Source organism: Oncorhynchus tshawytscha, unplaced genomic scaffold (assembly GCF_018296145.1).
Source record: "Oncorhynchus tshawytscha isolate Ot180627B unplaced genomic scaffold, Otsh_v2.0 Un_scaffold_10343_pilon_pilon, whole genome shotgun sequence".
Lineage (NCBI taxonomy): Eukaryota > Metazoa > Chordata > Actinopteri > Salmoniformes > Salmonidae > Oncorhynchus > Oncorhynchus tshawytscha.
Window position 1 is genome coordinate 1 of NW_024609784.1, and position 70,000 is coordinate 70,000.

Genomic DNA, 70,000 nt, shown 5'->3' on the forward strand with positions numbered 1-70,000 from the left:
TACCATAGACTTCCAGTCATTGAGCTAACACTAGTTGGCATTGGCTGATGAAACTACCTCCGACTTCTTTCACACTGGATGCAGAGACATAAAAATAGTTTCCATGAGTTCATTTGACTCTGGGGAAGCAGATAAAGGGCTTCATTGCCAAAATCCCCAAGTATCCCTTTAAGATGTACTTTCATTTCTATATTGATTTCATATAAAAAATAATTACTCAAATATTATAGTATTTATTATTTGGAAGGGACATAGAACACAGACACAGAAAACAACAGAACAACAAGTAATTCAACTCATACTGTGTGCATGGTTTCACTAGTGTGTCTGCCTGACAGAGTGCCCTTCTGACAGCAAGATGAGTCTCCAATTCACAGATGTCTTTGTACTGCTGTGATAGACAACAGAGCATGCCCTAAATCCTCTGTGTCGGGAGACAAGTGGATTAAGTTCATCACTGACTGTCAGCAAAGCCATTCGGAGGAGGCAAATTGGCATTGAAAAGTCAACGCTTGCCGCACTTAACATTGGCGTGTTGCTACGTGCGACATAGGGCCCACAGGTCCAAAGTAGTGCACTATATAGGGAATAAGGGGACATTTGGAACACATCCTTTAGCTTGTTAAAGATGGTATTGTTCAATGTAACAGTGGTTTGTGGTGTTGGTGTTTCCCCAGATATGACTCCATTTCCTTACAGAGTGGCTTTGGCGCATCGGAAGAAGTCCAAGGCATCTGCGTTAAGAAACAAAGTGTCTGGAATAAGTTGCGTATTAACTTTTCGTGAGCCCTTTATATAATCATCTGAAAGGGGAGGGAAATGGAGAGGAAGGGCCTTTGTGTGATCCTGTGCCAAGTGATAATAAAAAATACATCACACTAATATCAAGCCAATTGTCTCTTTTCTTCACTGCTCAAAAAGAAGTTGGCCTGCTGTAGCATTCCCACAGATACACAGTATGCACACAGCAGTGGTGGCTGGTGGGAGGAGCTATAGGAGGATAGGCTCATTATGATGTCTGGAATTAATAAATGTAACAGTCAATCATGTTAGTTTCCATGTGTTTGATACCATTCCATTATTCCATTCCAGCCAATACAATGAGCCTGTCTTCCTATAGCTCCTCCCACCAGCCTCCTCTGGCATACAGCCATTCCCGAACTATCTCTCCTTTAGTGTCTCTCAGACTGTAGAGCTGGTGCTATCACCTTCGAGCTAATAATGACAGTGGTGATTAAACAAACTCGGATGCCTATTCGCCCTCCTTCCTGGGCCCCCTGCTGTACCAGCTCGCCCAGCAAAGGGACGTGTTATCATCCCCCTGGTCATGGGCCACAGTTTGGGCGAGAGCGGGAGGAAGCGAAGTGTGGGAGCTCCCACAAAGTGTTAAACAGAGACAGCGACTGGCAAGAGTCATGACAATTACATCATCTGGCTGTCTATAGATGAAGGATCTTAATTTAATCGCTCTGTTGCAAGATAGATTTCCTGCAATGCAAGACATTTTTAACTTATAGTGTATTTGAAGTTTAAAAAGACTCTTGAAGTTTGATTTTCCCTTATGAAAAATGAATCAACCCCTACAAAAATGTCCATTAATTACAATCCACATAATTCACATTTCCAGTTGCTGCAGGATTATTTTCCTGCTGTAACAAACTGGCTCAAATTAAGACCCTGCATCGGTATATGTTATCTCCTCTAACAGCGGAGAGAGGTAGCATTCTAGTCAGGGTTTTGAAGTCTATGTGATATGCTAGATTATAGCCTGGTTGTCTGTAGTGTGGAGGCTTAAGAAAGGATTCTCTCTCCTTTAGTGTTACAAAAAATAGTCTGTCAAACAAAAATAAAATATTCATTCAAGTGCTCTGGTGTGGTCCCTTACCAGCCCTCAATGAGATGATGTGCTCTAAAGTCACAGTCATGTTCCCTCACCAATGACAATAGCTACATCGTCTTTCTATTAGAGTCGATTAAACGGTTGTTATTGGGTAAATATTGATTATGCCAACTCTGCAGTCTGGACCAGTGTTCCTAGGGTTCAAGTGGTTCTCTCTCTCTCTCGCTCTCTCTTTCTCCGTTGTATAATAAAGCAAGGTGATGAAGGCCTTTATCTGTTCGATATTGTCTTGAACAGCTGGCTCCCAAACAGTGAATGAGGCATTTTTTCTCAATCATGCCAGCTAACAGACCATATCTGTCCCAATGCACTCTCCCCGGGTCCCAAGAAAGTGGATGTTTACAGTTTTCAGGGATACAGTATTTTCAACCTAACTTTCTTTTTCCCTGAAAAAAAAATGGACGTGGGGCCTCCGCTCAGGGGTCTTTTTACGCCTGCTACATTTGGTTATTAACCTCGGTTGTTATTAAAGACAGGCGTAAAAAGACATCTGAACGGAGTTCCCACATTCGGCTTTCAGCGGGAAAGGAAGCTTGGTTGAATTAGCTGTATCCCTGAAAATCGGATGCATCCGGTTGTTTCCACTCCGCTAAGGGTGGTCCTGATGCTGGAAGAGGTATATTGCCATTGGCTGCTTTCTGTCGAGACATTCTTTTAAATTTACACCTTGTTGCCAGGAAGTCGGCATCTGTCTGAACTGTTAATGCAGGTCATTAAACTTTAGAAACAATGTTTGGCCATGACTCTGATCAGAAGTAGTGCACTATGTAGGGTTAATACTGCCATTTAGGACACAGCCTGTGACTGAGTCAGATGCCTTCAATTGGTCTGAAACACCACGGTCCCATTTGTATATGGTTGTGTGGTTAAATAATCATAATTAGTTGTGAGTCACAATCACTGCAGCTCCCAGTTTATCTGCTCCCTTTATCCCTCCTGATCAGGAGAAAGAGGAAGCCAATGGGAGGAGAGAAAAGGTTGGAGAACAGCTTTATAGTTGATGAGATGGATGGGTAGGTTTTTGCATCTGTTCTTTAAAATACAAAATGTAACCTAGTTTCTTTTGTAGCTGTGCAGACAGTTCATGTGAAATAGTCTGATACTACTCTGAACATACGGTGATAATATGGCAGTGGATGGCTAAGTGCATCACTACTGCCTTCCTAAGACCAAGTCATTTAGCCATGGATCCAGAAATGCCTAGGCTTTTTTTTGTGCCAGTGGTATTAACAGTGCTTCTTGAGTATGTTGTGTTACGGTGCAAAGGGTTGTCAGGTTGGAATTTCCACTCTGTCACAACTACAGGGGGATGTTAGAAGGTCAGAGTGTTGGAAGATTGGAATGGATCTGACGGGAAGGTTGGGATGTTGGAAGGTTGGGATGTTGGAAGGTTGGGATGTTGGAAGGTTGGGATGGATCTGATGGGAAGGTTGGGATGTTGGAAGGTTGGGATGTTGGAAGGTTGAAATGGAAGGTTTGAGTGGAACTGAAGGTTGGAATGAAACTGACTGGAAGGTTGGAATGGAACTGACCGGAAGGTTTGAATGTTGGGATGTTGGAAGGTTGGAATGGAAGGTTTGAATGGAACTAACAGCTGGAAGGTGCTGTATATTGGTACCATTAGACTTCCAGGTGAGGGGATTTTAGGAAACATACTGTACAAGGGAAATCGTCTCCCCTCTCGAAAAAGAAGAGAGCTCTCAACCTTTAAATGTGGTGGATCTTGTCAGATCCCCCAGACTCCAAGGCACCATCACTAATCATGTGTTAACTTCTATGTTTCCAGGTATGTGCTTTTCCACAGCATTTGTGTGTGCAACCAACAATGACCAGAATCGTACATGGGGGTACGAGCTCATTGAGGTCAGAGGTTATGTCATGGGTCCTCCCATTTAGGTGAATACTCTTTTTCTTTAAAACGTTGCAGATTGGAATTTTCCATCTTGTGATTGGTTGAGTTTAGGCAATACATTTTATAAGTTTAGACAAGTAATTACAATTTGGTAAAGTTATATGGGTTGGATTAAGTTTGGGTAAGAAATGTTACAGGTTAAAATTAGAAACCAGGTTAAGGGTTGGAGTAAGATTAGAAAACAAATTAAACCACACGGGGATTCGAACTAGCAATATTGTGTATGGGAATCCCACTGTAAGCTCCACCCACTGACGCTTGAACTTTCATCCACTCAGCTAAAATGTGGAAGTCAAAATACTTGGAATAAAACCTCAATTTTATCATAGTTCCGTAAGTACGACTGAAAATCACGTCACCACTGAAGCAATCGTATTTGAGTGTCTTGGCGTTAACCTTTTGCGATACATAATTGGCTTCAAAACTTACCTCGCTTATCTCTTCCCTTTTTCAAGTCCCTTTGTTAATAATGCACAGTCGCAGTGAAACGGAAATGTTCGACTTGAATGCATTTGCACTAACTACCCTGTGTGTATTTCCCTCTCCCTCTCATCCAGGTCAGTGTCACTGTGTTGGGAACAAAGCGGGCCTATGAATACACTTCTAACTTGATAGGTAGTGTGAGTTACCTGTACCAGGTATCAGTAGTGTGAGCAGTTGCCAGAAATACTATGCTTCGAAAGAACTGCGACATTTGGAATAGCATTTACAAGACCTCCCTCATTTATATGGGTATTGATGCATTCCCAAACTCGTTTTTTCATTCACCCAACATATACCACATTTGTTCTCCAATTACACAAAACCAATTAGTTTTTTATACACATTACTTCCTTTTTGTCTAACTGTTTTTTTTTTCATGTTGCTTAAAATCCCAATTAATATTACAGGAGTAGCCTACCCTGAAATTACAAAATTCACATTTTTTTAAGCAAAATGGACACCCACCCATGGCCATCCCACTGTGCACATACATCAGTTCAACGTCTTGTTTTCATTTGGTTGAGTTGTGAACTAACGTTAATTCAATAACAACACAAATGGCCGTGTCTTTGGATTAAGGTAAAAAATTGGGTGAAAAAAAGTTCTATCAGTTTTCCACATTGATTCAACGTTGTCACATTGGAATTTTGTTGTTGAAATGATGTGGAAACAACATTGATTCCACCTGTTTTTGCCCAGAGGGAGTGAATGTCATGCATTGACTACAACACAATGGATTGGATACTCGTTATGTCTAAGTCGGAACTAGGAAACTCTGAAATTTCCGACTTGCTAACTAACTGGTTGATCGCGGCACGTGTATAACTATAACCAGTTAGCAAGTCAGAGTTTCCTAGTTCCGATTAGCACTTGAATGCGGCAATATTTAATATCCCTTTCTATATAGGTTGTGTTTTGAAACTATTGTCATCTGTTCGAACGCTGTACCTGATTTACAATAGAAAAGCTAAAACTTTGTCAATGTGAAAAATGATATGTTCTTAAGTGCCTTACCTGTATAAATGAAAAAATAAATAAACAACATCAAGATGAGCAATAGGGGGACTTGAACAGCGTGTTTATTACCCTATTTACTTATGAGAGGTTGTCTATGAAGACTCTGCTGAGACAATGTGGTAAATAGCATACCAGAAGTGTCACACGATTTCTGTTTTTTTAACGTGTCAAAACATTTTGAAATGTTTTTCGTTGCATGCACTAATGAACACTACCCATGAGTTTTAAAGATAAAATGTTCTCAACTTAATGGACTGAAACAGGGAGGGACAACCTGGACTTGTTCAATAGGAAACTCTGGTTTCCGTTTTCCGTGTCAAAACATTTTGAAACGTTTTCTGTTGTATGCCGTAATGAACATTACCCAGGAATTGTAAAGATCAAATTTACTTAACTCAATAACATGATATACAATACACTTGAATAAAGCTCTACTTTGTCACTTTGAAATAATAAATAGACTTATTAAACACTGAAGGGGTCCTGGTATTTATTTACTTTTATTTAACCTTTATTTAACTAGGCAAGTCTCCAACACTTCTCTGATTCTCTACAATTGATTAATGGGCACCAGTAATGATTTGTATCATACAAATAAATGATTTGGTCGGTGCTTATTTTTGTCCTGTTTCGGGAAATGTGTTTTATTTTTCAAATTCAAACGCCCCCTGAGACACCCTCGGATAATGGTGTCACAGCCAGCCATTAGGGTTAAATGTCTTGCTCAAGGGCACCGATTGATTTTTTCCCCCTTGTTAGCTCCACTAGCGACCTTTCAGTCACTGTCCCAACGCTCTAACCGCTAGGCTACCTGTGTGGTTATTGGCGTCAATGGCATTCACTGAAAGTGAATATCCACATCAGGAGCCCCTTGTCTTGGGGCCATGGCAGTTTTTATCATGATCATGAGTCATGATGCTACCAACTGTGCACAACATAAAACATAAATGTCAGAGTAAAGTGTATGCTCCAAGGGATCATTCTATTAATACTAAAGAGCTATGATCCTCTTCTTAAACATAAGGAAGCAGGATCACTTGACAACAACTACAGTCAGGTACAACGATAGAGATGATATAATTCATGAATTATAGGATCTCTATGGTTGCAATAGTCAGACATATTCATATACAATATCTGTTGTTGGAGCTAAAACACTCAAAACAATTATTGAGTAATAACTAATGAATGCACAACCATCTGTTATGCTGTATTGCGCAACAGGCATTGTAAAGTGTCAGTATGAATGGGAAGTGTTTTTGACAGGAACCCACATGTAGGAAAGACTTCTGCCAATTGGAAGATTTGGATCACACTTATGACTTTTATCTAAAACTGCTCTGAGTGTAGAATCTTTGTTGGGCCTAGTGAGTAATAGTCCGTCTATAGGCCTCTTGTTGATGTATGATTCACACTGTAATCCTCACATGTTGCCTAAAACTGAGTCTGGAGTCAAACGAGCAAACAATGCAATATTAGTTTTCTACATGAGTTAACAACTCTTATGGTGTTGCTAGGGTTAGGATGATGAAATCATCACCACGGACTATCCTTCCTCACAGGCTGTGGGCAGTCAGTATTCACTCTATCGTGAAGTGTCCACCTCGCGTACAGAGCAGCTTCTCCGATGTGTAAGAGAATGACAAATCCCACTGCTGCCACCAGTATAGCAGGCAGCGTGGAAGCTGCATTGGGGACTCGAACCGTGGAGCATGTGCTGCAGAAATAAGCTTCTAATTGACAGTATCATAAAAGCCTGGGCCTCTGGGCAGGAGAACGCTCACATCGGTTAAACAGGTAGCCTCTGGGCCTGGCTTAACCGGTGATCAAAATGAAGCCTTTTGAGGATCAATTCTATGACCAAAGGCTCTTTCTGATTCATATCAACTCATGGTACCAGCATTCAAGACAAGTCTAGGTGAATACATGTCATGGTTTGCTTTAATCCCCCAAGACAATCACTGTTCTAATTGGACCATACTGTCTGGGACCCAGGGAAATTGCACGTTGCTATGGTCTGGTTGGCATGGTGACATAAGATATGATGCAAATATGCATCTTGCAGAAGAAATTGTTTTAGAGTGGAATGACTAGACATATCTGATGACGATGGTGACAGAACACTTCATCAAATATTCTTGACCGGCCCCTCCCATAGGCTTAACGTTACCCTGGTTTACGTGATGACGCAAGATGTATATGAGCGCAAGCGGCGGGATGGTTCTCTCTTTTACCGCCATAAGAGCGGAGTCTTTTGCTTTGGGACCGCTTCACTGCGTAGATCCACCTAGTCAAGCCGCCAGCTAAAGGTAAGAGAATGACTTGAAATCACCTTAGCTTGGTCTTTAGCAATACAACGAAGTGGCGCATATATATATATATATATATATATAGTACTCCTAGATGGGTACGAATGTGGGGTTGTTCTTATCGTCTTGAACTAAATATTTGTGTGGATGTAGTCGGGAAGAATAGGACGGTAGCTTGCCAGCTAACTAAGTCGGACGGCTAGTAGCAGCCATTGAGAGACGAGAGGCTCCACCATGATGCGTTAGCTAGCTAACGGTTACATGCACGATGACGAAAATGGCTAATTTTCCGCCTTTTCGAGACGTTGTATTGTAAATTCAAACGCCATAACGTTAGTGACAAATCATCAGAATTTGCATCATTCAGTTATTGGTTTTATCGGATGTCGTGTCTTTTCAATTTAGACTTGACCTTATTTATTGACTAGTCTTTTTATGGAGGGTAGATGATGGGAGGGAGATGTGGTGGGTACAAGTTTTTGTGTCTGATCACTGTTCGTGCTATACCGCTAACTAGCAGGCTACACACTAAAATGGGACGCGTATGTATCCGTCTTTTCACCTGACTTTTGACATGTTTGTAGTTGGCTGGCTAATTTCGATAGCCACATAGCTAGCTAACGGTTCTCTTATTTTGGTCTGTAATATTATTTCAGGGTTCCAATATTTGCCCAGCAGGTCACGTTGCCAATCAAATATGGACTGTCACTTGAGTACTTGCCCAATAAAAGTGCGTATGCCAAACTAACGTTAGCTAGGTAGCTGTAACTAGCTAACGTTAGTTGACTTGCTGGCGAAGTAGTTAGCTAGCTAGAAACATGCACAACCAGTTGGCTAACGTTACCGCAAATGTATCCATTATAGTGCATGTGGTAGCTCACTAGCTAGATTCCTCGGAATTGTGTAATTTGTACGTTTCGGTGGTAGGTTAGTTAAATGCATATGCTACTTCACAGCTAGCTAGCTGGCCGGCTTTCTTTGTGGGTGAGAGCCATTGCTCATAGCTTGCCTTGAGCATGCAACACGTGGTCGCTGGGTTTGAAAGGCTCGTTGAAGGGATGTATGTAACTACCATTGGGGGATTTCAATCGCTGAAGATCTACTATTTTCACTTTCAGTGAAATGCATTGAACTACACTCATACAATAACAATGTTTCAACTGATATCACATCTAAAGCTGCCGTTGTTTCTGCCAATGCTTATCAATACAACATAACTAGAAAGGATTCGTTAGACATTCTAGCCACAGTTTCAGCTAGCTTTTGCCTATAGCTAGATTGTGTATTTTTGACTACTACATCCTACCTGGCTGTGATTTGTATGGCTAACTTTGGTCAAGAAATGAGGATGAACCAACTATTGTCGCAACTTGTAGACTGGATATTGGTCCTGATGACTCCTGCTAAGGCGACATTACATTTTTTGTTTGCGAGAAAAGGCCCTAATGGTATGTCAGAATTATTATTATTATTTATTTTTTAATTGAACCGTTTATTATCGTGCTATGGATGATGGCTGTTCCGGTATTGCTGTTTGAACGTCTCAGATGCTTTGTCTTTTGTCATTTTGTGTTCTGATGCAGTCATCTGCTACTCATTAAAACATGGCATTTATATGACTTTATCAATTTGAGTACTAATGACCCCTTTGTGAAACTGGCATGTAGAGTTTAGGTAATCAATTGATTGAAAGGTATTCCTGGAACTGTTGCTGAAACAAAACTCAGCTGACAGTGTTAGAAGCTACTCTTAAAATAGTTGCCCATGCTATCAATTACTTAACACTGGAAGTTTACTGCAAAATGCTAAGTTACTAGTTGAACAAAAATATATAAACACCTGTACAGTTTAGGTCCCATGTTTAATGAGCTGAAATAAAATATCCCAGAAATTGTCTTTACACACAAAAAGCTTATTTCACTCAAATACACATTTGTTTACATCCCTGTTAGTAAGCATTTCTCTTTTGCCTAGATTTATCTATCTAGCTAGGCTAGACAGTTTATAACACATTCTTATTTACAATGACTGCCTTGGAACAGTGGGTTAACTGTCTTGTTCAGGGGCAGAACCACCAGTTTTCTTTACCTTGTCAGCTCAGGGATTCTCTCTTGCAACCTTTCGGGTACTGGCCCAACGCTTCGGCCACCTGCTGCCCCAGGTAGCCTAGATAATCCATCCACCTGACAGGTGTCTTGTCAAGAAGCTGATTAAATGCTGGGGACAATAAAGGCCACTAAAATGTGCAGTTTTGTCACACAACACAATGCTATAGATGTCTCAAGTTGAGGGGGTGTGCAATTGGCATGCTGACTGCAGGAATGTCCACCAGAGCTGTTGCCAGAATTTAATGTTAATTTCTCTACCTTAAGCCACCTCATGGTCATTTTTAAAGAATTTGGAAGTATGTCCACCCAGCCTCACAACAGCAGACCATGTGTAACCAGGCCAGCCCAAGACCTCCACATCTGGCTTCTTCACCTTCAGGATTGGATGAGACCTGGACAGCTGATGAAACGGAGTAATTCTGTCTGTAACAAATCCTTTTTGTGGGGGACAAACTCAATCTGATTGTCTGGGCCTGGCTCACCAGTGGATGGGCATAAGCGCACCCATGGCTGCACCCCTGCCCAATCATGTGAAATCCATAGATTAGGGCCTAATGTATTTCAATTGACTGATTTCCTTATGAACTGTAACACAGCAAAATTGTTAATTGTTGCGTTTTTGTTCAGTATACATGTAGTTCACTATTTCCCAACACCATCTCGAGTTATGATTCTAGTCCCCTCTGACAGTGGTGCGTTCTTTACACGTCGCTGTATCAACATGTCTAAAGCATTAGTGGGATGCCTAGTTGACTGTTTCAGATGCAGTTTGGATCGTCCTAAATCTATTTCATCAGAGGAAATCCACTTTATCAATGTCAGACTGAAATGCAGTCATTGTCTGTATTTGAGTGGTGCTGTTGCTATTCTCAAGCTTTTTATGGCTAATAAGTGCTCTCGCATTGGCTATTGGTGGGGAATGTTTGATCTGTTCGCTGGCCAGACGTTGTCATGTGAATCTCATGGTGTTTTACAGGTCGATCCAAATGGTATTGGTTCACATTTTCCAAAATATAATTACGGTAGTGCAGTGTGCCGTTTTGGAATTTCAATGGCCAAAGTTTTGGCCTGGAATTATCCTCTTTTTGGTCCCTCTGCCCGGTAATCTCCCTTTCAGTTGCTTAACATTTGATTTTTGGACAGCTTTTCAGTTGGCCTATTTAAACTGCGCAGGTGAGTGGTGGGCAGCCTGTGCGCTTCTTAACCAATGGGCACAGGCCATTAGGAAGGTGAGGGAGAGAAGAGGAGCTGCTGAAAGATGGAGACAGTTGTGCATTTCAGACATTGCAGACCAGGTCTACATAAGCACTGTTAAACTGTTGCTAAGTTTCCCTGACACTTCCCTGGCATTTTTCTCCAACCAGGCCAGGAAACCTTCAATACTGATTTATCGCACAACAGCCTTGGTCTGCAATGAATTTGGCACTATAACATGTGATTTCCCCATACTTCACTCTAAGTACAGTGAAGGTTATGTAGTAAACATTGAAGGGGACATTTTTCTCTCAAGTATCTTTCAATTGAGAGACTTTGCCTTCACATTGGCTTTGATTGAGCTGCATGGAAATCTCTGCTGGAGACAGAGCTTGCCCAATAGAATATTGTTTGAATTTGTTTTCACTCATTCCATGGATTCAGAAATTATGTCTACCTGGCAGCTATTAAGATGTGGTATAATTTTGTAATTAGTCGAGTTCACCACATTTTGGGGATACCAGCCACTTTCTATTTAACTCACCACTTTTTTTAAAGCCCATTTGAAGACCACCGTCAACCTAATACCACAGTGTTAAGGAGAACCCTCCAGCAAATCATCACCTAATGCCTTATGTCTTTGGAGGTTCGGTCACTGCTGTGGTTGCATCAGACACTGGTGTGAGGTGTCTGGCTCCTGTGTTTCTCCATGTGTACTAACCCTGTGGTAAACATTCTCCACCCCGGGTGGGAGGGGGGGTCTGGAGCCTAAGTCAATGCCTAATGTGATGTGACTAATGGCTTTTAATTGTCAACCTTCATGTGATGGCCTCTATAACAGCCTGTATGGTCAAAGTGCAAGTCTGAGTGGGTCCAGCTGTGTACCTCTTCAATTGTGTTAAGGGTCACTGGCCCTGCGTGAAAGTCCTGTTGGACCGTACTAGCTGCGGTCTCTGCCCCCTCTAGGATTGGGTGCTTTACATAGCTCCAGTCCCCCTCTGCTCTCTCCTCCATGCCAGGAGGTTTATAGGGGGGTGCACGTCTAAACCGGGCCTTGCTTTGGTGCTGTTATCGGATGGCGTCGCCGGCATCCAAAGCCCCAACCCATGGCACACTGCGGAGCACAGATTATCTCTGCCCAAACCAAATGAGATGGGCAAGAGGTTAAGATATGTAGGACGATTTAACTAAGGCTTATGTTACTTAATGCCTCAGCACAGCTAACAGGGCTGTCAGTGAGCTGGGCGCTTGGGAGTTCTTTCATGCACATTTCACTAACCAACATGACAGGGAGCCAAAGCAGCCCTTTTTTGTTTTCATCTGGGAGTGGGAGGAGAAACTGGGGTAGGATTACGGTTGGTGGCCATTTTGCTCTAAGCAAGCAGAGTGCTTGGAATCAGATGTTCAGCCCTCCTGTGGGTGCTTTAGTTCACAAGCTCCTAATGTCAGTTTGCTACACACTGGGATGGAGATGTCCTCAACTGTATTGAATTTAAGGGTATGATATTATTTGCCTGTTGTAAACCTTCCATCAAACAAGATGATGTAATGCTGGTCTTGTAAATAAGTCCATTAGGGCCTATTTAAAAAAAATAATCTATTCCCAGAAGCCCTTTGTTTATTGAACATAAACATATTTCCTGCTGTGAATTAACAATTGTGTCAAAAGTAGCATGTATCATACATTGTCTAACTCTCTCTTCCCTTCCCTCCAGCAGCATCACTCGAGACTTGGCTAAGATGGCAGACATGGACAAGTAAGTGCATCCTCTCTGTTTGATTGGCTGTGCAGCCTGAGTTCTGTGCAGCAAGGATAGACACTTATTGCACAAGTGTCCTATACTAAAACAATCCCACCTCTGCATCGTTACCTGGGCCGTATCAATTCAGATTGATTTCTTTACATATCTTGGTGTTAGCCTTTAGGTCCAATGTTCGTCTAGCCGAAAGGCTGATTAGCTGTGTTTGTTTGTCACACACACACACACACACACACGATGGTAGTTCGCAAAACAAGTACCCACTGGATTGGTGGCAATAATAATATTATTCTGCCAGGTCAGCATATGCTACTTTGTGGTTAGCATTTAATTTAGAATATTCTTGGGGAAGCCTTTCCCTGTATACGAGAGTACTTTTAATTGTCATCATTGCTAACAGCTACAAAGTGGTAGATGCGCGAACCGCACAGACTGAGAAGGGAAATTCTCATTGCCTTTAAGAAAGTTCAGATGCATTCTGTTTATGTCTTATGATAAACTTCTGCAAATTAATTTTCAATTAATTTAGTTGATTCCCATCATTTAAATAAATGTTTGAATTTTGGTGATTTCCCCTCATGTCTGCAGTCTGATTTGTTCACCCAAGACATCCATGTACCAAAAACTATTTGGATAATGGCACAGGAATGTTGGGTGAAATCATGACATTAGTCCAATGCACATACAGTTTAGGAATGCCATTATCAATTTGGCTTCTAGTAGCCGTCAAATATTAGACACTGGTGGGTGTATATATCAAGCGTCTGAGTAGTGTTTACATTTTAGAGCACAGTTAATATTAATAACATGGGGGGTCCTGATCCTAGATCAGCACTCTTACTCAGAGATCCCTGGTCCATACGTCTGCAGAGCTGAGTCAGTCCTCTTCCCCTGGTATCTGATGCAGAGGAGGATGGCCAGCTGTCGATCTCACTGCGGAGACGTTTCCTCGCTGGGCTGTGGCTCGCTGTGGCTGTTTACTCAGCCTGGGCTGCTTGGGATGCCATGGCTGGGCTTGGGTTACGCCGGCTCCCTCCAGCCACTGAAAACACCTCCCTGAGTTTGAGTAATGGGCCTTGACCCTGGTCCAGCAGGCCTGTGGCTGTCTCAAACCACAGGGAACAGGCAGACAGTCAACTGTTTATCCCTTCATCTGCCTTATTATATACAGTACTGACTGCAGTAGTGTCTGGCTGAAGTTTCCCCTATATACAGGTCTAGCATCAACTTCCCCTCACCCAATCTTAACCTTAACTTCTTTCGGATTGTCCCACCTCGACAACATCCGGTGAAATTGCAGAGCGCCAAATTCATATTAAATCACTATAAATATTTAACTTTCATAAAATCACAAGTGCAATACGTCAAAATAAAGCTTAACTTGTTGTTAATCCAGCCACCATGTCAGATTTTTACAAAAAGGCTTTACGGCGAAAGTAAACCATTCGATTATCCGAGGACAGCGCCCCGCATACCAACACATGAAAAACATTTCAACCAGGCAGGTGCGACAAAAGTCAGAAATAACGATATAATTCATGCCTTACCTTTGAAGATCTTCTGTTGGCACTCCAAAATGCCCCAGAAACATCACAAATGGTCCTTTTGTTTGATAATGTCCTCCTTTGTATCCCCAAAATGTTCATTTATTTGGTGCGTTTAATTCAGAAATACACCGGTTCCAACTTGCCCAACATGACTACACATTATCTAATAAATTACCTGTAATCTTGGTCCAAACATTTCAAACAACTTTCCTAATCCAACCTTAGATATCCAAAAACGTAAATAATAGATCAAATTTAAGACAGAATATAGTGTGTTCAATAGCGGATAAAAACAATGTGGAGTGAGCTCCAGTTCACGGTCGTCACATGAGTCCACTTGGCTTGACACTCACAATGAACAGCCCTACTTCATTTCTCAAAAGAAAAACATCAACCAATTTCTAAAGACTGTTGACATCTAGTGGAAGCCATTGAAACTGCAACCAGGTTCCTCATAAATATAGTTTCCTATTGAAAACAGTGACCTCAAATTTTTCCCTGGTGGTTTGTCCTTTGGGTTTCGCCTGCCAAATAATTTCTGTTATCGACAGACATAAATTAAGAGTTTTCTAAAACTGTTAATTATCTTAATCTACCAATTGTATGCATGTCCTAGCTTCTGGGCCTGAGAACATGCAGTTTACTTTGGGCACGCTTTTCATCCGGACGTGAAAATACTGCCCCCTATCACAATGAAGTTAACCACTAGTGGGGGGAGAAATGCAAATCTGACCCAAGATCAGTGTCTAGGGGTAGCATCATCCTATTTTACCCCATGACTAACTGCAGGGCAGATGCTAGCATTGTAGCCTGACGCCACATGTTTGACATTATGTTGATCAGGGGCTTATTCAGATAGAAATGTAATTATTTTCGCACTGGTTCGGAACCTGGTTCATGGATCAGTATGAGCGGTGTTTAAATCCAGTGTTAGATGAAACTTCAGTGAGGCAGGGGAGCAGTATACCCTTTGTGCTGTGTCCCTGTTCACTCTCTGGGAACATTGCCTCCTAGTCTGTCAGAGGTACTGTGTGGAGGCCTCTATGTATTAGTATTGTCTGACACACCCCTCCTTTTGTATCGAAGTAATTATTAGAGTTGAGTTTCCCTATTCTACACAATCGATATAATCACATACCATCTAAACAGTACATTGCTTTTGTAAAATTCCATTCCTGAATAAGCTCCAGGTGTCTGTTTTGACTGATTTTTCTCGGTCTCTGTGTGTGTGCAGTAAGGACCAGGCTGAGCTGGACCCGGCAGATTTGGAGGACGTGGAGGACGTGGAAGAGGAGGAGACTGGAGAGGATGTCAACAGCAAAGGTAAGGCTCAGCACCACCCGCCTAGGAAGCGACTGGGATTGTTAACCGTTAATGTCTGCCCACCGTGGATTTGACTTCAACTGAACAACCAACAGTGAAATCTGAATCAGTTTGACATGAGTGTCATGAGCCTCTGCTTGCTGGTCAGTCGTTAATGTTAGGTTGACAGTTGAATTAAAATCCTCTGTGTCCACACTCTCTAGGTTTGAAATCTGAATGTTTTTACCTGACCATGAATTATTAAGAATCCTGCTTTGTTTAGAGGTTTAACTGGCAGTCCTTTGTAGACTGAATTAGATGTCTCTCTCTGCCCCAGGTATTTATAGCCCAGCAATGCTTATCGTCTCCCACCACAGTGATATGTCACAATGATCTCACACACACTTGACAGAGGCTTTCATGCGGCCAGAGCCTAACAAATATCCTAATTATCGTCTGATATCTGTAATGACATTCGTCATCAGTAGAAACGTCCCTTGTCTAGAACAGATTCAGAACATTTTGCCGTCCCACTCATCCCTGTCCCTGCTCCGCTGCAGCACTTTGAGCCACTCATCCCTGTCCCCGCTCCGCTGCAGCACTTTGAGCCACTCATCCCTGTCCCTGCTCCGCTGCAGCACTTTGAGCCACATCCCATCCCTGTCCCTGTCCCTCCGCTGCAGCACTTTGAGCCACTCATCCCTGCCACTCATCCCCCTGCTCCGCTGCAGCACTTTGAGCCACTCATCCCTGTCCCTGCTCCGCTGCAGCACTTTGAGCCACTCATCCCTGTCCCTGCTCCGCTGCAGCACTTTGAGCCACTCATCCCTGTCCCTGCTCCGCTGCAGCACTTTGAGCCACTCATCCCTGTCCCGCTCCGCTGCAGCACTTTGAGCCACTCATCCCTGTCCCCGCTCCGCCGCAGCACTTTGAGTTGTCACTCAGCTGAGGAGTTGGCCATTTCGTCCTTAACGGCACCCTATTCCCTCTATAGTGCACTACATTTGACTATAGACCCTGCCCAACAGTAAAGCACTTTAGGGAAATGGGGGGGTATTGTTGGGACAGGCACAGCAGGGCCCTCTAATCCAAGGCGTAAGGAGTTGAAGCGTGGTGTAGGTAAATCAAGGCAGGGAGAGTATACCTGCTGACTGTAAATTATGCAGCAGCCCTCTGCTTTGTCCCATGGGCAAAGCGTTTGTTCTCCGCTTTGGAAATGTCTCGAACAGCTTTTAGGAATAAGTTTACTCCTGTTTGGTAGAAGGGAATACTTTGATTATAATGCTCGAGTCGAACTGGAGTCTTCAAGCAGCGGCTTGGATACTCTGACCAACTGACTGATCACTAAGCACATTTTTATCACCGTCTTTCTCGGCTAGAAATGTCATTATTTTGGAACTGGTTCAGGGTTGGAAGAAACCGTATACCCTTTGCGGTCTCCCTGGTTGCTCTCTGGGAACATTGCATCCTAGTTTGTCAGATGTTCTGTGGAGGAAACACAGGGCTCTGTGTCAATAGTGTGAAGTGACTTCCTTTCCTTGTGTCCTCTCATTCGTCTGCACCTATCTGAAGAGGCTTGATGGGTGGCAGCGTTTTGGCAGTAGCATTCTTCTACCTGTTCAATACTGTCAGATCAGTGAAGATGAAGGAAAGGAGACAAGTGAAGGGAGCAACCTGTTGATTTAGATTTATTTTTCTGACTTTGTCTGTCCTTAGTTGACCTGAAAATACTTGGAGTTGCCACCCCTAGAATTTCTTATGCAGAACTCCCTCCTTCCGTCAATGTATCTGTCCGTATGGTGTCTGATGCTATGAATGGTTGTTTGTGTCTGATGGTAGTGCCTGGCTTTGTCCGTCTCCCCTCAGCTCGTCAGCTCACCGTGCAGATGATGCAAAACCCACAGATTCTGGCTGCGTTGCAGGAGAGGCTGGACGGCCTGGTGGGCTCGCCGTCAGGATACATGGAGAGGTGAGAACCCCCAACCAGGAGAGACACAGACTTCAGCCTTACAGATTCTGGATGGAGACAGTCCTTTTTCAATGGGTGTTATCGGTTGGATGGACAACAGATTGTCCATCAGAAAACCCCACTCTGTTTTGTGTCCTGTATGTACTCGTCCGAAATAGTTGACTTGAGGTGACGGACAGTGGCTGAATGCATCGACGATTTCCTCAGTGTTCCTGTGACTGGCCATAGCCTGACTCTGTCCCACTCTGCAGCTCTGGGGGACTAGCCTAGTTATGCAGCCCTGCTTTAGATGTTAAGGCTCCAATAGAAGTTCTTCTCACTGAGGTAGTGGTCTTGTTATTTATATATAATACTTTCAAAACTTCCATTCTTGGCATGCATGCTTTCTCCCTGTACCTGTGTATGTATGTTATGGAGGGATAACAAGGCCAGTGCTATGTCTTCGGTGCCAGAATGTTCCTTGTCTTCTGGTTCTGTCCTCAATTCGCTGGTACATCCCTCTGACATGTCTGTGGGAAATGATTACTGGTAGTTTAGGCTGAATCTAATCTACAGCCAAAACCTATTTTTGAAGGTGCTAGAGGGAAAACTGAATGTTTCTGCACACTCCGTTGCTCTGATTTAAGGTCGACTGACCAAAACTTCAGCGACTATTTATAGTGTAGGTTGACAAAATGAGGCATTAAAGGTTCATCCTCTGGTTCTCGCATCCTTGAGGTAATCACTTATCTGTGCGTGATTGGGTATGCGAAGGTAATGCTTTTCATTCAGGGATTTCCTCAAGGAAGGTTGCCTAGTTACATTATTCAAAGAAGGCCACTGCTACAGTGATTTAGAAGCTGCTGCATTCCCCTTTAAAGCAATGTCCCGTAACTGTAGTCCTCTAGGTCTGCTCTGTGCTGGGTTGTCCTTTAGTATGCAAATTATTTGGCCATGGTGAGTTGGAGTTGACTCCTTGGCCAATGACTTCACGAAAGAGCTATGGGCATACAGACATGATGCCTAGGCACTAGGCATTCTGGACCCAGTTGTGCACCTCTTGTTTTGGTGTTGCAGTGAAATGTGTTTTTAAAAGTGGTCTCTGCATCAGTCTCAAAAACCAGCGTCCTAAAATGTAAACCGATGCCCTATGTATCATTCTCAGAGTAGCGTTGCTGATCTAGGATCAGATCACCCTGTCCATGTATTCTTATTCCTTATCAAAAAGGCAAAACTGATCCAAAATCAGCACTCTTACTCAGACGCTTGATACATACCCCTGATCTGACCCAATGCAGATGGTATTATGGCTCCCTCCTTCCACCATTCCACTCGCTTCATATGATGAAACAAATCTGTAGGTTGTCCAATCAAAAACACACTTTTTGACCAGTGGGTAACATGTTAATTTTGGTCCTAACCTTGTCTATCATAACCTGTTCAAGTTATTTTAGTTGTTAGGGTGGCCAGAGTTAGGGTGACTAAATCAATGGAAGCCCAAGGGTAAAATCAGCTGTGTAAGGCTACATGAGTACTTGACAGGCTCACTTTCCCATTGAACTTGCCATCTTCTCAAATCCACAGGACATAAAACAATGGAGGTAAGATCGATGTTGAGACATGACATGTAGTATTTTAGTATACTCTTATTTGAAGTTTCATTTTTTTCCCCTTCTAAAAAGAGATCTACATCACTGAAGTGTCAACAGAGCTCTGAGTACAAAACATTAAGAACACCTGCGCTTTCCATGACAGCCTGACAAGGTGACACTTGTTAAATCCAATGTGTGCCATTCAGAGGCTAAATGGGCAAGGCAAAAGATTTAAGTGCGTTTGAACGGGGTATGGTAGGTGCCAGGCACACCGGTTTGTCAAGAACTGCAACGCTGCTGGGTTTTTCACACCATTTGTATCGGCGATGGTCCACCACCTGAAAGACATCCAACCAACTTGACGACTGTGAGAAGCATTGGCGTCAATATGGGTCAGCATCCCTGTGGAATGCTTTCCACACCTGACTTTCTGAATATAATGATACGTTATAAAAAGACCCTTTCAAGGATTCAGAACATGAAGAATAATTTGTCTTGGTACAATGTATTTTATAACATAAGGGACATCTTATCACCACCAAAGCATGTTTTCACCCACTCAGGAAAGAGTGGGTGGACACCCTAAAATCTGTGTAGAAACATGCTGTTTTTAAACTGCTCTTGGCATGGGATTCTTGGCCCAATGTCGTACCAAAGCATTGCAGCGCGGGATATTCTGCCATCTTGATTAATGGACGTGGCTGTGGTTTTTCTGGCCTCAACAGATTAATTGTGCCCTCCTCACAATTGGAGCGTGTGGCTGTGATGAGCGTGCACTTCTGCATATTTTTTTTGTTTAGTTATTGTGGATCTGGTCCCTTAATGTTTTTTCCTGTCAGTGGATGCCAGTACTTCAGATCTCTAGCGTCCCCTCAGTGGGGTGCTGTGCCAGAGGGGCTTGGCTGTGGTTGCGTAACGCCAGGGCTGAGGTGACCAGGCCATTACGTAAAATGTCGTTTTTCCAATGTCAGTGGAAGTAGTCCTCTACTTCCTGGTCCTAATGGTTGAATTCCTAGCGGAGGAAACTAGATCCTGCAGTCATTCTCCCCGGCACTGTGTTGTTCTGCATAAAAGGGTCTGCATGCGTAAGTGTTTCTTTCATTGATGTTTATTCCCGTTGTCAGAGTTTGAGGCTCCAGTATCTTGTTATATATACCACCATCTTTGGACAGTCAAGATGTACTCTTTCACCGTGTGGGATTCTGACGTTTTTCTCTCCCCGTGTCCAGCTTACCAAAGGTAGTGAAGAGACGGGTCAACGCCCTAAAGAACCTACAAGTGAAATGCGCCCACATTGAGGCCAAGTTCTACGAAGAGGTCCATGAACTGGAGAGAAAGTATGCCGCCCTCTACCAACCCCTCTTCGACAAGGTAGGAACACCCCTGTTATGTTCCTTGTATCAATATGATCTCCCATTCATTGTACCTTATAACTAAGCTGCATTTGACTGGGCACTTTGTGCTTGGGTTGTTTTCATTGGTGCGAACCTTAGTAAAATGGGCCACTTTTTGGCCAAATCCAGGTAGGTCCCTCCATGTTTTGTCCCAAAACGTTATTTGCTGTGACCGGACTCCGTGGGCGGGGTTTCCAAAGAACATAATTTCCAATTCACACATGCATATTAATTCACTTGTGAAATAGTACAAATGTAAGCACCCACCAAATTGTTCCTATTAATGAATACACCCCAGTATTCTCAATCTAGTGTTGATCAGTCACTCCTCTACCCATGTGTAGTTCCTGCTGCTGCCTATCTAATGCTGACAGACTGTAGCTTTTACCCCCCCGTCCCCTCTTTGGAGCGGACTGGGATTTAGCAGAATCCTCTGACTAAAGAGCTGCAGCCTGTTCCAGGGATGCAGATGGAGCTGAGAAAATGGGGTGGGGTCAAGCTGGGATGCTCACACATGCAGACTGCGTGACCAAACTGCTGTCTTGTGTAAATAATGCGCTGGCTTGGCACCTCAGCCCCTAGTCCTTTATCTTGGTTTAAACACATGACTGTTCTGGGCTTTTTGTTAAATGTTTTGCTCTGGCCTCCTGGCTGTTGGCTTTACAGGGACTGACTGTTTTCCTCCCCCCCTCTCCCTCCAGCGAAGTGACATAGTTAAAGCAGCCTATGAGCCCACAGAGGAGGAGTGTGAGTGGAAGGCTGATGAGGAGGAAGAGTTGACAGTAAGTAAGCAGGTACAGGTGACTCCATGCCTGCATGTCTTATCTAACCTGGGGACTTCTACTGTCTGGTGCTAACCTGGGGACCTATACTGTCTGGTGCCTGAGCAGGTTTTATTATTCTAACCTGGGGACTTCTACCTGTCTGGTGCCTCAGCGGGTCTTATTAATCTAACCTGGAGACCTCTACTGTCTGGTGCCTCAGCGGGTCTTATTAATCTAACCTGGGGACCTCTACCTGTCTGGTCATGATGACAGGACCAGGAGGGTGTACCCATGATTGACTTATTGGGTTCTGACTGTTTTGGTTCCAGTAATGGTGGTGGATGTGCATTTTATATATAGACTATTTAGAGGTTTTAACCAGGGACTCATGTATCTTTTCTGTTTATAGGCATCTGTGAAATGGTGCATTAAATCCCCTTTTTTGTTGATCTTCCTCCTGCCTGTTTCTTCTAGGAGGAGATGAAGGAGAAGGCCAAGGTGGAAGAGGAGAAGAAGGATGAGGAGAAGGAGGACCCCAAAGGCGTTCCCGAGTTCTGGCTAACGGTTTTCAAGAACGTTGACTTGCTTAGCGACATGGTGCAGGTAGGCGGGCAGAGTGTTGGAGGGAGTGGAGGACTGTCAGCAGGAAAAGAGACTAGAGAGCAGTAGAGGAAAGTAGGTCAGCAGACAGCTGCTGCTGCTCCCTAAAGATGAGGCTTCATCACCACCTACAGGCTTGATGAGGCAATTTCACCCCTAAAAATAGATGGTGTATACAGACAGCACACATACAGCACACTTGTAGTCCTGGACAAGCCCTCAATGAGTTGAAGCAGGTGACTTTGTCCCGGGCTACAGCAAGAAGGTGATGTTTTGGGGGTGGGGTGGGGGGGGATTGGGAAACACTGATTTTTAATTGCACTCTTATCAGAGCGACTTCGTCAGTGTATTTGAGGTAGGTGAGACCACATCACAGGTATTGGAAGTTAAACGTTCCTCAATGAAACGGCTGTCGGCTAAATCTGTGCTCGTAAGAAAAGAGAAGGTGTTGGTGCCAGAAAGACCAGTACAACGATAAGGTGTTTGTCTAGATACCATACCAATGTTCAAGCTGCTGTTCATGTTTTACAGGAACATGATGAACCCATCCTCAAGCAATTACAAGATGTCAAAGTCAAATTCTCGGACCCTGGCCAGCCCATGGTGGGTCTGTGCACCGCACCGCTCTGCTGATGCAATTCTCTACCGTTCTATCAATGTATTGCAAGCCAATGAATCTTGGGTATTCCCACTGTTCCCAATATTCAACTCTTTCTTGCTCTTTTTCTCTCTCCAGAGCTTTTCTTTAGAATTCAACTTTGAGCCCAATGAGTTCTTCACAAACACTTTGTTGACAAAAACCTACAAGATGAGGTCTGAGCCTGATGAGAACGACCCCTTCTCCTTCGATGGGCCTGAGATCATGGGCTGCACAGGGTAAGACGCTCTGTCAAACTGCTCCTTGTCGTCCCATAGAGATCCTATTCCATTAGGATTCTTAATCCTATGCCGCATCCTTAGTAAACCCCCTAGTTGCTCATCGTAGCCTCTGGGACAAGGAAGGATGCTAGATCAAACTAGAGATCCAAAGCTGAGAGTCTTGTCCGTGTCTCTTGGTTATTTCAGCTCTGGGACAGTCATTGCAGGCACTAACGCTGTTTGTTTCATGAGGGGTGTAAGGGTCATGTCAGTAGATGGAGTTTATTAAAAATTCTCTCCTTTTAAATGAATATAAGATACTCAGGTTTATGCACCCTTCTGTTGTCTGCTAGTTTGGTCAGTTACAACAGACTACCTTCTAACACCAAGACATGGGTGAGGAATGACCCGGTTTGTCAAAAGAAGTGGTCCTTTCTAACAATGCAGCATGTTGACGGGGTTCTATTAAAACCTTTGGCTAATCTTAACCTTTAGGGCTCAAAGCAACATCTACACTGTAGTCATTGGTTGGCGTGTTTAGTCCTGCGTCTGGTCTCCTGGTTACCCTGGTGTCCACCGCTCTCGCCCCACAGTTGTACGATCGACTGGACGAAGGGCAAGAACATCACCCTGAAGACGATCAAGAAGAAGCAGAAGCACAAGGGGCGTGGCACAGTCAGGACGGTCACCAAGACAGTCCCCAACGACTCTTTCTTCAACTTCTTCACCCCGCCTGATGTCCCTGAAAGTGGAGATATGGTAAGTAAATGCTTTCCGTAGGCAGTGCTTGAAGTGGACTGAAGTGAGGTCAGGTATTTATTTTTGTTGCCGTAACTCAGTATTTCTCTTTATGCAATATAATTTTGCCGGAACTCAAGCAGTAGAACATTTTGGCTGCGTTCCAATTCAACCACTGGTGCGGTGTGGCCGAATGGTGATTCTCATAGCTCTGACTGACGTGCCGGTGACTCTTGCCCCTCCAGGACGAGGACACTGAGGCTGTCCTCGCCGCTGACTTTGAGATCGGCCACTTCATCCGCGAGCGTATCGTCCCCAGGGCTGTGCTGTATTTCACGGGGGAGGCCATCGAGGATGACGATGATGATGTGAGTACCCACCACAGCCTGTGTGTAATGGCCTCATCCCTATCCTAGACTTCTGAACCAAGCCACTGGCCTTCACATGTGTTCCCCTAACACTGGTGTCCCCTCTTGTTGCAGTACGATGAGGAGGGAGAGGAGGCTGATGACGAGGTAAGGCCTTAGCTAGCTAGGTCTCTTCACCTGGTCCTCACTAACCCACTCCTGTTATTGACCTTAGCCATGGTCCTCACTAACCCACTCCTGTTATAGACAAACTAGCTAAGGTCAGTCTCAGTGTTTAACAGTTTCCTCTTGTGTTCTCCTAGGAGGGTGAGGAGGAGGGAGAGGAGGAGAATGACCCTGACTATGACCCCAAGGTGGGTAGGAGAGCTTATTGTTGATGTTATGACCTAATGTGAGACCAATGATCAGAAGTATCAAATTTCAACATACAGAATTGAATGTGTACCGCTACTCCAAATGCATCATGAACACCAGCCGCCATGATGGATTTTTCTGTCTATATACTACTGCATCCCACGTCGCCTCAGAACACACAGCCTTCGGAACCGTTTCCCTGTCCCCTTGCCTCTAGTGTAAGGGCTGGATTTCCAGACACACATTAAGCCTGGTCCTGGACTATAAAGCAGTCTACATTTGTGTTTTGGTACACCAAAGTACATTTTATTTCCAGTGGCACGCTGCATTGGCCTTGCAACACTGTTGCAGTGCTTTCTGTGTGGTGGATACGTTGGATTTATGAAATGTATGTTAGATGGCTTGACAGAACTGGTAGCAGAAGGTGAATGTTGAACTTTTGTTACACATCAAAATGATGCTGCATAACATTTTGCTCAATGACGCTATCGGTGTGATCGAGGCGTTAGTCCAGGACTCGTCTCATTCTGTGTCTTGGAAACTTCTAGAATGAGAGTGATAGTAAAGAGTGGTATTTCGAAATGGTCTCAAAATATCACTTCAAGAACCTAATCAAATACCCTTTTGTGAGCGTCTGGTCATGGGGAATGTGTTTTCCCACATTTTCTTTTCAATGGAATGCCTTGAAAGCATGTTTCTACTTGCTGTCTACATCCTTGTTAAACTGAGACTGCATGGAAATTGGACTCGGATACTAAATCTATTCAGGTTTTGACTTTCAGTTTCATAGCTCTGCATGCCAAAGCTTTATTTGATTTTGTTTGGGTGAATGGGAACAGTACTTCTCTTTGCTGTATAAAGCCTCTTGAATTCTGTATTCTGCCTATTTTTTGCCTTTTAATTCATTAATGTTCATCTCCAATCACTTGGCACCTTTTGTCAGCTATACTCTTTAAATTTTTCCTCACTAGGTTTAAGTGATGTCTGTAGAAAATAACCCTCTCCTGGTAGGTACAGCTTGTGAATTGTCAGCTTACCGCACCCCGCCCTCCCTCCTGCACCTTTTCATTTTGACACCTCCATTCCTCAATCTCCTTGCACCCCCACCTTCCACCTGCACTTACAACTAACATAGTGGCTTTTTTATTTTTCCCTTTAACTGTAGTGGGTGATGCGTTTGAGTTCTCTTCTGTATGTTGAAGCTAGTTAAACTTCCCTCCAATTTGACCCTATTTGTCTTTGTACAAAATATTTTTTGACACCAATATTTCCATTTGTTTGGAGAAGAATAGATCGTTTGCCACACCGGTTTTGTGGATTTTTATGTTTTTGAGTCTTAAGCCATCGCTCTGTTCATTATCTCATTCTTCACTTTTGTACTCCAGAAACTGTAGTCTACATCTGGAAGGATGCTTGTTAATTGTCTTTCTCCCATTGGACATGCCTGAATTGTCTGCGTGGGGTGAATCCAAACTTCCACTTCAGTTGTATTTTCACTTGGTCTCCCACTGACATCGATGCACGACTAAGTGAAAGTTTGACTAGAGTTGAAGTTCAGCTTCACCCCTCTGTCCTGGAGAGCTGTTGACCCCTGTAGGTCTGTTTATGGCCCTCTCCCTGCATTGCTGCCAATAGACTTCATTAGTTTTCCTCCCCTGTGAAAGAAAGGCATCTGTAGGACATCAGTGGCGCACCCCCCTCCCCATTAATGTTATGAGCACTACGGGTTAGTGCATTTACACTATGGAGGTTCTATGCAGCAGTAGTGAAGGCTCTCAAAGTAGTTATTATACATTTTAAAGTTTAATATTTAAATTTTGAATATTCACCTCCACATTCCCATCTCCATTGGTGTCTTGGACCTTGAATTTGGGTGGTATGTGTAGTAATGCACCCCCCCAACACTGGTCTGATACCAGCGCACATTGCCTCCTTTTTTTTCCAGTGCCATACTTTAAGAACATACTAGTATGGATTGTTATTGGGTCACTGTTCAGGAGTCTCTAGCCTAAGTGCCAGGATGACATTGCCCTATACCCTGTCAATGTTTGTCTCAAATGGACATAGAAAAATGTCTGAAGCATAAACGTGTGTGTGTGTGTGAGAGGGTGATAAGTGTGTTATGTTTGGTTCTCAGTTCAGCTCTAACGTCCTCTCTTTTGGTCTCTTGCAGAAGGACGCAAATCCCCCAGCCGAGTGCAAGCAGCAGTGAAGGCTGTGGCTTTGAGGATCAACTGCACTGTAACAGCTTCTCAAATAAAACACTTACTTACGCCTTATAATGTTTTGTATTTTTCTTGGTAGAAATAAAAAATAAAGGGTTTCAAGATTTTTGTTACAAAACCTCCTAATATAATGTGAGCAGTGGCTCGATATGCATAGTATTTTACTAGACCCCCCCCTGTACAAATAGTTAGAATGCCACAAACTCCCTGAAAGCATGATCTTGTTTCTCTCACTGCTAAACTAGTTTGGGTTCTTGTGAAGTTTTTGTTGTATTGCTCTTGGACAACAGCTGTGGTTAGACTGCATTGAGGCAGGTGATGAGAAAGTCAACCTATTCCTTTTCCCTCGCGCTACCAAAGTTACCGGTCAGTTCAGGTTGTGAGTTGGAATTCTTTGTCATTGTATTAGTGGGCCTCGAGCACGGTCAGAGCAAAACACTGCATTTAGTCATGGCTAATGAAAAACTTTGAATCGCTGTGCACATTCGGTCATTCAAGCATGCCATTTAGAGCAGGGAAAGTGGTTATTGGCCACTTGTTTGGGCTGAATCAAGTTGTCAATCTAAAACATTCCAGTTTGCAGACTGACAGGCATTGGATGTTTTGAATGCTCTCTTGGGATGAATATTACCTCGACTACATGGTCTGATTTGTTAAAGAAACAGAACCATGTGTTAGCTGCTAAATTTAATGAGCCGAGTCTGCAACTTATTGGTTTCTATAAAATACTTACTGTTCTTTCTGAATTTTAATTTGCGTTAAGGGAATGTTTTTCCTCCAACACGCAGCTTGGTCTTGTCCAGTCACTCCTTAACATTCCAGATTTGACGAGGGACAGTTCCAAGGTTTCGCCAGCAGGGGGCACCCCATGCCCAATCTGCTTCAGGCTCTTGTTAGGCCTACAGTTTACTTGTCTTTTTCTATAGCACTTTGTACTACTTAGTCATGTATCAGTGGTGTCCTCTATGGTTGGCTGTCGGTCCAGTAGCCCTTGTGCAAATCGAAGTGAGCAGTACTTTGGAGGTGGCCGTGTCATACAGCGCCCTGACGATGCCCTATGGGCTTTCTCCTGCGCCATGAAACATTTCCCTGTAATACATGATCCTCCCAAGTGCATTACTCTTTAATTTGGGAATCCCACTTGACTTGTGTACTCTGATAGCAATAGGTTCGCAACGGGTTCCCTTCGGAGGAAGAAAACGACCAAATTCAGGCTTATGTTGGCATGTGGTTGTGGCTTTTGAGCCTTGTAACTCTCGAGGTTAAGCTCGTGCCGGTCTGGTCCCTGAGCATACGGCTAATTTATCACTGTGAAGGAAAGGTGGCAATGAGTTCTGGTAGAAGTCCTGTCTGACTGCCCTCTGTAGCCAACCCCACCCAGCAGGTCACACTGAAGCATGTAAGAGCAATACTTAGGGAATGGAAATAAAAGGAAGTAGCTTAAGCCCACCCACCTTGTCCTTTAGTGGAAACAGTCATGTCGGTGTATGTTGGGTGGTGGCGCCCTCGCTGCTGCCTCTAGTGGAGCTCTAGGGAGTACTGCTGCAGTCAGTAGGAGATTACGTCTGGACTGTTCTAGGGATGACTGGATTCTGACTCCTTGAGCAGCTGTTGTCAAAGCTAAATGCTATGCTACAAATACTAAATGTACTCAATAACTGTATGTATATTCATGAATAAATTGGTTAAACGTGTTTTGCGTTTGTTCCTTGTCTCTGCAGTGTCTCCAACATGAGCTGCTTGATATTTAAACACTGAGCTCTAACATTTGTGTAGCTCATTGAGGTGACCAGTTAATTTGTCATATGTACAGACTACAGTAGGTGTAGTGGACTGATTACAAGTTCTCTAAATCTATTAAAATTTGACTGTTGGTACACACTGGAAACTGAGTGAAGAACCCAGCAGCGTTGCAGTTGACACTCAAACTAGTGCACCTACTACCATAGCCCGCTGAAAGGCAGTTAAATATTTTGTCTTACACATTCACACAATGTCTCAAGGCTTAAAAATCTTTTTACCTGTGTCTTCCCCTTAATCTACACTGATTTAAGTGACATCAATAAGGGATCATAGCTTTTATCTGGTCAGTCTGTCATGGAAAGAGCAGGTTTTAATGTTTCATATACTCTTGTGTATATTGAACAAAAATATAAAAGCAACAATTTTACAGAGTTCATAGGAAATCAGTAAATTGAAATAGTCATTAGGCCCTAATCTATGGATCTCACATGACTGGGCAATGGTGCAGCCATGGGTGGGCCTGGGGGGGGGGTTATTGGACCACCCACAAAGGGGATTTATTACAGACATAAATACTCCTCAGCACCCCTTTCCCTCAGATGATCCCGCAGGTGAAGAAGCCGGATGTGCAGGTCCTGGGCTGATGTGGTTACACAATGTCTGTGAGGCCAGTTGGACGTACTGCCAAATTCTGTAAAATGACGGAGGTGGCTTATGGTAGAGAAATGGACATTCAGTTCTCTGGCAACAGCTATGTTGGACATTCATGCAGTCAGCATGACAATTGCACGCTCCCTCAACTTGAGGCATCTGTGGCTGTGTGACAGAACTGCACATTTGGGGGCCTTTTATTGCCCCAACACAAGGTGCTGATCATGCCTTTAATCAGCTTCTTGATATGCTACACCTGTCAGGTGGATTTATTTTCTTGGCAAAGGAGAAATGTTCATTAGCAGGGATGTAAACACATTTGTTCACAACATTTGAGAGAAATCAGCTTTTTGTGAGTATGGAACATTTCTGGGTTATTTTATTTCAGCTCATGAAACATGGGACAAACACTAGATTTTGTGTTTATATTTTTGTTCAGCACGTATACATATACATACACAGTATCTACGGTCTCACCACTGAAATGAAGGGCCAGATGACAGAGCTCAACGGAAGTGCCCATTTATTGTTTTCTCGTAGAGAGGTGAGAGCCAAGCGTTCTACAGGTTGTATTCTCGTGGAGAGGTGAGAGCCAAGCGTTCTACAGGTTGTATTCTCATGGAGAGGTGAGAGCCAAGCGTTCTACAGGTTGTATTCTCATGGAGAGGTGAGAGCCAAGCGTTCTACAGGTTGTATTCTCATGGAGAGGTGAGAGCCAAGCGTTCTACAGGTTGTATTCTCATGGAGAGGTGAGAGCCAAGCGTTCTACAGGTTGTATTCTCGTAGAGAGGTGAGAGCCAAGCGTTCTACAGATTGTATTCTCGTGGAGAGGTGAGAACCAAGCGTTCTACAGGTTGTATTCTCGTGGAGAGGTGAGAACCAAGCGTTCTACAGATTGTATTCTCATGGAGAGGTGAGAGCCAAGCGTTCTACAGGTTGTATTCTCATGGAGAGGTGAGAGCCAAGCGTTCTACAGGTTGTATTCTCGTGGAGAGGTGAGAGCCAAGCGTTCTACAGATTGTATTCTCGTGGAGAGGTGAGAGCCAAGCGTTCTACAGATTGTATTCTCATGGAGAGGTGAGAGCCAAGCGTTCTACAGATTGTATTCTCGTGGAGAGGTGAGAACCAAGCGTTCTACAGATTGTATTCTCGTGGAGAGGTGAGAGCCAAGCGTTCTACAGATTGTATTCTCATGGAGAGGTGAGAACCAAGCGTTCTACAGCTTGTATGAAACATGTCACAAATACATTATGCTACTTCCTGCCTTCAGAAAGTATTCATACCACTTGGCTTATTCCACATGTCCTGTTAGCCTGAATTAAAAGTAGATTAAATAGTTTCTCTCACCCATCTACACAATATCCCATAATGACAAAGTGAAAACATGTCTGTAGAAATTTTTGCAAATGTATTGAAAATGAAATAGAGAAATATTGAATTTACATAAGTATTCACGCTCCTTTGCTATGACATTAAATTGAGCTCAGATGCATCCAATTTCCTTTGATCATCCTTGAGATGTCACCACAACTTGATTGGAGTTCACCTGTGGCCAATTAAATAGTTTGGACATGATTTAGAAAGAAACCTGAAACACACCTGTCTATACAAGGTCCCACAGTTGACAGTGCATCAGAGCAGAAACTATACCATGCCGTCCAATGATCTGTCTGTAGATCTCTGAGATGGAATTGTGATGAGGAATATATCTGGGGAAGAGTATAAAACAATTTCTAGAGTGTTGAATGTTTCCAAGAGGAAAGTGGTCTCCATAATTAGGAAATTGAAAAAATGTGGAACTACCCAGACTGTCTAGAGCTGGCTGCCCGACCAAACTGAGCAACCGGGCAAGAAATACCTTGGTCAGGGAGGTGACCAAAAATCCAATGACCACTCTGACAGAGTTCCTTATCTGAGATGGGAGAACCTGCCAAAAGGACAACAGTCTCTACAGCACTTCACCAATCTGTGCTTTTTGGGAGAGTAGCCAGACAGAAGCCACTACTGAGAAAAAGGTACATGACAGCATGCCTGGAGTTTGCAGAAAGGCATGTGAAAGACTGAGATAGTAAGGCAAAAGATTGTGGTCAGATGAGACAAAAATGAAACTCTTTGGCCTAATGCAAACCACTATGTCTATAGAAAACCAGACACAGCTCATCACCCTTCTAACACCATCCCTACTGTGAAGCATGGTGATGGCAGAATCATGTTATGGGGATGCTTTTCAGTGGCAGGGCCTGGGAGACTGTCAAATCATTCATGAGAATCTGCTTGAAACCACCTTAAACTGTGGCAAAGATTTACTTTCCAACAGGACAGTGACCACAATCATACAGCCAAAGTAATGCTGGAACGGCTTCAGAACAGGAATGTGAAAGTCCTTGAGTGGCCCAGACTTGTATCCCGTTGAAAATCTGTGGAAAGACTTGAAGATTGCTGTTCAGTGCCACCCCCTATCAAGTTTAAGAGCTTGTGAAAATCTGCAAGGAAGAATGGGAGAAAATCCCCAAATCCAGATGTGCAAGCTGGTACAGACATACCCAAGACAACTGAAATCTGGAATCGCTGCCAAAGGTGCTTCTGCATTACAAAGTATTGACTCAGGGGTGTGAATACTTATGTAAATGCAATATTTCTGTAGTTCATTATTAATAAATGTATCAATACATTTGCTAAAATTTCTAAAAGCATGTTTTCACTTTGTCAATATGGGGTATTGTGTGGAGATGGGTGAGGGGAAAATATACATTTCATCCATTTTGAATTCAGCTGTAACACAACATGTGGAATAAGTCGAGGGGTGGGAGAACTTTCTGAAGGCATTGTATACTTGACTCAAGAAATTCACTCGCCTTGAGTTCTTAATTCAATTGTATAGGCCCATTTGATTTCCAAAATACTATCAATATATCATTGATCCTCGCTGCACTGTGCTGGAGAGGCCTTCTGACACATGAGTTCTCTTTCCGCTGGATGTCACTCAGGGGGCGGTCCACAAACTCGAGAAACCCCAATCAAACTGTGCGTATCAGTCACACCAGCGACCGCTGCCGACGGACTAGTATCAAATACCCTGCACACACATCCACGAGTTCCACAGCACATAGTAACCCACTCACTGCAGTGACCATTTCAGCATCCGATGCCTTTACCTCTACGGGCAAGGAGAAGAAGAAGTGTTTGCATTTGCTGAGGAAATTGGGGCGTTTTCTCAAGATGCTGGAGAACGGCGGCAAGGTGCTGAAAGAGGGGCTTCTGGAGAAGCGAAGCGACGGTTTGCTGCAGCTGTGGAAGAAGAAGCACTGCGTCCTCACGGAGGACGGGGTTCTGCTTCACCCGCCGAAGCAGCACGACCACCCGCACCATTACAACCACCACGGCGGCGGAGACACTGGCAAAGTCAAGGAGCTGCACTTCTCCAACATGAAAACTGTGGACTGCGTCGAGAGGAAAGGGAAATACATCTACTTCACCGTGGTCATGTCGGAGGGCAAGGAGATCGATTTCAGGTGTCCACAGGACGAGGGCTGGAACGCCGAGATAACTTTGCAGATGGTGCAATACAAAAACAGGCAGGCCATCCTGGCGGTGAAGTCTACCAGACAGAAACAGCAGCTCCTCGTTGTTCAGCTCCCGGGACAGAAAATTATTCGGAGCTCTCCAAACGTTGCGTGACCTGCGCCTCGGGCATTCGACGTGCGGTAAGACATCCGAGAGAGGTCTTAGCAGGCTTGATTACTAATTACTACTTAGCCGCTTAGGAGTGCAAATCCTCTGCGGGGAAATTGCTTGGATATACATTCCCGGCAACGTTTGATATTTGACACAAGGCTCAGGATATGAGGCTCACCTACCCCATAAACATGGGTTTACGCGCGGCGATGTCGGCAGGGGAAGCTTTGATGCTGTTAAATAAGCATGCATTGTTCCAGATGCTTGTAGCCTCCTCAATTACAGTCTCTTACATAAAAAATACACTACATTTGCCAATGCAACAAAGAGAGCTTGCAAATATTATAGGTCTTTACTTTTTGCCTAATTACGTTTTAAATGTTTTATTATTCACTATTATTAGGCTACAATTCATTATTATTGGTAGGCATATTACGGTCCAGTTACCATCGGCACTTAATTTAGCCTAAAAATAACTAATATTTAATGAAATGGTTTAATATTATATTAATTTTAGAGTAAGGGTTCAAACACTGTCAGTGCTGTCACTGTCTTCTAAACATTCTTTGGAGCCATTAGGCTGAGAATACACAGGCAGACCAATTCTCATCTTTTCCCATTAATTGGGCAAAAGATCAGAATAGGGCTGCGTGTTTAAACGCAGCTCAAGAAACGCTATTTATGTTCAGGTGTAACCTACAGAGGTTCCTCTTCTCCTCGTGTCATGCACTGCCACCTCTGAGATGGTCTAATTTATTGTATCCGCAGGTTAATTGGACATTCAGAGGAGGGATCGATGGACTCCGGCTGCATCTGCCCGGCCTCACAAAAGGAGCGTCACACCCCGCAGAAAACATCTCTTCATTTAACTGTTGTTCGGTCCGGACAACAGCAGCAGTCTTTTCCCAGTCCTATTTTTCATTAGAAACTCTTTATTTGAGAAAGATGGACACTGATGGACAAAGCTTAGGCCTCTGCTACAGCACGAGTGAAAACAGCTGTATTCTAACGGGCGATTCTCTGCCATCCCTTCTTATTTATTAGATTGTGTATATATGTTTTTATCTTAACAGTGTCATTGACTAATGTACAGTGTGGTTGTTGCTGGAGTTGAAACTGAAAGCTATGCTTGGAGATTCCTAAGCCTCAGTATCGTTGTGATCCTGGTGGGATGGTTGATTGTGTTACACCTTTAAGGATGTACTAGAGTCCTTTCCTGTCACTTCTATTATTTCTAGAGTTGTGAGTAGCACATCCTATTGTAAATCTGTGGCCATGATACACATCCTCATTTTTTTATTGAACCAAAGACTTATACGGTATACTTGCATTTTCCTCCCAAGTGTAGTTGACTGTAAAAATGGCAGGATGCTTCAATGATGAAGGAAATGTTGACAAATCTTTTATTTGTTTGATTTCTCCATAAGTCTCACTTTTTGTGATTATCCTCGTGCCAAATATGGTGCCCATTTGCATTACAACTATGGAATATGGTTTGACTTTAGGAAGCAACATGTGTCAACGCTGCATATTCTTTTGGGAGTCTTAAATCTGTACAGATTAGAAACTGCAGTCCTTTTCAGTGGCAACTGATAGAAAGGTATCCTAGTGAGCAAAACTGGTTGAAAATACATCATTTCAATGGCAAAAGTGGCCAAAAGGACTTATTTCAACCAGTTTTGCCAAGAGCAAGTCATTAGGCTAAACATTCATCACCGTCTTTCCTGAGGAAGCTATGCTGAGACTGACTGTTGAGTTGCCCCTCACACCACCCCCAGGTGTGTCAGTGTGTCCTCACGTTCACACATGGGTCTTTTTTTTGGACAAAGTTACTGTTATTCAGTTGGGGTTTTATTTTGATGTGAGAGCTATTTTCATACTTCTGAAATATACATTCCATTTCAAATGAACAGCACCTCGTGTGATTTCCTGCTCTGTAGCGCATAGAAACAGCTTGCGGGGAGAAAATGTGCCGTTTAAATCACCAGCAGATGTGTGTTCAATAGCTGTGTGTAGTGTTGCCTGTCTCAACCCTTCAACAGCCAGTGAACTTCTCACCCCTATTTCCTGGGCTAAATCTAGAAGCTGTTGCTGTTCTGAGAATAATATTTCACCGTCAGCCTTCAGACTGAGACAAACTGCCATCCGTGGCGCGACAACACACGTGTCTCCCTGCCTCTCTCGATTAAACTCATTTATACTACAGGGGGTGAAAAATGTGGATGACAGTGCCATTTCTACTCATCCGCATGGCATGTTGGCGGGGGGGGGCTGCCAAAAAGGGAGACGACTCTATAACCGCACCACTCGGCACTAACCGCACACATGCCCTCTTGACTGCTCAAAGCCACATCAAGCCATGAAGGAGGTGCTAGGCTGGGACACTGTGTAAGACACCCACCATCCACCCTGGAGGCCTCCAGTTGTGACAGACGTCCTCTGATGGTGTGCTGACACCACCTGAGCACTGTGGCCGCTGGCTGGGCCAGGTGCTGGAGTTCACCGAGGATAAAGTCATGTTGACAGACGAGAGTGTCGATGGGTCACTCTTGGTCTCTCACTGCACTTGGTTGGGATTCCACAGTTCCCCTCTATACCACCCTCCTCCCTACTCGGGCAGCTTGTGTAAAATTAAAAAGTCTGGGTAGCAACAAACAGTTGGCTGACTCCAAGCTCACTGCTTGCTTACTTGGCTCACCTACCTCCGGCTCAGAGGTGAAGTTTAATCTAGGTACAGATCTAGGATCAGCTTCGTCTCCCCAATCCTAACCGCAAGCATTGGTGGAGAAAATGCCAAACTGACCCAAGATCAGCGTTAAGGGGCAACTTCATCTTACACTGCTCCTCTTCCCACCCAGCTCCAGCCCTTCACCACACCCCCTTGCCCCTCCCACCCAGCCCCATTCACCCACCCCAAGCCCTTCGCCCTTCCCACCCAGCCCCAGCCCCTCTCACCCAGCCCCTCCCCCAGCCTTTCTCCCCTCCCACCCAGCCCCTCTCACCAAGCCCCTCCCCCAGCGCTTCTCCCCTCTCACCCAGCTCCAGCCCCTCTCACACAGCCCCCCAGCCCCTCCCCCAGCCCTTCTGCCCTCTCCCACTCTTCTTCCTCACTTTAATTGGTTTGTTAGGTCTGGAATGTCATTCACATAACTCCCAACAAAGATTGGCGCCTAGATAAGTATTGATTGTCATATGAGCTGCAGTGATGTTTTCAGTACACTCAGTACTTAGTTCTTAATAAGGATAATGTAGGTTATTGCAGTGATGGTTTCAGTACACTCAGTACTTAGTTCTTAGTAAGAATAATGTAGGTTATTGCCAACACAGTTTTTTTAAAGAGCTCTCCTCATTTTTGCACTGATTAAACACATATTGTCTCATTTTATATTTACTTATTGGCAGTGTAAATCTAGCCTTCTCAAGATTCCCTAAAAACCCAATGTGGATCTAAAAAATACAATATAGAATTTCTGTCCTGTGAATTTCCTTGTGCTCGTTATGACAATACACCTGCTCATCAGTCTAGTGAATGGAACCCAGATTGTTCATGACTTTGTTTTCTCCCTGCTCTTTGAAATGCTCTGCGTAGGTGGAAGGAAGGTAGATACTGTAGATTAGCAACTCTCTTTATCTCTCTCTCTTTATCCCTCTCTCTGTGGCTAGAGAGGCTGAGGGATAGATCACCTTCAGGGGTTTTGTTCGTTATCTTTTCTCTTTGTGTGGATGGTGATACAGGTGTTGAAACAGGAAAGGACTTTGCTAAGCGAATTTCAACCATACAGGAACTCTCACAGTTATATAATGGAGAGAAGCTAATTAAAATGACGTATTAGTAGGAAGTTTAGGATGACATATTCTGGTTGCTACACTATTATTTATCATTAACATGCCATTATACCATATGTACAGTAATCAATACAGGACATTTACTCCAGTCATTTAGCAGATGCTCTTATCCAGAGCCACTTACAGTAGTGAGAGAGGTAGTGAGTCTTTAAGCTGTGTATTATTGTACAGATGGGTAATGTGCATTATTGTACAGATGGGTAATGTGCATTATTGTACAGATGGGTAATGTGCATTATTGTACAGATGGGTAATGTGCATTATTGTACAGATGGGTAATGTGCATTATTGTACAGATGGGTAATGTGCATTATTGTACAGATGGGTAATGTGCATTATTGTACAGATGGGTAATGTGCATTGATGTACAGATGGGTAATGTGCATTATTGTACAGATGGGTAATGTGCATTATTGTACAGATGGGTAATGTGCATTGATGTACAGATGGGTAATGTGCATTATTGTACAGATGGGTATGTGCATTGATGTACAGATGGGTATTGTGCATTGTTGTACAGATGGGTAATGTGCATTATTGTATACGTGTCTTGAATTTCTTTACAAATTCCAGGTGCCTTAGTGCTATAGAGCTGTAATGATAGAAAGTAACTATTGGACAATAAGGTGAGACCAAAGGAGGATATAGGTGAGTTTTACTACAACTACTGCATCCTATATGGAAGATTGACCTGAATGTTAACTAATCATTCTGACACAGTTGACTCTGTGTCATGCAGGTGATGGAAAGTTTCAGCCAATTAATTACAATTAGCCATTGATCAGTGGGCTGCAATGATCATGCTCCCATGAAGATTTCTTCCTTGAGGGAGTTGTTCCTAGCCACTGTGCTTCTGCTTGAGATCTGAGATCTAAGTAGGGTAACTGAAAAGTACTTTGTGACAACTGCTGATTTACAAAGGGTCTTATATATATATATATATATATATATTTGATTGATTGGTCATTCATCTCATGTCATGGGTTAACTAACAGGGTGAGTAAAAGCTTGTTTAAAAAAGCCAACGTTTCTCCTCTGCCACCTCAAGGCAGGGTCGTGTTCATTAGTCACCAAACAGAAGAAAAGGACTGAAACAGTGAGGGACTACTTGGACTTGTCCAATAAGGAACATTCATTTTAATTTGTTGCAAAATGTTTTAAAAGATTTTTCCGTCATGTCCCCAGATGAACATGACCCAGGATTCCTGAGGAATGTTGGGGTGAACTGAGTTCTTTTGACCCTGTGTCACCCCCCGCCACCTGTTCCCAGACCACCCAGCAGCAGCAACACTGGAGGTCAATCAGCTCAGCTGTTGCCTCTTTTCACTGATTAGGGCAGGAAGCCTGGATAGGAGCAGGACATAGACTTAGATAGACATCGCATCGTTGTATATGTCCCTTTTATGGCGTCTAAAACAGGATTTTGGCCACTAAAAAAGTCCTCTATCTATCTCTATGGGGCAGGAATGTCACCTTGACTATACACCGCTGCCCTGACAACTCCATGAAACTCCACAGGATAAGAGACAAAGAGCCAAGAGGATATAGTAGAATTTCTACTCGTCAGCCTATTATCCTTCTCCAATGAAGATGGCTCAGGTTATGTTGTAGGTCATGGGAGATGAGATCCTAATGTGTTTGATGTGGGGCCGCACATCTCTCTCAATTCCATCCTGTGAGCTCTTTAGAATGTAAGATGCATGGTGATAAACACAGTGATGTACAGAATACTGTATTCCCCCATGTTCTGCACTCAACAGTGCCAGTATCACCAGTGATACAAACCATAGCCAAACAAAACCTCAAATGTTATGTGCAAACATATATACACTACGTGACCTAAATATGTGGACATCTGCTTGTCCAACATCTCATTCCAAAATCGTGGGCATTAATACGGAGTTGGTCCCCCTGATGGTACTGATGTTGGGCGATTAGGCCTGACTCACAGTCCGCGGTCCAATTCCTCCAAAAGGTGTTCCATTGGGTTGAGGTCAGGGCTCTGTGCAGGCCAGTCATGTTCTTCCACACCGATCTCAACAAACCAGTTCTGTATGCACCTCGCTTTGTGCACCGGGGGCATTGTCATGCTGAAAGAGGAAAGGGCCTTCCCCAAACTGTTGCCACAAAGTTGGAAGCACAGAATCATCTTGAATGCCATTGAATACTGTAGCGTTAAGATTTCCCTTCACTGGAACTAAGGGGCCTAGCCCAAACCATGAAAAACAGCCCCAGACCATTATTCCTTCTCCCAAAGAACAGTTATTGTGGTGACGTTGCATCCAGAGGCATTTTGGAATTCGGTAGTGAGTGTTGCAGCTGAGGACGGACAATTTTTACGTGATCTGCCCTTCAGAACTCGGTGGTCTCGTTCTGTGAACTTGTGTGTCCTACCACTTTCCGGTTGAGCCGTTGTTGCTCCTAGACGTTTCCAATTCACAACAACACTTTCAGTCACTTTCAGCAGCTCCAGCAGGGCAGAAATTTGACGACTTGACTTGTTGGAAAGGTGGCATCCAATGACGGTGCCAGGTTGAAAGTCACTGAGCTCTTCAGTAAGGCCATTCTTCTGCCAATGTTTGTCTATTGAGATTGTATACACCTGTCAGCAACAGTGTGGCTGAAATAGCCGTATCCACTCATTTGAAAAGGTGTCCACATACATTTGTGTATATATAGAGTAAATATACTGTATGTGTGTCGGCTGCATATTTGTGTGCTCTCTCCAGGCTGTTGTGGAGACCAACAGCCACGGTCGCGTAGGAAAACCTGACAATGTTTGATTTTTTTCCTCAAATTTCCATTGTTGTCAGCAAGTAGGAAAGTGGTGATTCAGCAAAGCGGGGACAAATAAGGGTTTATCAGGAGAAGTGCACACACAAACACACACACACACACACACACACACACACACACACAAACACACACGCACACGCACACGCACACACACGGAGGCAGTTGGCGGATTCTGTCTGCTTCTGATTACAGAGGTAGGGTGGCTCAGTTCGTCTGCCAAAGTAAACTTAGCCTCCTCCTCACTTCCCTCACAAGGTCAGTGCTGCACCTGGGAGTGCGCTTCCAACAAACCTATCTCTGATCCAGCTTGTGTCCCAAATGCCACCCTATTCCCTATAAAGTGTGCTGCTTTTGACCGGGGCCCATATGGCTCTAGTGAACAGTAGTGCGCTGTGTAAGGAATCTGGTGCCATTTGGGACGTAATCACTGTCTTTGAACCAAACACTTCCTCTTTTGCTGTCCTTACACTGTAATTATCTTGTCCTGTCATCCATATATCCGTTAAAAACAAGCAAATGAGAAACACAAAGGCAAATTGTGATGGAAATGATGCAGTGATGTGTTGAGTGATTTGGCAACTAACGTTTTAGCTGCGATTTGCATTCAAGGAAAAAGGACCCGAAGGGCTCACAACACAGTGGAATATAGATTGTATCACTTCTGGATTCAAACTGCTGACTGTTCCCCGTTAAAGGAAAACTCCACCCCAAAAACAATCTTTTGGTATTTGTTTCATTATTCCATTGTTGATTTAGTCTCAAAATGTGTTGCTTGTCAGCAATCAGGTTTTCAAGATATGTAACCTTCAAAATACAGAAATCATCCCTGTATGATGCATTTTGCGTTATATGATGCAAAACGAAGCATCATATGATGCTAAATGCATCATACAGGGAGGATTTCTATATTTTGAAGGTTACCTATCTTGAAAACCTGATTGCTGACAAGCAACACATTTTGAGACTAAATCAATTGAATAATAGTTTTGGGGTGGGATTTTCCATTAACCTCTAGGGGTCTAAGCTGTTGGGGGAGGGGTTACTATGCTAACATATGGAGTTGTTTTATGATGGTCATACTATGGCTCATTTAGCTATTACATTTTTATTACGTTTTTTTTACCCCCAATCTTTTGGTATCTAAATTGGTAGTTACAGTCTTGTCTCATCGCTGCAACTCCCATACGGACTCAGGAGAGGCGAAGGTCGAGAGCTGTGCGTCCTCCGAAAAACAACCAAGCCGCACTGCTTCTTGTCACAATACCCACGTAGCCCGGAAGCCAGCTGTACCAATGTGTCGGAGGAAACACTTAACCCCATGTCAGCATGCACTGTGCCGCCATTGAAGTGGCCAGTGCGTGATGGGACAAGGACATCCCTGCTGGCCAAACGCCGCCCACGGGTCTCCCGGCTGTGGCCGGCTGCGACAGAGCCTGGACTCGAACCCAGAATCTCTAGTGGGCTTGTTCAAAAGTAGTGCACTACACTACATAGGGAATAGGGTGCCATTTGGGACAAACACTATAACTCGGCACAGCTGACATTTGAAAACTTAAATTATAAATAGTTGTTCCATCCTAAAGCCGGGAGAGTCACACTGTAATTAAAGACACTAAACTTACCCAGGTTGTGTCACAACTGAAAAAAATACAGGAATTTAGCATTATTAGTGCACTACTTTTGACCGGGACCCATAGGGTCAAAAGTAGTGTACTACATAGGGAATAGGGTGCAATTTTGGATGTATACTCAATTAAATTATCCTTGACATTGAAGCCTTCGGAGGGCTTTAATAAACCACTTGAAAACCTGCAAGGGGCGGCAGAGTAATCCAGCGCACCTGTGAATTCATGTGGTAAAATCACATCTATCAAGCACACCCACTGACCGAGTGTTACGTTTTTCTTCTGTCAAAAGAGAGGACCAAAATGCAGCATGGTTATTTGTAAACATCTTTAATAAAGATGAAAATACAAACAATATACAAAAACAATAAACGTGAAAAACACAACAGCCCTATCTGGTGCAACAAACACAGAGACAGGAACAATCACCCACGAAACACTCAAAGAATATGGCTGCCTAAATATGGTTCCCAATCAGAGACAACGCTAAACACCTGCCTCTGATTGAGAACCACTCCAAGCAACCATAGACTCTCCTAGACTACTTCACTAACCACAATCCCGTAACGTACAAAAAAACCCTAGACAAAACACACCACATAAATACCCAAGTCACACCCTGGCCTGACCAAAATAACAAAGAAAACACAAAATACTAAGGCCAGGGCGTGACACCGAGTAATGACTGTGTCCTCTCAATGGCGTGTATATGGAAATTTGTGCACTTTGCGGGAAAAATTGTGTCTGTGGTGGAAGCAGGAACTGCATGCGAATGCCTTATGGCCAACGTGACATGGTGTGATGAAAGAAACATACAGGAACTCAAATCCTTCTGTTCACCTGATTTAGAATTCCTCACAATCAAATGTAGACCGCATTATCTACCAAGAGAATTCTCTTCGATTATAATCACAGCCGTATATATCCCCCCCCAAGCAGACACATCGATGGCTCTGAACGAACTTTATTTAACTCTCTGCAAACTGGAAACGATTTATCCGGAGGCTGCATTCATTGTAGCTGGGGATTTTAACAAGGCTAATCTGAAAACAAGACTCCCTAAATTTTATCAGCATATCGATTGCGCAACCAGGGGTGGAAAGACCCTGGATCATTGTTACTCTAACTTCCGCGACGCATATAAGGCCCTGCCCCGCCCCCTTTCGGAAAAGCTGACCATGACTCCATTTTGTTGATCCCTGCCTACAGACAGAAACTAAAACAAGAAGCTCCCACGCTGAGGTCTGTCCAACGCTGGTCTGACCAAGCTGACTCCACACTCCAAGACTGCTTCCATCACGTGGACTGGGAGATGTTTCGTATTGCGTCAGACAACAACATTGACGAATACGCTGATACGGTGTGCGAGTTCATTAGAACGTGCGTTGAAGATGTCGTTCCCATAGCAACGATTAAAACATTCCCTAACCAGAAACCTTGGATTGATGGCAGCATTCGTGTGAAACTGAAGGCACGAACCACTGCTTTTAATCAGGGCAAGGTGTCTGGTAACATGACTGAATACAAACAGTGCAGCTATTCCCTCCGCAAGGCTATCAAACAAGCTAAGCGCCAGTACAGAGACAAAGTAGAATCTCAATTCAACGGCTCAGACACAAGAGGTATGTGGCAGGGTCTACAGTCAATCACGGACTACAGGAAGAAACCCAGCCCAGTCACGGACCAGGATGTCTTGCTCCCAGGCAGACTAAATAACTTTTTGCCCGCTTTGAGGACAATACAGTGCCACTGACACGGCCTGCAACGGAAACATGCGGTCTCTCCTTCACTGCAGCCGAAGTGAGTAAGACATTTAAACGTGTTAACCCTCGCAAGGCTGCAGGCCCAGACGGCATCCCCAGCCGCGCCCTCAGAGCATGCGCAGACCAGCTGGCCGGTGTGTTTACGGACATATTCAATCAATCCCTATACCAGTCTGCTGTTCCCACATGCTTCAAGAGGGCCACCATTGTTCCTGTTCCCAAGAAAGCTAAGGTAACTGAGCTAAACGACTACCGCCCCGTAGCACTCACATCCGTCATCATGAAGTGCTTTGAGAGACTAGTCAAGGACCATATCACCTCCACCCTACCTGACACCCTTGACCCACTCCAATTTGCTTACCGCCCAAATAGGTCCACAGACGATGCAATCTCAACCACACTGCACACTGCCCTAACCCATCTGGACAAGAGGAATACCTATGTGAGAATGCTGTTCATCGACTACAGCTCGGCATTCAACACCATAGTACCCTCCAAGCTCGTCATCAAGCTCGAGACCCTGGGTCTCGACCCCGCCCTGTGCAACTGGGTACTGGACTTCCTGACGGGCCGCCCCCAGGTGGTGAGGGTAGGCAACAACATCTCCTCCCCGCTGATCCTCAACACTGGGGCCCCACAAGGGTGCGTTCTGAGCCCTCTCCTGTACTCCCTGTTCACCCACGACTGCGTGGCCATGCACGCCTCCAACTCAATCATCAAGTTTGCGGACGATACAACAGTGGTAGGCTTGATTACCAACAACGACGAGACGGCCTACAGGGAGGAGGTGAGGGCCCTCGGAGTGTGGTGTCAGGAAAACAACCTCACACTCAACGTCAACAAAACTAAGGAGATGATTGTGGACTTCAGGAAACAGCAGAGGGAACACCCCCTATCCACATCGATGGAACAGTAGTGGAGAGGGTAGCAAGTTTTAAGTTCCTCGGCATACACATCACAGACAAACTGAATTGGTCCACTCACACAGACAGCATCGTGAGGAAGGCGCAGCAGCGCCTCTTCAACCTCAGGAGGCTGAAGAAATTCGGCTTGTCACCAAAAGCACTCACAAACTTCTACAGATGCACAATCGAGAGCATCCTGGCGGGCTGTATCACCGCCTGGTATGGCAACTGCACCGCCCTCAACCGTAAGGCTCTCCAGAGGGTAGTGAGGTCTGCACAACGCATCACCGGGGGCAAACTACCTGCCCTCCAGGACACCTACACCACCCGATGCTACAGGAAGGCCATAAAGATCATCAAGGACATCAACCACCCGAGCCACTGCCTGTTCACCCCGCTGTCATCCAGAAGGCGAGGTCAGTACAGGTGCATCAAAGCTGGGACCGAGAGACTGAAAAACAGCTTCTATCTCAAGGCCATCAGACTGTTAAACAGCCACCACTAACATATTGAGTGGCTACTGCCAACACACTGTCAATGACACTGACTCTACTCCAGCCACTTTAATCATGGGAATTGATGGGAAATGATGTAAATATATCACTAGCCACTTTAAACAATGCTACCTTATATAATGTTACTTACCCTACATTGTTCATCTCATATGCATACGTTGATACTGTACTCTATATCATCGACTGCATCCTTATGTAATACATGTATCACTAGCCACTTTAACTATGCCACTTGGTTTACATACTTATCTCATATGTATATACTGTACTCGATATCATCTACTGTATCTTGCCTATGCTGCTCTGTACCATCACTCATTCATATATCCTTATGTACATATTCTTTATCCCCTTACACTGTGTATAAGACAGTAGTTTTTTTTTTGGAATTGTTAGTTAGATTACTTGCTTTTTATTACTGCATTGTCGGAACTAGAAGCACAAGCATTTCGCTACACTCGCATTAACATCTGCTAACCATGTGTATGTGACAAATAAAATTTGATTTGATTTGATTTGATTTGATGAATTAGATTGTTTATTCACGACTGCCTTTCAAAAAACCTCTCATGTGTTTTGCACCTCAATGCTTCATTGTTCCGTCTTTTGGTATGATGGAAATACATCATCAACATCATAGACAGACAGAGGGTTCCCTATGGTACGATTTCTACTGTTTGTGTGGAAGTATTTGCGCAGCTATAAAATGGATGTCTTTGTATAATGGACTTCAGAACGTTCTCATGAATAAACTGTACTATCTTTTTGCATAAGCTGAGTCTTTGAATAATTGTTATTACACCCATGGTCTTACAAACCTCGGGATTGGTCAAAGCTATTGATTGTCAGTTATTGTCATTGGGATTGACAATTCTCATGACAGAGATAGCTGCTATAACTCATAGTGTTGCTACTGACAGTGCTGACAGCAGTCAGGCCAGGCTTGACTGGTTCTCTACATCAACAGATTCTCAGATGATTGACTCTCCCATCTCTGTAGGCCTAAACATCTTGGGAAATACACCTCCACATCTCTCAGCATCTGGTTGTGAGAGAAAAATGACCTGTTCTTGAGGAAATAAGAAGGAAATCCTCCAATCAGGATTTCTGGAAAACCTGGAAATGTTGGGGAATTTACCAGAATTTTGCAACCCTATCTATCAGTATGCATATCTATTTTTGGTTTTATTAGACAGATCAGAAATGAGGACAGGTGGTCAGGTAGGAGAGACAGTTGTAAACTGGCACATAGGGGATTCGAACCCCGCCTTTGGGCATGTGAAGCCCACAGGAGGCTGCTGAGGGGAGGAGGGCTCATAATAATGGCTGGAACAAAGCGAATGGAATGGCATCAAACCCTTGGAAACCATGGAAACCATGTTTTATGTATTTGACGCCATTCCACCGATTCCGCTCCAGCCATTACCACGAGCCCGTCCTCCCCAATAAGGTGCCACCAACCTCCTGTGGTGTAGCTTGGCTGTGTTGACCACGAAACCAACCTCCAGTACAGTCAGTCAGTGCATGTATTGTGATTAGCAACTACGGTTCATAACATTCGGCAACAATATATGAACTTCGACCTTGAACAATACCAGATACTGTATTTTCTGGGAAGTAATCCTACCCAAATGCTGCTAAATCTGCCCTGCTTTTCCTGCGTAATCGCTTTCTCCTTTTGCATACCCCCAAGATAATCAACCCTAATCAGTGTTAGAACTTTTGAGCCACAGGACAGGAATTTGAATGTCAATAAACATTAGGCTGCTATGACTCAGCACAGGAGCGGATGCAACAGTAATTCTGTGGTTTGTCAATGTATACAGATACATTATGAGTGTATGATAGCGGAATGAGTAATATGTCCCTCCCAATGACATTGTGTCCTGTATTCAGGGTAAACACTTAGTGGACAGCCTGAGGCAAGGCCTTCTGGTCCCTCTTGCTTCGTTGTTGTCTGCTTCATTCGTGAAAAATACCAGGAAGTGTTAATACTGTTTTATTTATGGGTGGATATTGGTTAGTTCTGGGACTTAAAAGCAATTGTCGCTAAGGCATGCCATCAGGAGGAAGTATAGTACTAATGTTATTTGGCGTGCTAAGTCGGTAACAGTAAGAAACATTGACACAAACTCAAAGCCCGTCTCAGAGAAACCAGAAATCAACAGGAGTCATGTGGCTTTTTTGTCGGTCATCTGATAAGCTCTCATTTGGGAACAATGAAGGCTTGTCATAAATGGAGGCTCAGCACAGAAGGCTTGTCATAAATGGAGGCTCAGCACAGAAGGTTAGCGGCGCTAGCCATGTTTGATATTGCTCTGTATGTGATAGGGTGGGAGATAATGTTGATCGTAGCTAGCCCAGCGTGGATGCTAGTAGCTAGCCTAGCGTGAATGCAGGTTGAGTCTTGTCCTGAAGGCAGAACTGAGCAATTTCCCCTTGGAAAGGACAGCTGCAATGTAAAAATGGAATATATTGTAAAAATGAATGAAAACAAAAATGAGCTTTTTTTTAAAAAAAAAAGTCATTGTATTAAATATTTCAGAGGAGTTTAAACAGTGTTCACACACACGTGTTTGTGTTTCTCTCTAGTGTCCTTGTGTTTCTCTAGTGTCCTTGTGTTTCTCTCTAGTGTCCTTGTGTTTCTCTAGTGTCCTTGTGTTTCTCTCTAGTGTCCTTGTGTTTCTCTCTAGTGTCCTTGTGTTTCTCTCTAGTGTCCTTGTGTTTCTCTCTAGTGTCCTTGTGTTTCTCTCTAGTGTCCTTGTGTTTCTCTCTAGTGTCCTTGTGTTTCTCTCTAGTGTCCTTGTGTTTCTCTCTAGTGTCCTTGTGTTTCTCTAGTGTCCTTGTGTTTCTCTAGTGTCCTTGTGTTTCTCTCTAGTGTCCTTGTGTTTCTCTCTAGTGTGTCCTTGTGTTTCTCTCTAGTGTCCTTGTGTTTCTCTCTAGTGTCCTTGTGTTTCTCTCTAGTGTCCTTGTGTTTCTCTCTAGTTGTCCTTGTGTTTCTCTCTAGTGTCCTTGTGTTTCTCTCTAGTTGTCCTTGTCTCTCTCTAGTGTCCTTGTGTTTCTCTCTAGTGTCCTTGTGTTTCTCTCTAGTGTCCTTGTCTCTCTCTAGTGTCCTTGTGTTTCTCTCTAGTTGTCCTTGTGTTTCTCTAGTGTCCTTGTGTTTCTCTCTAGTGTCCTTGTGTTTCTCTCTAGTGTCCTTGTGTTTCTCTAGTGTCCTTGTGTTTCTCTCTAGTGTCCTTGTGTTTCTCTCTAGTGTCCTTGTGTTTCTCTAGTGTCCTTGTGTTTCTCTCTAGTGTCCTTGTGTTTCTCTCTAGTGTCCTTGTGTTTCTCTCTAGTGTCCTTGTGTTTCTCTAGTGTCCTTGTGTTTCTCTCTAGTGTCCTTGTGTTTCTCTAGTTGTCCTTGTTTCTCTCTCTAGTTGTCCTTGTTTCTCTCTCTAGTGTCCTTGTGTTTCTCTAGTTGTCCTTGTGTTTCTCTAGTTGTGCTTGTCTCTCTCTAGTTGTCCTTGTGTTTCTCTAGTGTCCTTGTGTTTCTCTCTAGTTGTCCTTGTGTTTCTCTAGTTGTCCTTGTGTTTCTCTAGTTGTCCTTGTGTTTCTCTAGTTGTCCTTGTGTTTCTCTAGTTGTCCTTGTGTTTCTCTAGTTGTCCTTGTGTTTCTCTAGTGTCCTTGTTTCTCTCTAGTGTCCTTGTGTTTCTCTAGTGTCCTTGTGTTTCTCTAGTGTCCTTGTTTCTCTCTAGTGTCCTTGTGTTTCTCTCTAGTGTCCTTGTGTTTCTCTAGTGTCCTTGTGTTTCTCTAGTGTCCTTGTGTTTCTCTCTAGTGTCCTTGTGTTTCTCTAGTTGTCCTTGTCTCTCTCTAGTTGTCCTTGTTTTTCTCTCTAGTTGTCCTTGTTTTTCTCTCTAGTTGTCATTGTTTCTCTCTAGTTGTCCTTGTTTTTCTCTCTAGTTGTCCTTGTTTCTCTCTAGTTGTCCTTGTTTTTCTCTCTAGTTGTCCTTGTTACTCTCTAGTTGTCCTTGTTTTTCTCTAGTTGTCCTTGTTACTCTCTAGTTGTCCTTGTTTTTCTCTCTAGTTGTCCTTGTTACTCTCTAGTTGTCCTTGTTTCTCTCTAGTTGTCCTTGTTACTCTCTAGTTGTCCTTGTTTTTCTCTCTAGTTGTCATTGTTACTCTCTAGTTGTCCTTGTTTCTCTCTAGTTGTCCTTGTTTCTCTCTAGTTGTCATTGTTTCTCTCTAGTTGTCCTTGTTTTTCTCTCTAGTTGTCCTTGTTTTTCTCTCTAGTTGTCCTTGTTTCTCTCTAGTTGTCCTTGTTTCTCTCTAGTTGTCCTTGTTTCTCTCTAGTTGTCCTTGTTTTTCTCTCTAGTTGTCCTTGTTTTTCTCTCTAGTTGTCCTTGTTTTTCTTTCCAGTTGTCCTTGTTTCTCTCTAGTTGTCCTTGTTACTCTCTAGTTGTCCTTGTTTTTCTCTCTAGTTGTCCTTGTTACTCTCTAGTTGTCCTTGTTTCTCTCTAGTTGTCCTTGTTTCTCTCTAGTTGTCCTTGTTTCTCTCTAGTTGTCCTTGTTTTTCTCTCTAGTTGTCCTTGTTTTTCTTTCCAGTTGTCCTTGTTTCTCTCTAGCTGTCCTTGTTACTCTCTAGTTGTCCTTGTTACTCTCTAGTTGTCCTTGTTTTTCTCTCTAGTTGTCCTTGTTACTCTCTAGTTGTCCTTGTTTCTCTCTAGTTGTCCTTGTTACTCTCTAGTTGTCCTTGTTTTTCTCTCTAGTTGTCCTTGTTTCTCTCTAGTTGTCCTTGTTTCTCTCTAGTTGTCATCGTTTCTCTCTAGTGTCCTTGTGTTTCTCTAGTTGTCCTTGTGTTTCTCTAGTTGTCCTTGTCTCTCTCTAGTTGTCCTTGTTTTTCTCTTTAGTTGTCCTTGTTTCTCTCTCTAGTTGTCCTTGTTTTCTCTAGTTGTCATTGTTTCTCTCTAGTTGTCCTTGTGTTTCTCTAGTTGTCCTTGTGTTTCTCTAGTGTCCTTGTTTCTCTCTAGTGTCCTTGTGTTTCTCTAGTGTCCTTGTGTTTCTCTAGTGTCCTTGTTTCTCTCTAGTGTCCTTGTGTTTCTCTAGTGTCCTTGTGTTTCTCTAGTGTCCTTGTGTTTCTCTCTAGTGTCCTTGTGTTTCTCTAGTTGTCCTTGTCTCTCTCTAGTTGTCCTTGTTTTCTCTCTAGTTGTCCTTGTTTTTCTCTCTAGTTGTCATTGTTTCTCTCTAGTTGTCCTTGTTTTTCTCTCTAGTTGTCCTTGTTTCTCTCTAGTTGTCCTTGTTTTTCTCTCTAGTTGTCCTTGTTCTCTCTAGTTGTCCTTGTTTTTCTCTAGTTGTCCTTGTTACTCTCTAGTTGTCCTTGTTTTCTCTCTAGTTGTCCTTGTTACTCTCTAGTTGTCCTTGTTTCTCTCTAGTTGTCCTTGTTTTTCTCTCTAGTTGTCCTTGTTACTCTCTAGTTGTCCTTGTTTTTCTCTCTAGTTGTCCTTGTTACTCTCTAGTTGTCCTTGTTACTCTCTAGTTGTCCTTGTTTTTCTCTCTAGTTGTCCTTGTTTCTCTCTAGTTGTCCTTGTTTCTCTCTAGTTGTCCTTGTTACTCTCTAGTTGTCCTTGTTTTTCTCTCTAGTTGTCATTGTTACTCTCTAGTTGTCCTTGTTTCTCTCTAGTTGTCCTTGTTTCTCTCTAGTTGTCATTGTTTCTCTCTAGTTGTCCTTGTTTTTCTCTCTAGTTGTCCTTGTTTCTCTCTAGTTGTCCTTGTTTCTCTCTAGTTGTCCTTGTTTCTCTCTAGTTGTCCTTGTTTTTTCTCTAGTTGTCCTTGTTTTTCTTTCCAGTTGTCCTTGTTTCTCTCTAGCTGTCCTTGTTACTCTCTAGTTGTCCTTGTTACTCTCTAGTTGTCCTTGTTTTTCTCTCTAGTTGTCCTTGTTACTCTCTAGTTGTCCTTGTTTCTCTCTAGTTGTCCTTGTTTCTCTCTAGTTGTCCTTGTTTCTCTCTAGTTGTCCTTGTTTCTCTCTAGTTGTCCTTGTTTTTCTCTCTAGTTGTCCTTGTTTTTCTTTCCAGTTGTCCTTGTTTCTCTCTAGCTGTCCTTGTTACTCTCTAGTTGTCCTTGTTACTCTCTAGTTGTCCTTGTTTTTCTCTCTAGTTGTCCTTGTTACTCTCTAGTTGTCCTTGTTTCTCTCTAGTTGTCCTTGTTACTCTCTAGTTGTCCTTGTTTTTCTCTCTAGTTGTCCTTGTTTCTCTCTAGTTGTTCTTGTTTCTCTCTAGTTGTCATTGTTTCTCTCTAGTGTCCTTGTGTTTCTCTAGTTGTCCTTGTGTTTCTCTAGTTGTCCTTGTCTCTCTCTAGTTGTCCTTGTTTTTCTCTTTAGTTGTCCTTGTTTCTCTCTCTAGTTGTCCTTGTTTTTCTCTAGTTGTCATTGTTTCTCTCTAGTTGTCCTTGTTTCTCTCTAGTTGTCCTTGTTCTCTCTAGTTGTCCTTGTTTTCTCTCTAGTTGTCATTGTTACTCTCTAGTTGTCCTTGTTTCTCTCTAGTTGTCCTTGTTTCTCTCTAGTTGTCATTGTTTCTCTCTAGTTGTCCTTGTTTTTCTCTCTAGTTGTCCTTGTTTTTCTCTCTAGTTGTCCTTGTTTCTCTCTAGTTGTCCTTGTTTCTCTCTAGTTGTCCTTGTTTCTCTCTAGTTGTCCTTGTTTTTCTCTCTAGTTGTCCTTGTTTTTCTTTCCAGTTGTCCTTGTTTCTCTCTAGCTGTCCTTGTTACTCTCTAGTTGTCCTTGTTACTCTCTAGTTGTCCTTGTTTTTCTCTCTAGTTGTCCTTGTTACTCTCTAGTTGTCCTTGTTTCTCTCTAGTTGTCCTTGTTTCTCTCTAGTTGTCCTTGTTTCTCTCTAGTTGTCCTTGTTTTTCTCTCTAGTTGTCCTTGTTTTTCTTTCCAGTTGTCCTTGTTTCTCTCTAGCTGTCCTTGTTTCTCTCTAGTTGTCCTTGTTACTCTCTAGTTGTCCTTGTTTTTCTCTCTAGTTGTCCTTGTTACTCTCTAGTTGTCCTTGTTTCTCTCTAGTTGTCCTTGTTTCTCTCTAGTTGTCTCTAGTTGTCATTGTTTCTCTCTAGTGTCCTTGTGTTTCTCTAGTTGTCCTTGTGTTTCTCTAGTTGTCCTTGTTTCTCTCTAGTTGTCCTTGTTTATCTCTTTAGTTGTCCTTGTTTTCTCTCTAGTTGTCCTTGTTTTCTCTAGTTGTCATTGTTTCTCTCTAGTTGTCCTTGTGTTTCTCTAGTTGTCCTTGTGTTTCTCTAGTGTCCTTGTTTCTCTCTAGTGTCCTTGTGTTTCTCTAGTGTCCTTGTGTTTCTCTAGTGTCCTTGTTTCTCTCTAGTGTCCTTGTGTTTCTCTAGTGTCCTTGTGTTTCTCTAGTGTCCTTGTGTTTCTCTCTAGTGTCCTTGTGTTTCTCTAGTTGTCCTTGTCTCTCTCTAGTTGTCCTTGTTTTTCTCTCTAGTTGTCCTTGTTTTTCTCTCTAGTTGTCATTGTTTCTCTCTAGTTGTCCTTGTTTTTCTCTCTAGTTGTCCTTGTTTCTCTCTAGTTGTCCTTGTTTTCTCTCTAGTTGTCCTTGTTACTCTCTAGTTGTCCTTGTTTTCTCTAGTTGTCCTTGTTACTCTCTAGTTGTCCTTGTTTTTCTCTCTAGTTGTCCTTGTTACTCTCTAGTTGTCCTTGTTTTTCTCTAGTTGTCCTTGTTACTCTCTAGTTGTCCTTGTTTTTCTCTCTAGTTGTCATTGTTACTCTCTAGTTGTCCTTGTTTCTCTCTAGTTGTCCTTGTTTCTCTCTAGTTGTCATTGTTTCTCTCTAGTTGTCCTTGTTTTTCTCTCTAGTTGTCCTTGTTTTTCTCTCTAGTTGTCCTTGTTTCTCTCTAGTTGTCCTTGTTTCTCTCTAGTTGTCCTTGTCCTTGTTTTTCTCTCTAGTTGTCCTTGTTTTTCTTTCCAGTTGTCCTTGTTTCTCTCTAGCTGTCCTTGTTACTCTCTAGTTGTCCTTGTTACTCTCTAGTTGTCCTTGTTTTTCTCTCTAGTTGTCCTTGTTACTCTCTAGTTGTCCTTGTTTCTCTCTAGTTGTCCTTGTTTCTCTCTAGTTGTTCTTGTTTCTCTCTAGTTGTCCTTGTTTCTCTCTAGTTGTCCTTGTTTTTCTCTCTAGTTGTCCTTGTTTTTCTTTCCAGTTGTCCTTGTTTCTCTCTAGCTGTCCTTGTTACTCTCTAGTTGTCCTTGTTACTCTCTAGTTGTCCTTGTTTTCTCTCTAGTTGTCCTTGTTACTCTCTAGTTGTCCTTGTTTCTCTCTAGTTGTCCTTGTTACTCTCTAGTTGTCCTTGTTTTCTCTCTAGTTGTCCTTGTTTCTCTCTAGTTGTCCTTGTTTCTCTCTAGTTGTCATCGTTTCTCTCTAGTGTCCTTGTGTTTCTCTAGTTGTCCTTGTGTTTCTCTAGTTGTCCTTGTCTCTCTCTAGTTGTCCTTGTTTTTCTCTTTAGTTGTCCTTGTTTCTCTCTCTAGTTGTCCTTGTTTTTCTCTAGTTGTCATTGTTTCTCTCTAGTTGTCCTTGTTTCTCTCTAGTTGTCCTTGTTTTTCTCTCTAGTTGTCCTTGTTTCTCTCTAGTTGTCCTTGTTTCTCTCTAGTTGTCCTTGTTTCTCTCTAGGTGTCCTTGTTTCTCTCTAGGTGTCATTGTTTCTCTCTAGTTGTCCTTGTTACTCTCTAGTTGTCATTGTTTCTCTCTAGTTGTCCTTGTTTCTCTCTAGTTGTCCTTGTTTCTCTCTAGTTGTCCTTGTTTCTCTCTAGTTGTCCTTGTTTTTCTCTCTAGTTGTCCTTGTTTCTCTCTAGTTGTCCTTGTTTTTCTCTCTAGTTGTCCTTGTTTCTCTCTAGTTGTCCTTGTTTTTCTCTCTAGTTGTCCTTGTTACTCTCTAGTTGTCCTTGTTTTTCTCTCTAGTTGTCCTTGTTACTCTCTAGTTGTCCTTGTTTTTCTCTCTAGTTGTCCTTGTTACTCTCTAGTTGTCCTTGTTACTCTCTAGTTGTCCTTGTTTTTCTCTCTAGTTGTCCTTGTTTCTCTCTAGTTGTCCTTGTTTCTCTCTAGTTGTCCTTGTTTCTCTCTAGTTGTCCTTGTTACTCTCTAGTTGTCCTTGTTTTTCTCTCTAGTTGTCATTGTTACTCTCTAGTTGTCCTTGTTTCTCTCTAGTTGTCCTTGTTTCTCTCTAGTTGTCATTGTTTCTCTCTAGTTGTCCTTGTTACTCTCTAGTTGTCCTTGTTTTTCTTTCTAGTTGTCCTTGTTTCTCTCTAGTTGTCCTTGTTTCTCTCTAGTTGTCCTTGTTTCTCTCTAGTTGTCCTTGCCTCTCAAACACACATTGCTACAGTTACCTGTCCATGTGGCAGAGTTTCAAAGTCTGAACATGGTTACATCCCCCCCCACCCTCCTGCACTGTATTTAGGCCTAGAGGAAGTGGGTGGGAAGTGGGGGTGAAACCTCATCAAAGGGACAAGGGAAGAGTATTTGTCCCCTCGTAACAGCAGTGGCAGTCTGAATCCTGGGAGATTATAAGACTGCTCATTGTTAATGAGGGGCCATGGCTCCAGCCTCCACCACCAAACCTTATCATGAGGACCAGCTGTACAAACTGGCACCCTAATTCCCTATGTAATGCACTAGATAGGGACAATAGGGTGCCATTTGGGACAGAGGCCAAGCCTCCCTCATAGAGATACATTCAGTCTGCTATTAGCAGGGCTCTAAACAGTGGCCAGGAGGTAGTGAACAGGGTTCCCTCCCTTCCTCTCTTCTTCCTCCCTCCCTTCCTCTCTTCTTCCTCCCTCCCTTCTCCTCTCTTCTTTGTCGATCCCTTCCTTCCTATCTTCTCTTTCCCTCTGTCCTCCCCTTCTCCTCTCTCTTGTTTCACTCATCTACTCTCATCTCCGCACCCCTCTCCTCCTCTCAGTTCTATTCTCTCATCCCCTCCCATCCCCTTCTGTCTTCTTCTCTCGACCCCTCCCACACCCTCCTGTCTTCTCCTCTCAACCCCTCCCACCCCCTTCTGTCTTCTTCTCTCGACCCCTCCCATCCTCTCCTGTCTTCTTCTCTCAACCCCTCCCATCCCCTTCTGTCTTCTTCTCTCGACCCCTCCCATCCCCTCCTGTCTTCTTCCCTCAACCCATCCCATACCCTCCTGTCTTCTTCTGCTTGCAGCATTGAGGTGAAGGACAATGATCTCATTCACACCGCTTTGGGAAAATGTGTGTGGCACTTCAGAGTGCTGATGGCTGCCCATGTGATACCCAGAGTGAGCCTGCCGGTTGGGGACACAGCGAGAGGGAGGAGGAGGGAGAGGGGGAGAGAGACAGAGAGGGAGGGTGAAGAGGGAAAGAGATGGAGAGATGATGCTTAGGGATGAGTGGGGGTGAGCAAACAAGAGGGAGAGAAAGTAAAGAAGAGAATAGGGAGAGAGGGATATGCCAGAGTAAGAGAGAGGAAGAGAGAGGAAGAGAGAGAGAGATCCTCTCAATGTCACCATGTCCCTGGGTGGGAGCGTTTAGTCTCCCTATGTGCCTCTGTATCTCTCTCTCTCTCTCTCTCTCTCTCTCTCTCTCTCTCTCTCTCTCTCGCTCAGAGAAACCAGGGAGCACGTAATCAGCCTCTCACACACCTCACAGTGCTTTTCGTTACCTGCCGCCACGGCCACTCAAGCGAGGCACCACCGAAGATTTGCGAGCAGAGCTCCAGAGGGCCGCTGAGGGCCAGACCAAACCAGTTAATCACAGAGAGATCTCTCCACCGCTCGGTGCTCCATTCAGCCTCCTGTATCCCTCAGAGTTGGGCAGCGGTGGATAAACACTGTGAATGTCTGATCAGAATTCTCCAGGACGCTTTGAAATATGGCCTTGAAATTCATTATTAATGATTATGTCCCTAGTGCCTCCCGACTTCTGAAGATGCCCTAAATACAGTCATATAGTAACATCGTGAACTCATGCACTGTTTTTTTAGTAGTCTTTCCCAAGTCTTTGAGATGAAGAATGAGCCAAAACCCTGATATAACTGACAATGTCATTTCATAGCTGTACTCCATGTTAAATAAAATATCACTGAATCTGGAAGGTCAAAATAATCCATTGGTTACAGTCTGTCTGAAAGCGCAACAACATTTCACTGTAAAGTGAAACCACCCCAGAACCTTCCTCCACCTGGCGTTTTTGGCAGATCTCGCATCGCGGCGTGCACAGCCCCGAACTAATTATTGTTGCCCGTGTTTGTCTTCTTCGTACTGCTCTTTTCATGCTATCCGTTCACTTGTACTTTTCCACAACCGGGCGTTTCTATGGAAACTAAGAGAAAGAAGACAGGGCTAGATTTGACAGAGCGCTGTCAGGCAGCAGCACACAGGGTGGCTGGAGTTTCTCCTGGAGGGAGAGAATACCCATGTGGAGGGAGGGAGAGAGGGGGAGAGGGAAGGCAGGAGGCTGGGAGGGAGATAGGGAGGCTGGAGGGAGGGAGAGAAAGAGGGAAGGAGGAAGGCTGGGAGGGAGGGAGGGAGGGAAGGTTGGAGGCTGGGAGGGAGGGAGAGGGGGGAGAGAGAGAGAGAGAGGGAAGGAGGGAGGCTGGGAGGGGGAGGGAGGGAGGGGGAGAGAGAGAGAGAGAGAGAGAGAGAGAGAGAGGGAAGGTTGGAGGGAGGGAGGGAGGGAGGGAGGGGGAGAGAGAGAGAGAGAGAGAGGGGAGGCTGGGGAGAAAGAGAGGGAGGGAGGCTGGGAGGGAGGGAGGGAGCGGGAGGGGGCAGGAGGGAGGCTGGGAGGGGGAGGGGGAGGGTGAGAGGGAGGGGCAGGAGGGAGGCTGGGAGGGAGAGAGAGAGGGAAGGAGGGAGGGAAGTTGGGAGGGAGAGAGAGGGAAGTAGGAAGGCTGAGAGGAAGAGGGAGGGAAGTAGGGAGGCTAGGATGGAAGTGAGAGTGGAAGAGAGGGTAGTAGGGAGGCTGGGAGGGAGGGGAAGTAGGGAGGCTGAGGGAGGGGAGGGAGGAGAGAGAGAGGGAGGCTGAGGGAAGGAGGGAGGCTGAGAGGAAGGGAGAGAGAGGGGAGAGGGAGGGAGAGAGGGAAGGAGGGAGGCTGGGAGGGGGAGGGAGGGAGGGAGGGAGGGAGGGAGGGGAGAGAGAGAGAGAGAGAGAGGGAGGGAGGGAGGGAGGAGGGAGGGAGGGAGGGAGGGAGGGGGAGGGAGGGAGGGAGGGAGGGAGGGAGGGAGGGAGGGAAGGTTGGAGGCTGGGAGGTTGGAGGAGGGAGGAGGAGGAGAGAGAGAGAGAGAGAGGGGAGGCTGGGGAGAAGGAGAGGGAGGGAGGGAGGGAGGGAGAGGGGGCAGGAGGGAGGCTGGGAGGGAGGGAGAGAGGGGGAGGGTGAGAGGGAGGGGGCAGGAGGGAGGCTGGGAGGGAGAGAGAGAGGGAAGGAGGGAGGGAGGTTGGGAGGCAGAGAGAGAGAGAGAGAGAGAAGGAAGTAGGAAGGCTGAGAGGAAGAGGGAGGGAAGTAGGGAGGCTAGGATGGAAGTGAGAGTGGAAGAGAGGGTAGTAGGGAGGCTGGGAGGGAGAGGGGAGTAGGGAGGCTGGGAGGGAGGGAGAGAGAGAGAGGGAAGGAGGGAGGGAGGCTGGGAGGGAGGGAGAGAGAGAGAGGGAAGGAGGGAGGCTGAGAGGGAGGGAGAGAGAGTGAGAGGGAAGGAGAGAGGCTGGGAGGGAGAGATACATGGAAATGAATGAGGCATAATAAGCACATGTTTTATTTACATAAAGTCCATATCTCCCACACTGTTGGAAAAGCCTGTATTCAAACCTTAGTGGTACTGTCATTTCATTTTAGTACCTTAGTGGTACTGTCATTTCATTTTATTTTGTGTTTTCCATTTACTCGCTATCCAAAGATCCTTAGAAGGGCTCTGGATATTTTTGGGTGGAGTGGTTTGTTACTAAACTGGAGACTACGCCACCGATTTGTGCTGCTCAAATGTATAAGCATAGGTCTTGAAAGCAATGCAAACAGAGCAAAAGCATTAGTCGAACGAAAATGGAAAGATAAATTCTTATTGGACAATGCTCTTCCATTTGAAACTATTCCTCCCATTTAGTTCCTAATGAACGTGACCTTTGCTCTGCCGGGGGAGGTAGGGTCAATCAGATGAGCTGCACATGGCCTGTCTCTCTGTCTCTGTTTCTCTCTCCCTCTCGCTCTCTGTGTCTCTGTCTCTCTCTGTCTCTCTCTGTGTCTCTCTGTCTGTCTCATCCACTCCAGCTTTGACAGTGTGCCATCCCCCAGGACACAGACCAACCCTTTCTCTGAAGTGCTTTAACATGTACAGGAAGAGCAGGGAACATGTGACGTCCTCTGATTAGCGGGCAGCTGTCATGGCGGGGCGCATGTCAGCTCTCCCAATTGCATTAGAGAACAAAAACATGGCCGCCACATCTATAAGATCCACTTCCTACCCCGCTGACCAGGTAATTAGGAAATTAAGACTTTAATTTGAACCCTCACTCACGGCCTACCAGCCTCTGGTCATTGGCTCTGTAAATATTAGAGGTTGTGTTACGTGTGTGTGTATCTGCATGGCTTGCTTAAGTGTGTGTATGTGTGTGTGTGCAGATTGTATTTGTCCTGCAGCTGTCTGTGGCTATCATGTTAACCAGGAGTACGGGTTTGCTTTGTGGATGGGGGCTTGTCTTTTCTGCGTCCCAAATGGCACCCTGTTTCCTATATAGTGCACTACATTTTACCTGAGCACCATGGGCCCTGGTCAAAAGTAGTGCACTAAATAAGGAAAAGGGTGCCATTTGGGATGCAACTTTGGGTGGACCAGAGAGGAAAAGCATATCTGAGAGAAGCATCTGCTGATTACTTTGAGGAAATGACCTGGGGGTAAAGACAAGGTCTGATATCAATTCTCAGTTTGAAATGTCACATGAGTGCAGCTTGATAAATCATAGATAGGATTCTCCACACACCCGAGGCCAACACAAGTCTTTCTTCTCAGCGCGAAAGACCATTTTAATTCAGTCGATGTATCTTACATAGGGGGATCCCGTAATGTACATAAAGATCTATACCAGTAAGAAATCATTATATCACAGTCAGATGAAGCATCGTACAAATCTATAATTCACTTTAGTAAAAAATGATAAAGGAACACCATCAAATCAAATGAGCTTGTGACTCAAATGTTGCAGTGTCCATGAGATGACATAACTGCATTTTGACCAGGGCCCCTAGGGACCAGGGCCCCTAGGGACCAGGGACCATAGGGAACAGGGCCCTTAGGGACCGGGGCCTATAGGGAACAGGGTGCCCTTTGGAATGCAGTCTAGTCTGGTGGGACAGAAGGAAAACCTGGGCAGCCGTCTGTACTGTGTCTGTCTGTCTTGTGGAATGGAGGGGGAAGACGGGGTGAGGTCAGTGATAGAGAGGGGTGTTATCATGGGAGGGAAAAGGAAAGTCAACATTGGAGAGAGACACTCTCACGCTTATCACTGGGACCAGGGCAGATGGTGGACACTAAGGGGTGTGGCGGGTCTAGGGGCTTGGCCTACTGCTAAGGCTGTGTCTAATGTGTGTGTGAAAGAGTGCCTGCATGTGTGTGTGTGTGTGTGTGTATGTGTGTGTGTGTGTGTGTGTGAGAGGGAGAGAGGGAGAGTGAATGTGTGTGTCTGTGTGTGCACTTCTTCTGTGTGTGTGTGTGTGTGTGTATACTTTTATCATTATATATCACTATATTGCTCGTTCATGTTAGTGTGTTTGTGTGTGTTTATGCAATGTCATGCAGTATCACCCTGTATCAAGTTGTCCCTTCCTCTCCCAGTGACACCAGAGCTCTTTACTGTTCCTGTCATCTCCTGTTTCTCCATGATGATCCAGTAACCCTAACACACACCTCACTGGAACAGTGTTCCTCTCTACCCAGTAACACCAGCCAGGTCACCCACCCTAACACACACCTCACTGGAACAGTGTTCCTCTCTCCCCAGTAACACCAGCCAGGTCACCCACCCTAACACACACCTCACTGGAACAGTGTTTCTCTACCCAGTAACACCAGCCAGGTCACCCACCCTAACACACACCCACTGGAACAGTGTTCCTCTCTACCCAGTAACACCAGCCAGGTCACCCACCCTAACACACACCTCACTGGAACAGTGTTCCCCTAACACACACACTGGAACAGTGTTCCTCTCTCCCCAGTAACACCAGCCAGGTCACCCACCCTAACACACACCTCACTGGAACAGTGTTCCTCTCTACCCAGTAACACCAGCCAGGTCACCCACCCTAACACACACCTCACTGGAACAGTGTTCCTCTCTCCCCAGTAACACCAGCCAGGTCACCCACCCTAACACACACCTCACTGGAACAGTGTTCCTCTCTCCCCAGTAACACCAGCCAGGTCACCCACCCTAACACACACCTCACTGGAACAGTGTTCCTCTCTCCCCAGTAACACCAGCCAGGTCACCCGTGATACAAGTCAGTAGTTGACGTTATTCCATGTCTGAGGACGTTGGGAGATGATGTGGAAACCAGCCACTAGGGGCAACAGTGAGCGCTGTTACCTTCAAGTAGGTTTTGGTTTTGCGAGGTCGTTGTGGACGGGGATGGCGGTAAGCATCTGCCTCTGGTCCAAAAGGTTGCATGTTTGAATCCAGCGATAGCAAGTTGTTTTTGATATTTTTGTTTTAAGCCTATCCCAAACCTTAACCCTTACCTTAACCATTCGGAGTAAATACCTAACCTTAAGAATTCGGAGTTAAAGTACAGAGTGACCCATTTTGAATGTTATATTGTTGTTGAGCATCTCTGAGCGATGTTCTATCGATTCCCCGGGTCTTTTCATGTGTATCTGAGTTATTGCTGTTCAAGCAACGTAGCACCGTGATAAAGCTGCTCTGCACTGGAAGTTCATAGGAGTAAGACTTTTAGATTGCAAAAAACGTCTGTCATACATGTCAAATTTCAACACTGGCCTTGTCATAACGCGGGAAGTTGTCTTCTCTCCAATGAGCCATTGATCATATTTTTGCAATATTCCTACCTTGAGAAATGTGTAATTTAACATAAGGTCTAACACAGTTCTCCTATTTGTCTGCCTCTTCAGTCCAGGGTGCATGGTGCTGGTGACTCCACTGTGAGGAACATTGATCTGCAGGTCGAACATGGTGAGATTATCGACTAAATTGATAGTGCAGTTTGTTTAGGTGATTTTACCGCATATTGATCTCACATATTGGTGTTATTTGACTCTGTAAATTATAGGAATGAGTGGTTTTGGGTGGATATTTCCTTTAAATGCCTAAACTGAGCCCTAACATTAAACTTTCTGAGCAAATGCCTTATCTTAACCTTAAACACTTGACGTTTGAAATAACTTTGAAATTTGAGGTTTGAGAAACATGGATGGACGTCTAATTTTGACATGCGACTGTGAGAGCTTGGTGCAGCAACACACCCCACTGGAACAATGTTCCACACACATAAGTTCAGCCTCAGTTAACGTCATCACATTGTATTCCTGTCCGGATGATAGCCTGTTAACTGCTTTCTAATGTAATCAACCACAAAGTCCCACTGTTTCTTGGAATATGACTATTGCACTGACCACATCCTCCTCTACTCACTGACAGCCCTTTGGTTGGGTCATACCAGTGGGTAACTTTATTGGCACTGTGTCACCGTGACACACACACACACACACACACACAGGAAGTAAGTTAAGTTAATAACACTTTATTGCTTGATCAGCTTGCATGCCATGTTTTATGATCATAACTGAATGAGTCGACTGCTCTCTGAAACTCCATCTAGCCCAGTGTTTCACCATTCCTCTGTGTCTGTCCATCACCAGTGTTTCACCATTCCTCTGTCTGTCCATCACCAGTGTTTCACCATTCCTCTGTGTCTGTCCATCACCAGTGATTCACCATTCCTCTGTCTGTCCATCACCAGTGTTTCACCATTCCTCTGTCTGTCCATCACCAGTGTTTCACCATTCCTCTGTCTGTCCATCACCAGTGTTTCACCATTCCTCTGTCTGTCCATCACCAGTGTTTCACCATTCCTCTGTCTGTCCATCACCAGTGTTTCACCATTCCTCTGTTCCATCACCAGTGTTTCACCATTCCTCTGTCTGTCCATCACCAGTGTTTCACCATTCCTCTGTCTGTCCATCACCAGTGTTTCACCATTCCTCTGTGTCTGTCCATCACCAGTGATTCACCATTCCTCTGTCTGTCCATCACCAGTGTTTCACCATTCCTCTGTGTCTGTCCATCACCAGTGATTCACCATTCCTCTGTCTGTCCATCACCAGTGTTTCACCACTCCTCTGTCTGTCCATCACCAGTGTTTCACCATTCTCTGTGTGTCCATCACCAGTGTTTCACCATTCCTCTCTCTGTCCATCACCAGTGTTTCACCATTCCTCTGTCTGTCCATCACCAGTGTTTCACCATTCCTCTGTGTCTGTCCATCACCAGTGTTTCACCATTCCTCTGTCTGTCCATCACCAGTGTTTCACCATTCCTCTGTCTGTCCATCACCAGTGTTTCACCATTCCTCTGTCTGTCCATCACCAGTGTTTCACCATTCCTCTGTCTGTCCATCACCAGTGTTTCACCATTCCTCTGTGTCTGTCCATCACCAGTGTTTCACCATTCCTCTGTCTGTCCATCACCAGTGTTTCACCATTCCTCTGTCTGTCCATCACCAGTGTTTCACCATTCCTCTGTCTGTCCATCACCAGTGTTTCACCATTCCTCTGTCTGTCCATCCAGTGTTTCACCATTCCTCTGTCTGTCCATCACCAGTGTTTCACCATTCCTCTGTGTCTGTCCATCACCAGTGATTCACCATTCCTCTGTCTGTCCATCACCAGTGTTTCACCATTCCTCTGTGTCTGTCCATCACCAGTGTTTCACCATTCCTCTGTCTGTCCATCACCAGTGTTTCACCATTCTCTCTCTGTCCATCACCAGTGTTTCACCATTCCTCTGTCTGTCCATCACCAGTGTTTCACCATTCCTCTGTGTCTGTCCATCACCAGTGTTTCACCATTCCTCTGTCTGTCCATCACCAGTGTTTCACCATTCCTCTGTCTGTCCATCACCAGTGTTTCACCATTCCTCTGTCTGTCCATCACCAGTGTTTCCTCTGTGTCTGTCCATCACCAGTGTTTCACCATTCCTCTGTGTCTGTCCATCACCAGTGTTTCACCATTCCTCTGTCTGTCCATCACCAGTGTTTCACCATTCCTCTGTCTGTCCATCACCAGTGTTTCACCATTCCTCTGTGTCTGTCCATCACCAGTGTTTCACCATTCCTCTGTCTGTCCATCACCAGTGTTTCACCATTCCTCTGTCTGTCCATCACCAGTGTTTCACCATTCCCTGTGTCTGTCCATCACCAGTGATTCACCATTCCTCTGTCTGTCCATCACCAGTGTTTCACCATTCCTCTGTGTCTGTCCATCACCAGTGATTCACCATTCCTCTGTCTGTCCATCACCAGTGTTTCACCATTCCTCTGTCTGTCCATCACCAGTGTTTCACCATTCCTCTGTGTGTCCATCACCAGTGTTTCACCATTCCTCTCTCTGTCCATCACCAGTGTTTCACCATTCCTCTGTCTGTCCATCACCAGTGTTTCACCATTCCTCTGTGTCTGTCCATCACCAGTGTTTCACCATTCCTCTCTCTGTCCATCACCAGTGTTTCACCATTCCTCTGTGTCTTTCCATCACCAGTGTTTCACCATTCCTCTGTGTCTGTCCATCACCAGTGTTTCACCATTCCTCTCTCTGTCCATCACCAGTGTTTCACCATTCCTCTGTGTCTGTCCATCACCAGTGTTTCACCATTCCTCTGTGTCTGTCCATCACCAGTGTTTCACCATTCCTCAGTGTCTGTCCATCACCAGTGTTTCACCATTCCTCTGTGTCTGTCCATCACCAGTGTTTCACCATTCCTCTGTCTGTCCATCACCAGTGTTTCACCATTCCTCTGTCTGTCCATCACCAGTGTTTCACCATTCCTCTGTGTCTGTCCATCACCAGTGTTTCACCATTCCTCTGTGTCTGTCCATCACCAGTGTTTCACCATTCCTCTGTCTGTCCATCACCAGTGTTTCACCATTCCTCTGTCTGTCCATCACCAGTGTTTCACCATTCCTCTGTCTGTCCATCACCAGTGTTTCACCATTCCTCTGTGTCTGTCCATCACCAGTGTTTCACCATTCCTCTGTCTGTCCATCACCAGTGTTTCACCATTCCTCTGTCTGTCCATCACCAGTGTTTCACCATTCCTCTGTCTGTCCATCACCAGTGTTTCACCATTCCTCTGTCTGTCCATCACCAGTGCTTCACCATTCCTCTGTCTGTCCATCACCAGTGTTTCACCATTCCTCTGTCTGTCCATCACCAGTGTTTCACCATTCCTCTCTCTGTCCATCACCAGTGTTTCACCATTCCTCTGTGTCTGTCCATCACCAGTGTTTCACCATTCCTCTGTCTGTCCATCACCAGTGTTTCACTATTCCTCTGTCTGTCCATCACCAGTGTTTCACCATTCCTCTGTCTGTCCATCACCAGTGTTTCACCATTCCTCTGTCTGTCCATCACCAGTGTTTCACCATTCCTCTGTCTGTCCATCACCAGTGTTTCACCATTCCTCTGTGTCTGTCCATCACCAGTGATTCACCATTCCTCTGTCTGTCCATCACCAGTGTTTCACCATTCCTCTGTGTCTGTCCATCACCAGTGATTCACCATTCCTCTGTCTGTCCATCACCAGTGTTTCACCACTCCTCTGTCTGTCCATCACCAGTGTTTCACCATTCCTCTGTGTGTCCATCACCAGTGTTTCACCATTCCTCTCTCTGTCCATCACCAGTGTTTCACCATTCCTCTGTCTGTCCATCACCAGTGTTTCACCATTCCTCTGTGTCTGTCCATCACCAGTGTTTCACCATTCCTCTGTCTGTCCATCACCAGTGTTTCACCATTCCTCTGTCTGTCCATCACCAGTGTTTCACCATTCCTCTGTCTGTCCATCACCAGTGTTTCACCATTCCTCTCTCTGTCCATCACCAGTGTTTCACCATTCCTCTGTGTCTGTCCATCACCAGTGTTTCACCATTCCTCTGTCTGTCCATCACCAGTGTTTCACCATTCCTCTGTCTGTCCATCACCAGTGTTTCACCATTCCTCTGTGTCTGTCCATCACCAGTGTTTCACCATTCCTCTGTGTCTGTCCATCACCAGTGTTTCACCATTCCTCTGTCTGTCCATCACCAGTGTTTCACCATTCCTCTGTCTGTCCATCACCAGTGTTTCACCATTCCTCTGTCTGTCCATCACCAGTGTTTCACCATTCCTCTGTGTCTGTCCATCACCAGTGTTTCACCATTCCTCTGTGTCTGTCCATCACCAGTGTTTCACCATTCCTCTGTGTCTGTCCATCACCAGTGTTTCACCATTCCTCTGTCTGTCCATCACCAGTGTTTCACCATTCCCCTGTGTCTGTCCATCACCAGTGATTCGCCATTCCTCTGTCTGTCCATCACCAGTGTTTCACCATTCCTCTGTGTCTGTCCATCACCAGTGATTCACCATTCCTCTGTCTGTCCATCACCAGTGTTTCACCACTCCTCTGTCTGTCCATCACCAGTGTTTCACCATTCCTCTGTGTGTCCATCACCAGTGTTTCACCATTCCTCTCTCTGTCCATCACCAGTGTTTCACCATTCCTCTGTCTGTCCATCACCAGTGTTTCACCATTCCTCTGTGTCTGTCCATCACCAGTGTTTCACCATTCCTCTGTCTGTCCATCACCAGTGTTTCACCATTCCTCTGTGTCTGTCCATCACCAGTGTTTCACCATTCCTCTGTGTCTGTCCATCACCAGTGTTTCACCATTCCTCTCTGTCCATCACCAGTGTTTCACCATTCCTCTGTGTCTGTCCATCACCAGTGTTTCACCATTCCTCTGTGTCTGTCCATCACCAGTGTTTCACCATTCCTCTCTGTGTCTGTCCATCACCAGTGTTTCACCATTCCTCTGTGTCTGTCCATCACCAGTGTTTCACCATTCCTCAGTGTCTGTCCATCACCAGTGTTTCACCATTCCTCTGTCTGTCCATCACCAGTGTTTCACCATTCCTCTGTGTCTGTCCATCACCAGTGTTTCACCATTCCTCTGTGTCTGTCCATCACCAGTGTTTCACCATTCCTCTGTCTGTCCATCACCAGTGTTTCACCATTCCTCTGTCTGTCCATCACCAGTGTTTCACCATTCCTCTGTGTCTGTCCATCACCAGTGTTTCACCATTCCTCTGTCTGTCCATCACCAGTGTTTCACCATTCCTCTGTCTGTCCATCACCAGTGTTTCACCATTCCTCTGTCTGTCCATCACCAGTGTTTCACCATTCCTCTGTCTGTCCATCACCAGTGCTTCACCATTCCTCTGTCTGTCCATCACCAGTGTTTCACCATTCCTCTGTCTGTCCATCACCAGTGTTTCACCATTCCTCAGTGTCTGTCCATCACCAGTGTTTCACCATTCCTCTGTGTCTGTCCATCACCAGTGTTTCACCATTCCTCTGTCTGTCCATCACCAGTGTTTCACCATTCCTCTGTCTGTCCATCACCAGTGTTTCACCATTCCTCTGTCTGTCCATCACCAGTGTTTCACCATTCCTCTGTCTGTCCATCACCAGTGTTTCACCATTCCTCTGTCTGTCCATCACCAGTGTTTCACCATTCCTCTGTGTCTGTCCATCACCAGTGATTCACCATTCCTCTGTCTGTCCATCACCAGTGTTTCACCATTCCTCTGTGTCTGTCCATCACCAGTGATTCACCATTCCTCTGTCTTCCATCACCAGTGTTTCACCATTCCTCTGTCTGTCCATCACCAGTGTTTCACCATTCCTCTGTGTGTCCATCACCAGTGTTTCACCATTCCTCTCTCTGTCCATCACCAGTGTTTCACCATTCCTCTGTCTGTCCATCACCAGTGTTTCACCATTCCTCTGTGTCTGTCCATCACCAGTGTTTCACCATTCCTCTGTCTGTCCATCACCAGTGTTTCACCATTCCTCTGTCTGTCCATCACCAGTGTTTCACCATTCCTCTGTCTGTCCATCACCAGTGTTTCACCATTCCTCTCTCTGTCCATCACCAGTGTTTCACCATTCCTCTGTGTCTGTCCATCACCAGTGTTTCACCATTCCTCTGTCTGTCCATCACCAGTGTTTCACCATTCCTCTGTCTGTCCATCACCAGTGTTTCACCATTCCTCTGTGTCTGTCCATCACCAGTGTTTCACCATTCCTCTGTGTCTGTCCATCACCAGTGTTTCACCATTCCTCTGTCTGTCCATCACCAGTGTTTCACCATTCCTCTGTGTCTGTCCATCACCAGTGATTCACCATTCCTCTGTCTGTCCATCACCAGTGTTTCACCATTCCTCTGTGTCTGTCCATCACCAGTGTTTCACCATTCCTCTGTGTCTGTCCATCACCAGTGATTCACCATTCCTCTGTCTGTCCATCACCAGTGTTTCACCACTCCTCTGTCTGTCCATCACCAGTGTTTCACCATTCCTCTGTGTGTCCATCACCAGTGTTTCACCATTCCTCTCTCTGTCCATCACCAGTGTTTCACCATTCCTCTGTCTGTCCATCACCAGTGTTTCACCATTCCTCTGTGTCTGTCCATCACCAGTGTTTCACCATTCCTCTGTCTGTCCATCACCAGTGTTTCACCATTCCTCTGTGTCTGTCCATCACCAGTGTTTCACCATTCCTCTGTGTCTGTCCATCACCAGTGTTTCACCATTCCTCTCTCTGTCCATCACCAGTGTTTCACCATTCCTCTGTGTCTGTCCATCACCAGTGTTTCACCATTCCTCTGTGTCTGTCCATCACCAGTGTTTCACCATTCCTCTGTGTCTGTCCATCACCAGTGTTTCACCATTCCTCTGTGTCTGTCCATCACCAGTGTTTCACCATTCCTCAGTGTCTGTCCATCACCAGTGTTTCACCATTCCTCTGTCTGTCCATCACCAGTGTTTCACCATTCCTCTGTGTCTGTCCATCACCAGTGTTTCACCATTCCTCTGTGTCTGTCCATCACCAGTGTTTCACCATTCCTCTGTCTGTCCATCACCAGTGTTTCACCATTCCTCTGTCTGTCCATCACCAGTGTTTCACCATTCCTCTGTCTGTCCATCACCAGTGTTTCACCATTCCTCTGTGTCTGTCCATCACCAGTGTTTCACCACTCCTCTGTCTGTCCATCACCAGTGTTTCACCATTCCTCTGTCTGTCCATCACCAGTGTTTCACCGTTCCTCTGTCTGTCCATCACCAGTGTTTCACCATTCCTCTGTGTGTCCATCACCAGTGTTTCACCATTCCTCTCTCTGTCCATCACCAGTGTTTCACCATTCCTCTGTCTGTCCATCACCAGTGTTTCACCATTCCTCTGTCTGTCCATCACCAGTGTTTCACCATTCCTCTGTGTCTGTCCATCACCAGTGTTTCACCATTCCTCTGTCTGTCCATCACCAGTGTTTCACCATTCCTCTGTCTGTCCATCACCAGTGTTTCACCATTCCTCTCTCTGTCCATCACCAGTGTTTCACCATTCCTCTGTGTCTGTCCATCACCAGTGTTTCACCATTCCTCTGTCTGTCCATCACCAGTGTTTCACCATTCCTCTGTGTCTGTCCATCACCAGTGATTCACCATTCCTCTGTCTGTCCATCACCAGTGTTTCACCATTCCTCTGTGTCTGTCCATCACCAGTGATTCACCATTCCTCTGTCTGTCCATCACCAGTGTTTCACCATTCCTCTGTCTGTCCATCACCAGTGTTTCACCATTCCTCTGTGTGTCCATCACCAGTGTTTCACCATTCCTCTCTCTGTCCATCACCAGTGTTTCACCATTCCTCTGTCTGTCCATCACCAGTGTTTCACCATTCCTCTGTGTCTGTCCATCACCAGTGTTTCACCATTCCTCTGTCTGTCCATCACCAGTGTTTCACCATTCCTCTGTCTGTCCATCACCAGTGTTTCACCATTCCTCTGTCTGTCCATCACCAGTGTTTCACCATTCCTCTGTCTGTCCATCACCAGTGTTTCACCATTCCTCTGTGTCTGTCCATCACCAGTGTTTCACCATTCCTCTGTCTGTCCATCACCAGTGTTTCGCCATTCCTCTGTCTGTCCATCACCAGTGTTTCACCATTCCTCAGTGTCTGTCCATCACCAGTGATTCACCACTCCTCAGTGTGTCCATCACCAGTGTTTCACCATTCCTCTGTCTGTCCGTCACCAGTGTTTCACCATTCCTCTGTCTGTCCATCACCAGTGATTCACCATTCCTCTGTCTGTCCATCACCAGTGTTTCACCATTCCTCTGTGTCTGTCCATCACCAGTGATTCACCATTCCTCTGTCTGTCCATCACCAGTGTTTTCCTCTGTCTGTCCATCACCAGTGTTTCACCATTCCTCTGTGTGTCCATCACCAGTGTTTCACCATTCCTCTCTCTGTCCATCACCAGTGTTTCACCATTCCTCTGTCTGTCCATCACCAGTGTTTCACCATTCCTCTCTCTGTCCATCACCAGTGTTTCACCATTCCTCTGTGTCTGTCCATCACCAGTGTTTCACCATTCCTCTGTGTCTGTCCATCACCAGTGTTTCACCATTCCTCTGTCTGTCCATCACCAGTGTTTCACCATTCCTCTGTGTCTGTCCATCACCAGTGTTTCACCATTCCTCTGTGTCTGTCCATCACCAGTGTTTCACCATTCCTCTGTGTCTGTCCATCACCAGTGTTTCACCATTCCTCTGTGTCTGTCCATCACCAGTGTTTCACCATTCCTCAGTGTCTGTCCATCACCAGTGTTTCACCATTCCTCTGTCTGTCCATCACCAGTGTTTCACCATTCCTCTGTGTCTGTCCATCACCAGTGTTTCACCATTCCTCTGTGTCTGTCCATCACCAGTGTTTCACCATTCCTCTGTCTGTCCATCACCAGTGTTTCACCATTCCTCTGTCTGTCCATCACCAGTGTTTCACCATTCCTTTGTGTCTGTCCATCACCAGTGTTTCACCATTCCTCTGTCTGTCCATCACCAGTGTTTCACCATTCCTCTGTCTGTCCATCACCAGTGTTTCACCATTCCTCTGTCTGTCCATCACCAGTGTTTCACCATTCCTCTGTCTGTCCATCACCAGTGTTTCACCATTCCTCTGTGTGTGTCCATCACCAGTGTTTCACCATTCCTCTGTGTGTGTCCATCACCAGTGTTTCACCATTCCTTTGTGTCTGTCCATCACCAGTGTTTCACCATTCCTCTGTCTGTCCATCACCAGTGTTTCACCACTCCTCTGTCTGTCCATCACCAGTGTTTCACCATTCCTCTGTGTCTGTCCATCACCAGTGTTTCACCATTCCTCTGTCTGTCCATCACCAGTGTTTCACCATTCCTCTGTCTGTCCATCACCAGTGTTTCACCATTCCTTTGTGTCTGTCCATCACCAGTGTTTCACCATTCCTCTGTCTGTCCATCACCAGTGTTTCACCACTCCTCTGTCTGTCCATCACCAGTGTTTCACCATTCCTCTGTCTGTCCATCACCAGTGTTTCACCATTCCTGTCTGTCCATCACCCGTGTTTCACCATTCCTCTGTCTGTCCATCACCAGTGTTTCACCATTCCTCTGTGTGTGTCCATCACCAGTGTTTCACCATTCCTCTGTGTCTGTCCATCACCAGTGTTTCACCGTTCCTCTGTGTGTCCATCACCAGTGTTTCACCATTCCTCTGTGTCTGTCCATCACCAGTGTTTCACCATTCCTCTGTGTCTGTCCATCACCAGTGTTTCACCATTCCTCTGTGTCTGTCCATCACCAGTGTTTCACCATTCCTCTGTCTGTCCATCACCAGTGTTTCACCATTCCTCTGTGTCTGTCCATCACCAGTGTTTCACCGTTCCTCTGTGTGTCCATCACCAGTGTTTCACCATTCCTCTGTCTGTCCATCACCAGTGTTTCACCGTTCCTCTGTGTGTCCATCACCAGTGTTTCACCATTCCTCTGTGTC

The 70,000-nt window shown here is 44.8% G+C and overlaps 2 protein-coding genes and 2 non-coding genes across 10 annotated transcripts; all 4 read left to right on the plus strand.

Moving 5' to 3' along the window:
* The first annotated feature begins 7,488 nt into the window (after positions 1–7,488).
* On the plus strand, positions 7,489–28,067 carry nap1l1 (nucleosome assembly protein 1-like 1). Of its 7 annotated transcripts, XM_042318046.1 has the most exons (15): positions 7,498–7,621; positions 12,639–12,680; positions 15,465–15,553; positions 17,372–17,501; positions 20,302–20,443; positions 21,168–21,260; positions 21,705–21,833; positions 22,362–22,433; positions 22,567–22,706; positions 23,282–23,447; positions 23,672–23,794; positions 23,909–23,941; positions 24,097–24,147; positions 25,120–25,155; positions 26,322–28,067. In XM_042318046.1, exons 2-14 carry the CDS (start codon positions 12,664–12,666, stop codon positions 25,123–25,125), a joined length of 1,191 nt encoding a protein of 396 aa, XP_042173980.1. In that variant the 5' UTR covers positions 7,498–7,621; positions 12,639–12,663; the 3' UTR covers positions 25,126–25,155; positions 26,322–28,067. The 7 variants fall into 7 exon arrangements, with proteins under 7 accessions (XP_042173976.1, XP_042173979.1, XP_042173980.1 ...); XM_042318042.1 differs by lacking the exon at positions 25,120–25,155 and having other exon boundaries at positions 7,489–7,621; positions 12,642–12,680; XM_042318045.1 differs by lacking the exon at positions 25,120–25,155 and having other exon boundaries at positions 7,490–7,621; positions 12,642–12,680; positions 17,399–17,501.
* Positions 17,863–17,999, plus strand: LOC112240789. The gene has a single exon (XR_006082825.1). It is a non-coding gene; the product is annotated as a small nucleolar RNA SNORA57 (small nucleolar RNA).
* Positions 22,779–22,908, plus strand: LOC112240791. Its single transcript, XR_002952122.1, has one exon. It is a non-coding gene; the product is annotated as a small nucleolar RNA SNORA14 (small nucleolar RNA).
* Positions 28,068–31,786: 3,719 nt separating the features above from the next.
* Positions 31,787–34,352, plus strand: phlda1 (pleckstrin homology-like domain, family A, member 1). The gene is made up of 2 exons (XM_024409027.2): positions 31,787–32,471; positions 33,211–34,352. The coding sequence occupies exon 1, from the start codon at positions 31,987–31,989 to the stop codon at positions 32,443–32,445; it is 459 nt and encodes a 152-aa protein (XP_024264795.2). The 5' UTR covers positions 31,787–31,986; the 3' UTR covers positions 32,446–32,471; positions 33,211–34,352.
* The last annotated feature ends 35,648 nt before the right edge of the window (positions 34,353–70,000 follow it).

Bases quoted from the DNA above. Each gene is read 5' to 3' on its own strand.
- phlda1 (XM_024409027.2), top strand. From the start codon at position 31,987: ATGCTGGAGAACGGCGGCAAGGTGCTGAAAGAGGGGCTTCTGGAGAAG.
- nap1l1 (XM_042318042.1), top strand. The intron at 20,444-21,167 runs GTAGGAACACCC...CTCTCCCTCCAG, and splicing joins ACCAACCCCTCTTCGACAAG to CGAAGTGACATAGTTAAAGC. The intron at 23,942-24,096 runs GTAAGGCCTTAG...GTGTTCTCCTAG, and splicing joins GAGAGGAGGCTGATGACGAG to GAGGGTGAGGAGGAGGGAGA.